This window comes from Equus quagga, chromosome 12 (assembly GCF_021613505.1).
Source record: "Equus quagga isolate Etosha38 chromosome 12, UCLA_HA_Equagga_1.0, whole genome shotgun sequence".
NCBI lineage: Eukaryota > Metazoa > Chordata > Mammalia > Perissodactyla > Equidae > Equus > Equus quagga.
The window spans coordinates 50403866-50475954 of record NC_060278.1 but is presented as its reverse complement, the minus strand read 5'-3'; positions in this window follow the sequence as shown (position 1 = coordinate 50475954).

Genomic DNA, 72089 nt, shown 5'->3' with positions numbered 1-72089 from the left:
ATAAAAACAAATAAACAGATAAATCCTGGGGCTAGCCCAGTGGCACACTGGTTAAGTTCACATGTTACACTTTGGCAGCCTGGGGTTCACCAGTTTGGATCCCAGATGTGGACATGGCACTGCTTAGCAAGCCATGCTGTGGTAGGCACCCCACATATAAAGTAGAGGAAGATGGGCATGGATGTTAGCTCAGGGCCAGTCTTCCTCAAAACAAAAAAAACACCAAAAAAAAAAAAAAAAAAAACCCTGGGTTTATAATCTGCCCAAAACCTTTAGTTGGAATAAAGAGATCTTGGATTTCTAGTAGCTCTAGTTTCTTGCCATAAGACAACTAAAATTCTCTCTATTGAGGGATAAAGCCACTCAAGGACACAGATTATTTCTATAATTATTCACATATACTGGGCATGCAACTCATAATAAAAAAATAATTAAACTGATGAGGAAATGTCATTATTGCAGAAAACCAAGAGAAACTTTTCAAATATAGAAACAGAAATAGAATCATCATCATAGAATTACCAGGCATAAACTTTAAAATAGACAAATATTTGCTGCATATCTTCAGGATGATAAGCCATAACATTGAGATATTTAGCAGAGAACTGGAATCCGTTTTTAAAAGACCAAAAGTGAAAATACTAGAAGTTCGTAGAATTTAAGAATATAAAACTAAATTTGGTGACTCAATGAATGAGTTTAACAGAAGATTACACACAGCTGAGAGAATTGATAAATTAAAAATAAATTGGAAATATCCAACAAAGCGCAAAGAAACACAAGTATGCAAAGTAGCAAAGTTTATAAGAAATACGGAAAAAGAAAGTCTAAAATGTGTTTATTTGGAATCAAATAAAGAGATGAGAGAAAAAATCAAGTAGAAGCAATATTTGAAATGCTAATGGCTCTTTGCAAGTAATAAAATATGTCAAGACACAGATTCAAGGAGATCTGGGACCCTCAAGCAGAAAAATAACAACAAAAAATATACTTACTCCGAGTTGCATTATAGTAAAACTGATTAATACCAGAGAGTTGACAGAGAGAGAGAAAGGAAGCATTGCCAGAGGTCAGATCAGTATTAACACAACAGAGCAGAAATTAGAAGAACAGCTAGCTTCTCAGAAGAAATAATGAACGCCAGAAGACTAACATACTAGCTTTAGTGTGACAAAAAAAAAAAAAAAAATAGCTAGAATTCAATATTTACCCAGCTAAGTAGCTATCTAGCTAGAATTCATTACCTGGCAAAAGCATCTTTCAAGATGGAAAGTTTTCAACAAATGCAAGCAGAATTAATGTCACACAGGCCTGCGCTCATAGAAATACAAGAAACAAACCTATGTAGGATCACCACTCTCAAGTGTCTCTAACTCACTCCTTCTAGTTGCCCAATTCAAACTGCATTGACCCTGCAGCCCTTTTCCAATCTCTCATGCCCTTGATGGCCATTCCATCTCTCATAACCTACTTAAATTTCATAATCATATAAACATCCTCTTCCCTGCATTCTCATTTCTCTTTTTCCCTCACAATATTATTCTCACTAGGCTAAACAACACTCCTGCTTAAATAAAAATCTTCTCCCAGGAATTGGATGAAAGTGGAAAAAAGGAACAATTCCAGTTATAAAATAAATAAGTACTGACGATGCAATGTACAACACGATTATTATAGTTAACACTGCTGTGGGTATATTTGAAAGTTGCTAAGCAAGTAGATCCTAAAAGTTCTTTTTCTTTTTTTCTTTTTCTATTTATATGAGATGACAGATGTTAACTGAACTTATGGAGGCAATCATTTTGCAACATGTATATGCCACGTATTATCCTGTACACCTTAAACTTATACAGTGCTAACAATTATATCCCAGTAAAATTAAAGGAAAAATATCCCCTCCCCCTCCATTCCTGCATCCCTTAAATTTTATGAGACTGGTAAAAAATCCACAAGAGGCTGAATGTTTTCTCTGTAGATCATGTGATCTCCTATATAATGTAGTGTACAACCATACTAAATGTCCCATGTCAGTTCCATCTCCCTCTCTCCTACATGACAATTTCACATATATTCTCTTCCTCAAAATCCCCAAAGCCATATTCTCTTCCTTACTTTCAGTTCACGATCTCGCTTTTTCCTCAATGAAAGCATTGAAGCAATCAGAGCAAAACGTTAACAGACTTCCAAAGCCTGTCCATTCTACTACCATCATATGCATCCATGTACAGTGACTTTGGTCTGTTATTACAGAATGTAGGATGTTCTTATCCTTTTTTGTGTGATCAATCACTTTTGCCAAAAGAACTCTTTCAAAAACAAAAATATAAGTAATAAGCTAAAGCACATAGGATTAGAAAGGAATTTAATTAATCTGAATTACAGTTACCAAATTATTTAAAAGTTGTGATATAGCATTATATATGGGCTTGTTTACTAATAAATTAAATAAAAACAATTAGACCAGTCTGCAAATGTAATTTCGAAGTGGAGAAGACACCATATTTCAAAACAATAGTAATGTGATATGGAATTATCATTCTCATATCATATCATTAACATTATTGTAGTAATGTGATATGGAATTATTTCTATTAGTAACATGTCATAAACACATGCACTGTGATTACTTTCCTACTTTCATAATTGAAATGAAAAAGTGCTAAATTTCTGTTAGAGGTTAGAGCAAATGGATGTAGTTTGTCCCCATTTGAGCTGATGGACACATTGGACTATTTCCATAGGTCCCCAAGTGTTCTACAGAAACCTATTAATAACCTTTTCTCTAGGTGAGCTATCAGAACTTTATTTAAATCCATTGTTACCACTCGTACACTACATCCCAAACGCTTTTGCATCTCAAAGACATCATTGCTGTAGTTCTCTCTTGTGCCTCCATCATCCAATGAGCATCTTACTCTTCCGTGTCACTTGTCCTACAAACAGCATTTGACATAATTAATCACCTCCCTTTCCTGCATACACTACTTTCTTCACTTGACTTTCAGGAGACACATTCTTGTGGTTTTCCTTCCACACATGGTTGCCTCCTTCTCAGTTCTCTTTGATCATTTGTCCTCTTCTATCCAGACTCTAGTCCTTTACCCTACTTGTCTCTTATTCTCACAGTCATACCCAGCATGTTGTCCTTGCCAATAATTACAAGTCCTCTGTAATTTCATCTTCAAGCCTTTCACTTCCTGACTACCAAGGGGTCAGTCCCTGGTCCTTCTCTCTGTCTACTTTAAGTTGGCGATCTCAGTCAGTCTTATTGCTTTAAATAACATCTATATGTATTTCTCTTGCTCACAACCACCACTTATTTAAAAAAAAAAAAGGATATATGGTATTTTTGTCTAATGGTCAGCAGTGTCAAACAAATGTTGTTATCTCTCCATCATGCTGTAAAAGTTTTTTTTTTTTTTCCAGAGGGAAAATAAGTAGTGGAGAAGGAATAAATGCATGTAATAAGAAAGAAAAACAGGGGCTGGCCCAGTGGCATAGTGATTAAGTTTTTGCACTCCACTTTGGAGGCCTGGGGTTCATGGGTTCGGATCCTGAGCACAGACCTACAGACTGCTCATCAAGCCATGTTGTGGAGGTGCCCCACCTACAAAATAGAGGAAGATTGGTGCAGATGTTAGCTCAGTGACAATCTTCCTCACACACACAAAAAAGGAGAACATATGAAAGATAACTTCAGGCTTGTAAAATTTCTCTGAAACTGCAAGAGAAAGATATAGTATCGAGGAAATCTTGAAAAATATAGTTAAAATATATAGAGAAATTTCTGTATTCATAATTTCTACTCATTCTTTACATAAATATAAATTCAAATATATATACATGTATAAAAATACCTAATAGGTTTTGCAATTTTCCTTCATGAAGTATATTTGGAGACATTTCAAATCTTCCATAGAAATACATATCATGCTGTTTTATGAGTTATCAGTCCTAACTTATAGTTAGTAAACTCAGAAAACAGATGTTAATGCAACCTGATAAGGATGTATTATTTGTTACTAAACTGTGGCAGATACCTTAAAGGGTAAAATATAACTATATTGACCAGAAATCATATCTTTATAGCAGGTTAATGTTTTCCATTTATATCAACAAAATTTCTAATTTTTTAGGAAGATTAGCTCTGAGCTAACATCTGCTGCCAATCTTCCTCTTTTGGCTGAAGAAGACTGGCCCTGAGCTAACATCCATGCCCATCTTCCTCTGCTTTATATGTGGGACCTGCCACAGCATGGATTGATAAGTGGTGTGTATGTCCCCACCCGGGATCCAAACTGGCGAACCCCGGGCTGCTGAAGTGGAAAGTGCAGACTTAACCACTGTGCCACCAGGCTGGCCCCCAAAATTTCTATTTTTGACCAGCTTTAAAGTTTTAGTATGTGGTTATTAACTTTATTAAAGTCTGATCTTATAACAATTTATCTTGTTAGAAATTATCCCAAAGTCAAATATTTGCCCTTAAAAAAACAACAACAAAAGGGAAAGGTAGTATTCTTATTCTAGGAGCTTCTGCATTCTTAGTTTAACAAATTATTTTGTTGAAATGGATATGCTTTCAGAAATGCCTGTTCTTCTGATGAAGTGTCTAAAATGAATGAACAAGTAACTCTTTCACTCTGGAGTAAAGAAGATGATGATATATGTGATGTAATTTTTAGTAAGTCTTCTAAAAGGTGTTGAGTTATTTCACCTAAGGGAAAAAAATACTGCTTCCTAACATTAGTTGCAAATTTGTCAAGGGTTTTTAGGAGAATGGTCTCCATGTCTCAGGAAACCAGACTGAATTGCTTGCTTATCTCTTGCTGTTATTGACATAGTGAAGGCCAATGCCTTTCTTAGCAAATGCCATTTATTTAGCATAGAAAACGTTTATTGACAGGGTCACTTTAATCAAAACTCAAACTTGTGTTTAGTAAACTAGTAGTGGTCTTTATAAAACTTGCTTATGGGGACAGAGTTTAGAAAGCTTCTAATTTCATTATGATAAAAATATTTCTATACCTAAATTTAAATGCTCAATCTGTCAAATCTATATATGAATATTATGAATAAATATACATATATTTATTAAATAGAAATAGCCTATAGTTTTTTCTTTTCCATTGGTGTTGTCATTTTATTAATGGAGTTATATGTCATTTACACTAATAAAGGACATTTTTCCATCTTTCTCCACTTTTCTGAGCCAGAATATGATATAGTTAAATAGCATAGATATTAATATATATTCAATTCCAATTTTAAATGTTGATCCTTACAGTAAAATGTTTCAGTGCAATTCTTAAGACTCAAAATTATTACTTGATTTTATTTATTGCAGTTTAATTTAGATCTTTTGTATCAATTTGAATATTTTGTCAAAACATGGAAACCAAAGTGGCAAGCTGAGGAGGGAGCAGATAAGGAGGACCAAACCTCTTTCCACCCATACATCAAGTACTTACCAAATGTCTCCCTATTTAGGCCTTAGGTCTTCAGCAATTACCAAACAAAGTGGCCCTGGTCACATGGAACTTACATGACTTTTGAATTATTCATCCAGATTTCTATGGTATTTATAGTATTTTTTGCTTGCCATATATAGTTGTCTAAACATATTACCTTTTTCCGACATATACAGATGCATATTCTAATTACATTCACATAGGGAATATGCATTCCATTTCAATAAATATAATTTTATTTTGCCTGCTAGATCAACATTCCAATGCACATATTTGAATTATTTAAAAAGTGGTTGAGAGTCTTTACTGCAGCACTATGGTAAGTGCTGTCATTTCTCCCATCATAAACAAACATTCTGTCATTTGAACCATTGTTCCTTGTGTCTCATGCCACATTTCTTTGCTCCCATTTGCAGCACAACACTTTTCGTTGGAAGAACTGTTGAGACACAGTTTTCCAATTCCTCATCTCCCAATCTCTCTTCAAGCCATTCGGTTAGGTTTTAAGTCCTGGGGCTCAAATGAAACTTCTCTTATCAAACTGACTCCAATGAGGAGATAAAAACCAGACAGTAATTTGAACAGGGGAAGTTTAACGTTGAAAAATTATTAACTAAAACTGTGGAATGGAGTTAATAAGGCACTGACTATTAGAAAGTAAGAGAACTTTGAAGAATAGTAGATATAAGGAGCAGCTAGTGCCCCCAGAGTTGAAATAAGCAACCAAAGATACCCTCCCCCGACCATACCTTCCAGACTGAGATCTTTGTCTTGTTGGAGAGGACAAGCCCTTGGCTCATGGATGGCAGGTAAGTTGCTATCATGATGCCCTGGAAGAACTTGCTGGAACTCTTCCTTTGGAAATTTGCCGGAAGTGGGTTTTCTGGGGGGCTGAGAAGAGCTGTTCATGGGAAAATGTCTCACTGGAGACGCTAATGAAAAACTTCATAGTGGGAATGACCATGAAATGCGAGGAGAGTCTGGGGGAGCCACCTACCACTGGGTCCTGCTGTTGCCAGCACTGAGGGAGGCAGACTGGCAAAGCTGTGGGTGCTCCAGGGCCCTGGAGAAAACCAAGCATGCAGAACAACCAGAACCAGAGAGCAAAACATTTTCCTCATGCAACATCTCTCTAGTGCCTTTTAGGGCCAATTGACAAAAGAAAAAATATTTTAAGAGCCCAGATCCATTTTCACAGAGTAGTCAAAAAGGATGGATTTGGAGCTGGAAGCAATGGATAATTAGCACAATCACTAATGTTCTTCAGTGGTCTATAATGATCAGTTTTTGGTCCTACATTTCCTCTGATGAAATTAGCTACTCCTTCTCAGGCTTCTGTGCCAGCTCATCTTTATCTCTCTGATCTATAAAACACTGGAGAATCCAGAAATCATTCTTAGAACTGATTTCCTACTTAATCCTTTGCCAATTCATTCTTTTTCAAGATTTTAAATGCCACCAGTGTATTACTAACTCTAAACTTTCATCTCAAACATAGACCTCTACCCTGAACTTCAGAATCATATACACAGTGGTTTAATCAACATCTCCATGTAGAAATCTAACAGGTAGGTCAAGATTACCATTTTTAAAACAGATACTTCAAATATATTCTTCATAAAACTCACTCCTTCCACAGACTTCCTATTTTCAGTAAATATGATCACTCTTTTAGCTACTTAGGGCATGATCCTTAGATTAATCCTTGATCGTAACTTTCTCAACTCCCATGTTCCATGTTTCAGAAATGTTTTAGCTCTGCCTTCAAAATATAGTCTCAACTATTTCTCATGGTCTTTATAAATACCATCCTATACCGTCACCATTCCCTCACACCTAGAATATTGCAATCTAATCTCCCTGTTGCCCAGCATCCTATTCACCATTTTAGAACACTAGGTAGATTATGATATTCCTATATTGGAAACTCTCCAATGGTTTCTTACCTCATTCAAGGTGTAAGTGAAAATTCCCATGGCCTGTAAGGCCATTTATGGTCTGACTTTATACCCACTCAGTTCCCCTCTCACTCTGCTGATCCCAGTAAATTCCAGACGTGCTGCTACCAAGAGTCTTTGTGATGAGTTTCCTGTGCCTGAAATGCTCTTCTCTTGGTTCACTGGTACACGAAGGGCAGAGAGAGGCTGAAGAAAGAGGCAACCCACCCCAGATTGGTAGATGGCATGTTTAATAAGCAGGGGAACTGACTTAACGAGGTTTGTCTTGAGCGGCCACAAGTCAAATAGATCTCGGCACCTGCCCACCAGAATCTTCAAGTTTATATGGAGGCCTTAACAGATCAACTACATATTCACTTTAGTTCATCTCAACACTACCTTACTCTCTCAAGGCTGTGTCCTTGAAAGTTCTCCTAGTGTAGGAATGGTGAACAAAGGGTACATTTCAAGGACAGAGGAGGGAATAAGGAGCCTCAGATTGCTCTGGTTCAGCTCACTGGTCAACCTGTGGTCATGTCCTCTCCGATGACCTCCTCCAACATCTTCTAACAGATACCCATGTGACGCTCTCCTTCATCCACTTCAGGTTTTTATTCAAATATCACCATAGTGGTACATTTTCTGACTATGCAAAATCCCCTGTATCTTGTCTTATTTCTCTCCATAGCTCATATTGCTATCTATAATTTTATACGTTGTAACCATTTGTTTACATTCTGTCCCCTCCCTCTACAATGTAAGCTCCATAAGAATAAACATATTTGCTTATTTTGTTCAGTATTGTATCCTCCATGCCACGAACAATGCTTGGTTCATAAGATTACTCATTTAAGATTTTGGAGAAATAAATGCATAGCCAGAACTGCATGTCATTATCTTCATTTTGCTAAAGTAAACAAAGATTTCCAATTATGGTAATGAGTCAATCAAAATATTAATTCTTCTAAACTATCCAAATTTTTATCCTGCTGGCTGCACCTTGTTTTCCTTTTTCTTTAACACTATGTGATTAAAATATAAATTCACTTACAAATACCCAGTTCCTGAGAAATAGGCAAAAAGGCAAGGATTTGTTACCAGCTAAATGAATAAATGAACGAATGAATTAATAACATAAAGAAATACATAAAGATGGCCTGCAGACCTTTGAAATTTGATTTATTCCCCCCAGCAGCTATGAATGTAACTTTAAATAGGTAGTGTCACCAGACATGGACCCTAACCCATTTCTCTTGTCCTACCTAAACTCCAGCCTTTGTGTTTGACCTAATTCTCTTGTCTTCTTGAAAGATGCAGGTGTTCCTTTATGTAACACCTTGGGCCCTTGAGCTTCTGTAGTTTTCAGCTATCTTCCAGGAAGAAGCTCGAAATGACAACTGCCCTGGACCCAGTCACTCTGAGCTGGACCAGACCAGACCAGACCACAACCACAAGACCGATGCCTACACAGTTGGGCAGAGAGTTGTACTAAAGTAACTGGCCCTCATTAATGTCATAAATTCTCCTCCTGTGGGTGGGGTGAAGCAGCCATTTTTAGGGCCTGCAATATATGTAGAAGCATGATTTCAAACCATGCATGTGCAAGCTTATGCCCACCTCTACATGTGATGATGAAACTTTCCTTTTGAATATTCATTTCCTACCACAAATAAAGGTACCCCCCTCCCCATGCTCCGGGGGGCGGGGGAATAGCTTTGGGAAATTATTCCCTATGATCTCCATTTTTCTTTGCTGCATGCCGCAAATAAAAATTCTTCTTTATGAAACAAGTACTTCTGGTGCAGTTTGATTTACCTCCCAGGAAGGGACCTATGTTTGGTCCAATAGCAGTACTATTGTATATCCATCAAAATAACAAATAGGAAAAGCACGAAGCTCAATAGAAGCAGCTACTGCCATACACCATTCGCAAATATTGCAAATTACTGCAAGTCTTTTAGAAAACACACGAGTGACGCTCTAAAAACTTTAAAATATGTTCATAAACTTTGATGCATTGATTTCTAATCCAAGACTCCAAAATGAGAAAATAACCTGAAACACAGACAGGGATATGTAGATATATATTTATACACTGTCGTCACAAAGTTGACCTTTATATCTTTAAATTAGAAACACAAAATATCGAACAGTAGGTGCATATTCAAATCCTGTTAGTATGCAACTATTAAAAGCAAGATTTTGCACAGTGTTCAATGAAATGCAAAGGAAACAATTTAAAAGAAAAGTGTTCAAGGGGCTGGCCCCGTGGCCGAGTGGTTAAGTTCGCGCGCTGCGCTGCAGGCGGCCCAGTGTTTCGTCGGTTCGAATCCTGGGCGCGGACATGGCACTGCTCGTCAGACCACGCTGAGGCAGCGTCCCACATGCCACAACTAGAGGAACCCACAACGAAGAATACACAACTATGTACCGGGGGGCTTTGGGGAGAAAAAGGAAAAAATAAAATCTTTAAAAAAAAAAAAGTGTTCAAGTATTTATTAATTTATGCATGTGATTTGATTCATCTTTTGAAAATGCAGGGACATAATCTTCAACTCAATTACCTGTACAAATAAGTATATTGACGATCAGAGCAGTGAATCAATTATATTTGTTTATATTGTTACTTGTCCTTTCATTTCCATATGGGCACATTTTACATTCATAATTATACAGATTATTAAATGAATTCGCAATGAAACTATTTATTAAGTGTCCTCAACATGTTTTGGAGGTGAGAAATGTTACAAATTTTAGGCCACAGTGGCTATACTAATGACTTTGCTATACATATATGAATATATATAAACACACACACATATATATACGTATATATATGCATTTTTTCTTGTTAAGTGTTATTTTCTGTTAGCTTTTATTTTAAAACATTCACCACTACCAAGAGATAGCCAATATTTTTTTCTAATCTTCCCCCACTATAAATAATGTTACAATGAACACCTCTGTGCGTATATCATCGTGGGTAATTAAGCATACTTCTGACAGATAGCTTCCCAGAACTGGAATTGCTGATCCAAAGTAAATGGATGTTTGAAAATATGATCATTACTTCCAAACTGCCCTAGGATATGCTGTTAAATTAATACTTCCCTTAATTTTATATCCTAGTACCAGTCCCAGTTTGCCCACATTCACCCTACAACTGAACACTATCAATTCAGTTCATTCTTATCTGTCTGATAGGCAATGGAAGCGTTTCCTTGCTGCTTCAACCTGGATTCTCTGATTATTATGATTCCGAGCATTCGCTGCTGTATTTATATAGTTTATGTTCAATTTTTTCTGTGAACTCTACTTCCAATCTCATTTTATCACCATAAAATTCAAACGGAATATGTAAGGAAACAAAATTTGTTTTATAAAAAAGTATCTTCTCCTTATCTAACTGTTTGAATTAAGAAAGAAGAAATCACAAATTTCTCAGGACAGTACACGTCTTTTTCACAACAGCAACACAGTGTGACTAGAATCACACTCATAAATATCTCCCATGACAAAACAAATGCCTTATGTACAACAACCATTCATTTTGCATTGACAAATCTTTTTTTACCGGCTACATATGGTCAATTTCTCTTTTTTTATGTTGTATCTCTTTCAATTGCACCTAGGAGTCATTTTAATATAGATAATTGAATTGCAGTTAATTCTCCATCTGGTGTTCCAGATTGGTTACTTACTACTGCTAATTTGAGGCTGATATTTTTCATTTCTATTACTTGATCATTTTATTCACTGTCACATCTCTAACAGTATGTGACATTTACAAAGCACGTCATGTGAACACAGTTTAAAATTCCCAAAGTATAATTTCTTTTTGAAGCACTTGGAAGTCTTACACCCTTAGATGATCCACGTTTCAACTTTCAAATTACCATAACTTATAATTTACTTATGAAGTGTACTCTTAGAATAATTTTATAAGTAGAAAGGTGTTTGGAAACTAGCATGTGGTCTATTACTTTTAGTATAATACTTTAACATACAAAATACATTGTTGACACAGCAAACCTTGATAAATTGGGTTATCTTTTAATTAGCTAGGAATCCCAATATTTTATCAGAAAACTGCAAGTTGAAAATGTGGAATCATTAGGCAGACAGTACTGTGGATTAAACTGCTCTGTGCATGTCATCACTTTTCCTGTTTGAATAGTGAATTGCAGTTTTAAAGGACTTTCACTTGCTTTGATCCTCTTAGGTAATGAAGAGCTCTTGTGTTTTGGTGAAAGAATTACTTTGAGCCAGAGAGAAGGTTAATTTGTTATTAGGACTTTTAATAAGTTGGAAATGAAATACTCTTTTCAAATCTCAGTTTGAAAATTGTGATAGCAATATATCCATTTTAAGGTTTTTATGAGAACTAAATGAGACGATGCATTAAAAATAAATTAAACGTGTTTGTTATTTTGTTACCTCTTTCATTGCTCCCATTTTAGAATTTATGAATCAAGTCTCACAGAAGTTTGAATTACTTGCCAAATTCAGCATATTTCAGAATCGACAAGAACCTATGTTCCTCATTCTAAAATTTACTCTGTAAAATGAGGCTTTGATTATGGACAGTAGGCATCATAAGAACCGGTCTGCTTATTTTACAGCAGAGAAATCTGAGTCCCTGTGGGCTTAATGGATTAGCCCATAGGCAGGCCACTAGGTTTTGGCCAGGTCACAAAAAGGATGACAACTTAGTGTTGTATTTTGAGATGTATTCATATTGCAAAACCAAAAAGGATTATTGGATAGAAGCTGAGTCAATAGTGTCCTAGCAAAATACATTAGATTTTCAAATATCGAGGGATACAATGAATTTTGTTTTAATTTGTGGAAAATATTGCATCTCTCATTTACCTTGTTTGAAAATGTATACAAGTATATTTCCATTATTATTTCCATTAACTCATAATAAAGAGCCAGCTCCTTCCTACTTGTTTAATTTTGGGTGAAACAGTCTGAAAATGTCTGTATTGTGTCATACATTATATCAATCATCTCTCATCCAGGTTACTTTAAACCAGGAACTCTTTCAACCATTAAGAATATTGTATCTACGTATTTGCAATTACATATATATGTTATATATATTAATATAAGCACATTATCTCTATTCAGTATTTATGATTTATATTATATATACATATGATAACATAAGTACGTTATCCCTATTCAGTATTTGTTATTATTGCTGTAGATTTTCCAGGTACAACTTAGCTGCCCAATGTGTCTGAGTGACATGCTAATAGTTTCTCATTATGTAGCTTAATGTGGAAAAATCCCAAGTTCTAATAGACAATGAAGACAGAAATTTTACCTTGCATCAGATTTTGAAAAAAATTTACTCATGTTTTAATTATATAAAACAGATACTAGTTTAAGCTTCATATGTTTACAAAATTCTAAAAGATGAATATTTTAATTATCCACTAGAAGCTTCTTTCAGTGTATCTTGAAATTCATGTCTGCTTAAATACTGGAAGAAACATGAAACCTTTCTTATGGAATCAAAGTGCTAATTACAAAGAAATCCTAAAGCCTTAGAGAATTCCTGTTTCATAATTGTCAAAAAGTAGTCTTGAATATCTTTATGATGCTAGGAAACGAAGATTTAAAACGTTATCTTGCTTTCCTTGAAAAAATGTAGTATTCAGCAAAATTATTGGTTTATTATCATGTTCTGTATAAATGCAATAGAAAACTAAGTGCATTTTTACCTTATTTCTAATTTTTTTTCATTTTTTTAATTAAGGTTATGAAAGTTAACATCCTTGTGAAATTACAGTTGTACATCATTATTAGTCATGTTGTAGGTACACCACTTCACCCCTAGTGCCCTCCCCCCACCCCCCTTTCCTCTGGCAACCACCGATCAGTTCTCGTTGTCCACATGTTAACTACCACCTATGAGTGGAGTCATACAGAGTTCGTCTTTCTCTGTCTGGCTTATTTCACTCAACATAATACCCTCAAGGTCTATCCATGTTGTTGTGAATGGGACGACTTTGTCCTTTTTTATGCCTGAGTAGTATTCCATTGTATATGTATACCACATCTTCTTTATCCAATCATCAGTTGCTGGGCACTTAGGTTGGTTCCATGACTTGGCTATTGTGAATAATGCTGCGATGAACATAAGGATGCATGGAACTTTTGGAATTGCTGATTTCAGGTTCTTAGGAGAGACACCCAGTAGTGGGATGGCTGGGTCATAAGGTATTTCCATTCTTAATTTTTTGAGGAATCTCCATACTGTTTTCCATAGTGGCTGCACCAGTTTGCATTCCCACCAACAGTTTATGAGGGTTCCCTTTTCTCCACAGCCTCTCCAACATTTTTCACTCTTGGTTTTGGATATTTTTGCCATTCTAACAGGTGTAAGGTGATATCTTAGTGTAGTTTTGATTTGCATTTCCCTGATGATTAGTGATGATGAGCATCTTTTCATGTGTCTATTGGCCGTCCGTATATCTTCTTTGGAGAAATGTCTGTTCATGTCCCCTGCCCATTTTGTAATTGGGTTGTTTGATTTTTTATTGTTGAGTTGTGTGAGTTCTTTGTATATTATGGAGGTTAACCCTTTGTCGGATAAATAACTTGTGAATATTTTTTCCCAATTAGTGGGCTGTTTTTTTGTTTCAATCCTGTTTTCCCTGGCCTTGAAGAAGCTCTTTAGTCTGATGAAGTCCCATTTGTTTATTCTTTCTATTGTTTCCCTCATGTGAGGGGTTATGGTGTCCGAAAAGATTCTTTTGAAGCTGATGTCAAAGAGTGTACTGCCGATATTCTCTTCTAGAAGACATTGTTTCAGGCCTAATCTTTAGGTCTTTGATCCATTTTGAGTTTATTTTAGTAAATGGTGAAAAAGAATGGTTGATTTTCATCCATTTACATGTGGCTGTCCAGTTTTCCCAGCACCATTTGTTGTAGAGACTTTCTTTCCTCCATTGTAGGCCCTCAGCTCCTTTGTCAAAGATTAGCTGTCCATAGATGTATGGTTTTATTTCTGGGCTTTCAATGCTGTTCCACTGATCTGTGCATCTGTTTTTGTACCAGTACCATGCTGTTTTGATTACTGTAGCTTTGTAGTATGTTTTGAAGTCAGGGATTGTGATGCCTCCAGCTTTGTTCTTCTTTCTCAGGATTGCTTTAGCAATTCGAGGTCTTTTGTTGCCCCATATGAATTTTAGGATTCTTTGTTCAATTTCTGTAAAGAAAGACATTGGAATTCTGATTGGGATAGCATTGAATCTGTAGATTGCTTTAGGTAGTATGGACATTTTAACTATGTTTATTCTTCCAATCCATGTGCATGGAATGTCTTTCCATCTCTTTATGTCGTCGTCAATTTCTTTCAAGAAGGTCTTGTCGTTTTTGTTGTATAGATCTTTCACTTCCTTGGTTAAATTTATCCCAAGGTATTTTATTCTTTTTTGTTGCGATCGTGAATGGGATTGAGTTCTTTAGATCTTTTTCTGTTAGTTCATTGTTAGCATATAGAAATGCTACTGATTTATGTATGTTGATTTTATACCCTGCAACTTTTCTGTAGTTGTTGATTGTTTCTAATAGTTTTTCTATGGATTCTTTGGGGTTTTCTATATATAAGATCATGTCGTCTGCAAACAGCGAGAGTTTTACTTCTTTGTTGCCTATTTGGATTCCTTTTATTTCTTTTTCCTGCCGAATTACTCTGGCCAAAACCTCCAGTACTACGTTGAATAAGAGTGGTGAAATTGGGCACCCTTGTCTTGTTCCTGTTCTGAGAGGAATGGGTTTCAGTTTTTGTCCATTGAGTATGATGTTGGCTGTGGGTTTGTCATATATGGCCTTTATTATGTTGAGGTACTTTCCTTCTATACCTATTTTATTGAGGGTTTTTATCGTAAATGGATGTTGGACCTTGTCGAATGCTTTCTCTGCATCTATTGAGATGATCATGTGGTTTTTGTTTCTCATTTTGTTAATGTAGTGAATCACGTTGATTGACTTGCGGATGTTGAACCATCCCTGTGTCCCTGGTATAAATCCCACTTGATCATGCTGTATAATCTTTTTGATATATTGCTGTATTCGGTTTGCCAAAATTTTATTGAGGATTTTTGCATCTATGTTCATCAGTGATATTGGCCTGTAGTTTTCCTTCTTTGTGTTGTCCTTGTCAGGTTTGGGGATCAGGGCGATGTTGGCTTCATAGAATGTATTAGGGAGTACTCCATCTTCCTCTATTTTCTGGAACAGTTTGAGAAGGATAGGTATTAAATCTTCTTTGAATGTTTGGTAGAATTCTCCAGAGAAGCCGTCTGGTCCTGGGCTCTTATTTTTGGGGAGGTTTTTGATTACTATTTCTATTTCTTTACTTGTGATTGGTCTATTCAGATTCTCTATTTCTTCCTGATTCAGTTTGGGGAGGTTGTATGAGTCTAGGAATTTATCCATTTCTTCTAGGTTGTTCAATTTGTTGGCATATAGTTTTTCATAGTATTCTCTTATGATCATTTGTATTTCTTCGGTATCTGTTGTGATTTCTCCTCTCTCGTTTCTAATTTTATTTATTTGAGACTTCTCTCTTTTTTTTTAGTGAGTCTGGCTAAGGGTTTGTCAATTTTGTTAACTTTTTCGAAGAACCAACTCTTTGTTTCATTGATCCTTTCTACTGTCTTTTTTGTTTCAATATCATTTATTTCTGCTCTAATTTTTATTATTTCCCTCCTTCTACTGATTTTGGGCTTTGTTTGTTCTTCTTTTTCTAATTCCATTAGGTTTCGTTTGAGGTTGTTTATGTGAGATTTTTCTTACTTATTGAGGTGAGCCTGTATTGCAATGAATTTCCCTCTTAGGACTGCCTTTTCTGCGTCCCAAATCATTTGGCATGGTGTGTTTTCATTTTCATTTGTCTCCAGATAATATTTGATTTCTTCTTTAATTTCTTCAATAATCCATTGTTTTTTCAGTAGCATGTTGTTTAGTCTCCACATTTTTGGCCCTTTCCCAGCTTTATTCTTGTAGCTGATTTCTAGTTTCATAGCATTATGATCAGAAAAGATGCTTGATATTATTTCAACCCTCTTGAACTTACTGATGCTAGCTTTATTTCTCAAGATATGGTCTATCCTTGAGAATGTTCCAGGTGTGCTTGAGAAGAATGTGTAACCTGCTGTTTTTGGATGAAGTGTCCTATATATATCTATTAGATCCATCTGATCTAATTTTTCATTTAATTCTATAATTTCCTTGTTGATTTTCTGTCTGGATGATCTGTCCATTGGTGTTAATGGGGTGTGGAGGTCCCCTACTATTATTGTATTGCTGTTGATGTCTCCTTTTAGTTTTATTAATAGTTTCTTTACAAATTTTGGTGCTCCTGTGTTAGGTGCGTGTATATTTATAAGTGTTATGTCATCTTGGTGGAACGTCCCTTTTATCATTATATACTGCCCCTCTTTGTCTTTCTTTATCTGTTTTGCTTTGAAGTCTACTTTGTCTGATATAAGTATGGCAACACTTGCTTTCTTTTGTTCATTATTAGCTTGGAGTATTGTTCTCCATCCCTTCACTTTGAGTGTGTGTTTGTCTTTGGGGCTGAGGTGTGTTTCCTGGAGGCAGCATATTGTTGGATCTTGTTCTTTGATCTGTCCTGCCACTCTGTGCCTTTTGATTGGAGAGTTCAATCCATTCACGTTTAGAGTGATTATTGAGATGTGGGGGCCTACTGTTGCCATTTTATCACTTGTTTTCCGTTTTTTTTGCATTTTGTCCTGATGGAGAGCTGTTACTTTGTGTTATTGTCCTTCTGCTTATCTCCTTTGTTCTGGATTTTGTAACCCCTTTCCTTTTTTTGATTTTTCAGGAATGAGGTTCTTCCTGAGCATTTCTTGAAGAGGAGGTTTTGTGGTGATGAACTCCCTTAACCTTATTTCTAATTTTTTAAAGACTTAGATGTATTTTATGAAAGTTCAGCAGTAATGCCTGTGTTATCATGATGTAACATATGAACTATCCAAACTTACAGGTATTTTCCTTAATTTATTATCTTATTTTTCAATTGCCAAGATAAATTGTATAAATAATTTCCATTTCATTAGAAAGCATTGTGGCAGCCACGAAGCACAGAAACGGGGCACCCATGTCCTAGAACACACACATGAATGTTCAAGTATTATGGAAGTATTGCTAAATTAACTATCATAAAATAAAGCAAATTATCAGAGGCTGTACATTTCCAAGGAGTTTTTTCTAACTATCTCTACCAAGGACTGAAAACATTTATGATTTATGGTAAAAACTGCCAGATGTCAGTTAGCACTAAATATCTTTGAGGGATGCTTTATTCATTGATTTTGGGACTATTAGTTAACACATTTGTGTTGTCAAAAGCACTAGTACTTCTGTTTTTCAAATCTACCTTTTCCCATGAATCCTGCAAGCTCTCCATTCTCAGAGTTGCCTCAGCCACATGTTCTCAAAGAACTTGAAGCTTATGGGTGTAATTTACACAAGGTGATGTCACAAAATTGCATACATATGTACATTCATGAACCACAAAGTCATAGAAAATACTTACAAATAATGGAGAAATAGTGGCCAGCCCTGTTGCTGTTGCTGAGTAGTTAAGTTTGTGCACTCTGCTTTGGTGGCCCAGGGTTTGCTGCGTTGGATCCTGGGCATGGACCTACACACCATTCGTCAAGCCATGCTGTGATGGCATCCCACATAGAAGAACCAGAATGACTCCCAACGAGGTTATACAACCGTATACTGGGGCTTTGAGGAGAATAAAAAAGAAGAAGAAGATTGGCAACAGATGTTAGCTCAGGGACAATCTTCCTCATCAAAAAAAAAAAGAGAACAGAGAAATAACAGATGAAGTAATTTCTGTAATTGCTTAAAGGTAAAGGGAGATAATGTTCTTGAAAATATGACTCTAAGTATTGCAGTATGTCATACCACTGGGCATCTGTCCCCTTCACTTTCAGCTGTCCCCACTTCTTCTTTTACTATGCTAGTTAATGTGCACCCATTTTTCCTAAATAAATAACTATTTTCCATATTAAGTTATACAAGATCTTTCCCTTTAATCAGAGTTTGAGAAAGTGTATTCAAAATATATGAGATATCTGTCAAAGTATTCTTTTCCTAAAGCTCAGACTGGCACGTCTCAGAACAGTCATTGTGGATTTGCACTCTGACAATTTAGCTAGGATGGATGGACTTAGATTTCCTAAAACTCTAGCCTTATGTTAGCAGGGGCCACAGAGCTGATTTGCATAATATTTGAAATGCGGTGCTGAAGCATCAGAGATACTTTTTTTCCATCAGGAGTTCAGCGCAGCGTCACATGCCACAGCAGTTCACATTTGTTGGCCCCTGATTTTCTGGCTTATCTTGCTGGCCTGGGCAGCAGCCAGATCTACAGCTCCTCCACCTCCTGCTGGAAGTTTTCCCTTATCTTCTTCCACCCCCGGGACAGGTGCAGGTTTAGTTTCGTGACAAATGGTGCCAGGTTCTCCTGCAGGTCACACATCATAGAAATTGGAGGCTTGGAGGCAGCGAGTGACCAAAATGTGTCCCAGCTTATTCTTATGGGTTTCATTTCTTTCTTCAGCCCTCAACAATCTTTCCTTCCTCACTACCTATCCTGCTGACTCAGATCCAGCACCAAATGCAAAAGTGACAGCTGTATACAAACTGATTAATAATCCCCCTCAATTGATACAATTCAACCCTTACAGTAAGCCTACATAATTATAGATCTATCTATATGTACAAGTTGTCTATCTGTCTATCTGTCATTGAGTAGTTATTTTGTTCAGCATCTCTGTTTGAACTTGAAATGATATAGTAGTCTTATGCCAACAGAATACATGTTCCAAAGTTTGTCCAGGTGCCTTCTAATAGTCAACACCACATAGTGAGTTCCAGAAAGCTAACCACATTTTCACCATTGATAGAGTTCTTTTTTGGTGTTTGGATATATGGCAAAGAATATGCTTTACTCTGAAATTTGGGTGATATCATATGTGGAAGATACCATTGATGCTCTATCCAATCACCTCAGATCTCTTCTATAGTTTCTATGTTCTGATCCCCCATCTTCACTCTGTTTTGTGTTACATCCACAATATATTTCTGAAGGCCACCTTTGGCCCATTGTGTTGCTTGTATGTACAGGAGATGAATTGCCTATAATCTGCTGTGTCTACTCAGACTCAGTTACTGATTGGCTATAAAAACCCAGCTGTCTTCTCTCAAGCAAGGCCAAATTTTGAGATATAATTTATGCTCCAGAGCTGCATTCTCATCTTCTCATGGCATCAGGTTGCAGATGGGACTTTGCCTGAATTTGCACTTGTTTGAATTCCTCTCTGTTCTGCTTCCCACACTACCTTAGTAGTTTCATTATGGAAAAGTTTCTCAATAAATTACTTGTACATGAATCGTCATTCCTGGATCAGATTTTAGTGAATCCAGCTTAAGATAACATGGAATAGACAAATAAAACTCACTGTTCATTGTTAAAGAATAATGTGTGAAAATGGAAATAAAGAAGAATGTGTGAAATGGGTGAAAATGTGTGAACATTGTAATAAATGTGACCTAAATGATGTTTAATGGGATTGTTTTCAGTTTAACTTAATAAGAATTCTGGCAAGCAACACATCTTTATCTATTTTTTTAAAGACAATATTTTAAAAGTATCTATTTTAAAAACTAAATAAAATATAAAGCAGAAAATATTTTTAAAAAGTCAATGACATTTAAAAAATACAATTTTTTCATCAGAATATATTAGTTAATGAAGCCGTATCACTATACTTTAATATATTGATAATGACAATTAATGGCTTTGAATAATAAACAATTTACTTAGTGAATGCCATAATGCAAAATGCATGCCCATTTATGTATTATATAATTACAGCTTACATTTATTTTCTAATCTTATCCTCATAGAATAGAACGCAAAATGTATTTTCCATTTGCAAATACAGAATTTATCTCTTAATCAAATATTAAATCTATGGGAAAGTCTTTATTTTCCTTTGTCAGTCATTTGTGCTATATTTTGATAAGGATAGTGATGCAATTTACCCAGATATCCTTGAATTTCTGTGAGTCCACATGTATTCATTATTTATCTTCTTGAAGTTGCTTGTTTACTTGTAATAATTTCATTAAAATTTTCTTCTCCTTATTAATGGATTAGTGTACTTAATTATTAATATTTTCCATTGGGTATATTTATTCAAAGCCCTGTTATTATCTGATTCCTTTGGCTAAAATTAGCTAATTTGAAATGCAAACACAATTCAGTCTTTCATGGGACAAGCAGATGAGATGACAGCTAATCAATGAATGACGCTGTCCTTAAGATGTTCAACTGCCAAGGATAAAATATGTCAATCAGTGAGAACGAATGCACCGTCAGTTATAATTACCTCAGCAAAAAGTCACAAGTGTTCCATCAGTTCCCAAACATTAAAGCTAAGTAAGAATTAGTACCACTGAGTGTTCAATTTCATTGTCCTGTATTTTACTTTAATTAACAAAAAGAAATATTGAGCCAATTCTACCTCTCAGACCTATCCATTGATTTTTATATAAACATTTTCTTGTCCTTGACTTAGTAGTCAAAAGATTTTTAGCATTTAATTATATCTATAGATTAGAAAATATGTACCAATCTAATTCATGGAATGGTGTGAATGAACATGGTCATGAAGCTTGGAATTAGAAAACACTGCCACTTACTGCTTATATGGCCTTGGGCAAATTACTGCAGTTTTCTGAACTTCAGTTTTCAGATTTCTACTATGATAATTAACAATTCAAAATTCGACTGTTATTTAAGAGTATAAAGATGACATATATGTGAAAGCATCTTACACAGATGCTATTTAGAGGAGCAAAAATAAATGTTTGAGTGAATGAATATTTTACCAGATTAATATTTTAATACAGTACTTGATATTAAACAAAAGGTATTGCATAATTACATTTAAGCCACACTTTCTGTAAGGAATAATCTATATGTTCATGACTCAAAGAAAAGAACCAAACACAAAACAAAGTAAAACTGTTCATTTTATGTTACCAATTTTACATAAACACACACACACGTGCATGCCCCTACACACAGTGAACACGGAGGTTTCAATAAATAACGAAATGGCAGATCATTTTTCCTCTGGAAGGCAAACCAAATCCTTTATGAATCCCATGAATATTATCACCTTAAATTGATGCTATTTTATAAACTTTACATATTTTGGATTTTTCATGTGGTTTTTCTTGAATTTTTTTGGTTTTCTTCATAACATATACATTGAAACAATTTTCTTAATTAAAAATACTTATTTTTGTAAACATTTCATGATAGACACATTAATCTACAATGTGATCACAGCCTTTTTTAAAAAACGTTAACTCCTTGAAGCAACTCATTGAACAACTTGCAACCTTGAAACATACAATTCATCATGTCTAATGGCAGGCACTCAGTCCCCGATGGGCCTAGAGAGCAAGGTTGTGAGGATGTGAGATTTTGCGTGTCATCAGGAGCCAAAGGATTACAGAAATATACAGGCACGCTCCATCTTTGCTTCTAGGCAACCAACACATATGGTTCCTGTCACAAGGTAATTTTTAGTGACCACTGGAGCCTTTCTAATGGAAATCCAGTGACCTTGAGCATAGGCATTTCACAACATCAGTATTTGTTCAGAAAGAACTTTGAGTAATTTTGGAGTGACGCTAAACACTGTAACTTGAGGCAAATTTTCACCCAAGGGTCAAAGAGGCGGCAGTTACAAATTAACGAAAGGGAAAAACTTAGCAGTTATTGTGGAAGATTGGGAAAACATATTTTCTCTGATATAGATGAAATTAAGTGCTATACCCATGGAGGAATAAAAAAAAGATGAAGAGGAGAACTGATATTTATGGTACAGTAGAAATTACATAACATCACTTGGACATAGGTGTTTGTTTCTTCTCTTCTGTTCCTAGAAATCAAGTTACAAGAATTTTCTTTGTAGTGACAGCCATTTCTGGGGTTAGGAGCACAACCAAGTTAATCTCAGAGATAAGTAGAGTTACAGTTTCTAGGACACGTTCCTTTCTTCTTCCCCCATTCCTGGCCACTGTTTAGCTATAACTTCCTTGGATTGTAAGGTTAATAAAATAAGAACAGATGGCAGTCTGCACTATAAAAACTTGAAAAACAAACAAAACAAAACAGTATCCCATAGCCTCGAGTTTGCTGGCATCATGCAAAATTTCAAGGCATGCTTAGAGTCAATTTTGGCAAAATTTAGATGTCTCTTTTCTATCTCTTTCTCACTTTAAAATTGTTTTGTAGAATCCTTCTAGTTTGTGCCTCTCCCATCACCATAAAATCCCACATCACTTAATAAGCAATGGTAGGGTTTTCTAGGAGATCGAGGATCCTAGCCTAGAGTCTTCACTGTCTACTAAGAAAATTTGGATTGAGTATTTCATCTTCATGTCGACTTTTAGAGTCATTATGTATAGCTGCCGCCCATTAGCATTGGATACTTCCCTGATGGATGTCTACTACAAAATCATGACACCAAAGGATATAGCTCAGAGAGCATATGTGCCTGCTCTCTTGCCAGGCGTGATCAGAAAAGGGCAATATTGAAAGGTAGTATGCTCAACATTTCAAATGGGGAAAATACGAATTCCAGGGTCTACCTATACTCTAAAAATAAAAGAAGACTACAAGAATATGTCTTTGGATCGACAATAACCGTAACCAAAACTACTCAAAGTAAGAAAACAAGAAATTATCCAAATAAGAGGAAAAAAGGATCAGGGAACAAATGACAAACTGCTAACTGGCTTCATTTCTCTTTACTAAAGTAATGATTCTAGTGGATAACCATAGTTTCTGATCGAGAATTTAAATATTTAAATCTTAAGAAAATAGAGGAACAGACAAAGATTTTGCAGACTTTTATTTTCCCTGTACAAAACACAATCCTGCAAAGGCAGAAGAGAGGGCAAGATTACCGGGTCACATTCAGCAATATTTTACTTTCATGGTGAGAAGGACAAGGTAGCATTTTCTTGGGCTGGTAAGCATAGTTTCTTTAAGTGATCGCACAGACTGTTCACCTGCGAGCTGACACAGATGAGGCACTATGTCCAGAAAAGTGAAACCATAAGATAATACGAGTTCCACTATTCTTTTTTCCTGTGGACAAAACTTAATAAAGCTATTATCAGCTATGCTATACACATCTTAGCTAAACATACTTCAAGCTTGGTGACTCTAGCAAAGCTTTGCACAATCTTCTGTATTGCCAGTACCGAAGATACATTCTTGCAGTATATTACTTATCACTTCCATCTGAGTACTGGATGCATTTTCTAGTATGCATTGACATTATCCTCTTACATAAATTCCTATGGGATGAACTGATAATTTAGAGCCTGAGACTGCATAAAACCAAGGTTTCCTGCCCAGGTGAAAGAATGAGAATGTGTAGTTACATGAGTAGTAAAATAACTCAATTCATCTTTATAGGAAATGTATTTTTGAAGAAAATTATATACTTTTTTCTTCAAGATTGGCACCTGACCTAACAATTGTTGCCAATCTTATTTTTTTTTCTTTTTCTCCCCAAACACCCCCAACACAAAGTTGTATATTTTTAGTTGTGGGGCCTTCTATTTGTGGTATGTAGGATGCTGCCTCAGCATGGCCTGATAAGCGGTGCCACGTCTGTGCCCAGCGTCCAAACTGGCGAAACCCTGGGCCGCTGAAGAAAAGCACACAGACTTAACCACTCGGCCACGGGGCCAGCCCCGAAAATAATATTTTTAATTAAAAACAATTTTTGAAGTTTCCATCAAGTTTGTAAATGCGTCTTTTAACCAATAAATGATGAATTCGAATTTTTTTGCTTATAAAACAAATTAAAAATAATCATGAGGGATGATTTATAGAAAGTATCTGAATTAACTAGACCAACAAACACAAAGTGATGTTAAGTGTATTTTACAAGGCATATTTCACTAGTCAAAATATTTTTTATATCTTGATAACTCCAAATTATTTTGCCACAAAATAAATTTAGAGGAAGAACTTTATCCTGGCCCTAAGAGTTCTGTAGAGGAATTTTCATAAGAATCAGAGGGAAGATTTTTTTTAATTATTCTTAATTGTGGTAAAACACACATAGCATAGAATTTATGATCTTAATCACTTTTAAGGGTAAAGTTCATAAGTATATTCCTATCGTTTTACAACCAATCTCTGTAACATTTTTCATCTTGCTAATCTGAAACTCTATGTCTATTAAACAATTCTCCATTCTTCCCTATTCATAGTTCCTGGTAACCATCCTTCTACTTTCTGACCCTATGAATTTGACCACTCCAGGAGGTTGGTTCCTCATGTAAGTGGAATCATACAATATCTGTCTTTTTGTAAATAATTTATTTCACTTAGCATAATGTCCTCAAGGTGCATCCACGTTGTAGCATGTGTCAGAATTTTCTTCTTGCGGCCGGCTCCGTGGCTGAGTGGTTAAATTCACTCGCTCCGCTGTGGCGGCCCAGGGTTCGGGTCCTGGGCGCGGACATGGCACCGCTCGTCAGGCTGCGTTGAGGTGGTGTCCCACATCCCACAACTAGAAGGACGTGCAACTAGGATATGCAACTGTGTACGGGGGGCAGGGGAGCGCTTGGGGAGATAAAGCAGGGAAAAAAAAAAAAAAAGATTGGCAACAGTCGTTAGCCCAGGTGCCAATCTTTGGAAAAAAAAAAAGAATTTTCTTCTTTTTTTAGATGGAAAAATAGTCCAGTATATATATATATGTGTGTGTGTGTGTGTGTGTGTGTATATATATATATATATATATACACCACATTTTGCTTATCCATTCATCCATTGATGCACACTTGAATTGCTTCTACCATTTGGTTATTGTGAATACTGTTTCTATGAGCTTGGGTGTACAAATATATCATTCAGACTCTGATTTAAATTTTTATGCGTATATACTCAGAGGGGAATTGCTGGACCAACGGTAATTCTTTTGAAGAACCACCAGTCTGTTTTCAACAACAGCAGCACCATTTTACATTCCCATGAACAATGCACAAGTGATCTAATTTTTCCATGTCCTTGACAACACTTGCTATTTTCTGTTTTCTTAGTAGTAGACATCCTAATGTGTGAGGCGGTATCTTTTGTGGTTTTGATTTGCATTTCCATGCTGCTGAGTGATGTTGAACAACTTTTTATCCATTCTTGGCCATTTGTATATCTTCTCTGGAGAAAAGTCTGTTCAAGTTAATTGCCCCCTCTCTCTTTTTTTCCCAAAGTGCTGTCATTGATATTGCTATTTATAACGAAAATACATTGTTTAGCAATTTTTAATTATTTTCTATCAAGATTTGATTTCTTTTAGAGTAGCTTTAGTTTCGCAGCAAAATTGAGGGGAAGGTACAGAGATTTCCCATTTGCCCCCTGTCCCCACACATGCACAGCCTTCTCCATTAGCAACATCCCCAAAGAGAGTGGAAGTTGTGGTCCCAGATATAGAATATGCAGCCATAGTTAGCATAGAAGATTACTGTCTACATAAGTAGATACTTTCTATACATGCAGCCATAGTTAACATAGAAGATTACTGTCTACATAAGTAGATACTTTCTATACATGACTTTATTTCATTCCAATTTGGATCTTCTTCATAGAAATGAGTTTTATGACCAGTTTTTCTTCTATACAAAGTATGGCTGCCACTGCTTTAAGGCAGAGGTTTATTTTCCACTTGCTTCGTTCCAAATGAAGTTCTTGGACTGGCTTATTAGATATTTTTTCTACCCTCTGCCAAGTAATGAGACTCAAATAACTATGTAAATTCATTAATCTCATAAAGCAATTAGTGTAAAATCCAATGACTGTTAAATTATTTCAAAATGAATTAGTTACAACATAACATTTAATTTTCATGATAACCCTCATTTATTTACACGATGTGATCATTTCAATTAAAGAAATGCAAAGATATAATGTGTTAAACAGAGCAGCCAAAAGCCTGTTTGTCCCTTGTAAATGTGCCTTCTATGACCCATGGTTAAGTGAGTTAATGTATATAAGACATTTAGTATACTGTTTGCCAAATAGTAAAAATCATGAATTGTGCCTTCCTCCTTCTTTCATCCACTGTGGATAGTCAGCTTTGTTCGTTAAGAATGAAGTGAAACTCCATTCTACTGTATGCTGGAGAGGTCTCATTTCATTTAAATCTTGAGTTAAAAAAAAGAAAAGAAAGTCCAGAAATTCCTCTATTATTTAACTTTCTACTTCTTGCATCTTGTTTCTTTTTCTAATATTTATACGACTCTAGGATTAAAAATAACATTTTGGAGTAAGGGGAAGAGAGCCATGTTTGAATGAGATGTAGGAGTAATGCACAATGAGTACTCAATTTCTTTAATCATTTGAAACAATCTCGCATATCTTCAATCGATCAAAATATTTATTAAGTACTTCTACTCTGATATACATTATGAGCATATATTATAGCACCCTAGATTGTAGAAAGGCTGTGATTGCAACATATGGTTAATGTAGAGAAAGAGCAGCATACTTCCATGAGAAGAACTGGGTATAAATCTTGGCTCTATCATTTAACCAAGTAACATACTATTTTATGTCTTGATTTCCTCCTTTACAATATGAATTATGGTGCATCTGATGAATCTGATGATCACATTCTTATATTTTATCAAGTGGCTGTGATTCATTGCTGATATGATTATTAAACTCAGCAAAGTAATATATGTGAAAGAAGTCTGCAAACTCTAGAGTAATTAATATGCTATAAATACCGGTTTGCTGTTTTTAAGGAACAAATTGCTTAGTTAGCTGAATAAGAATTAATCTGAGAACCAGCCCTGGTGGCCTAGTGGTTAAAGTTAGGTGCTCTCATTGCATCATGGCCTGGGTTCATTTCCCTGTCACGGAACCCCACCACCCATCTGTCAGTAGCCATGCTGTGGCAGCAGCTCATATTGAAGAACTAGAAGGACATACAACTAGGATATAAACCATGCACTGGGGCCTTGGGAAGAAAAAAAAAAGAGGAAGATGGGTGACAGATGTTAGCTCAGGGTGAATATTTCCCTGCAAAAAAAGAAAAAAGAGAAAAAATTTAAAAAAAGAACTAATCTGAAAAATGTTTTTAGGTGAAGTTTTAGTTGTGAATGGGGCTATTTTGTTTTTGGTAGCCTGAAGTTTGGCTGGAGAAAGTGGGTTGTAGAATAAACAAGAGTCAAAAATGCAATTAGGTAATGCTTTCCTGGTTTCTATTTAAAATAAAGAAATTATTTAAAAGTTACATATAGTTCTTTTTTCCACCATGACAAAATCATCTGCATCAGCCTTACTCTTCTGCCTTAAGCAGCTATAAAACTGGAGAATACAGCAGCCATGTTCAAACACTGAATGACATTCAGCACAGCACCATGATTCTTGAAAGAATGGAAATATGTGAGGTCAGCTCTACGTTGGGCCCACATTTCTGCCTGGGTCACTTTCGGAACCACAGAGCAGGAAATACAGCCCCAATAGAGATCAGCAGTATTGCTCAGTAGAGGAAGGAGAGAGGTGTTCAGAGCTGATGAGGTAGCTGAAATTTGCAGGATAGGGAAATGTAGAAAAAGAAATTGCACAAAGAAAAAACACAAGAAGTCTTCATAAGGATCTCGTTGAGTCTTTGTTTGAATACTAAGCTGCATACACACAACCCTGCCTTTTCGGAAAATAGCTCCTAGCAGCCTGTTAATAGAACGGAGATTCAGGAGGATGAAAACAGCTGGGAGAAGCTAGACGTCTGACCAATCAGAGTGGAATGGCCTCACACAACACACCAGGCATTCAAATGAGACCCAACAAAGACCAGACCTGAGGAGCATGAGTACTTCTTCAACAATGATCTTCAAGTGAGGGCAATGATGTCCCCAAAGAGAGATCTGGATATGTCTGGACGTATTTTTAGGTTGTCACAACTTGGAGAGTACTATTCACATATAGTGGGGTAGAGGTCTGGGATGCTGCCAAACACTTGACAACGAACAGGACAGCCCCTAAAACAAAGACTCTTCCAGACCCAAGTGTCATTAGTGTGCGGCTGAGAAACACTGCTGTCATAAAAGGGTTACTCTAGACACACCCAACAAAGCAACGAAATTCAGACATCTAGCAATGTGTCATCCATAATTTTCTCCACACAATAAAAATATTAGACATACGAAGCAGGAAAATGTGGGCCAGTCAATCATAAAGTATGAGTAGAATCTCTGTAGTCTCTAGAATTGTGTTAAGTAAATGTGCATTGTTGAAGTCACCCAGTCTATGGTATTTTGTTATAGCAGCCCGATCTGACTAAGGGACCATAAGTGATTTCCACATGAAGAATACATACACCCAATCTCAATATATGTGTGTATCTATGAGTCCTATAATGCTCAAAGCCAAATTAGGCTAAAGAATTCTTCTCTTCTTCTTCAGTCTTCTGCAAGTTATTTTCTCTACAGCTGCAAATGGCAAAAATCATTCTAAAGATGGGGAGATGAGCCATTAGGATATGTGCATCAGGCAGGACTCATAAAACCACACTCAGGAATACTAATCTTTAGACATAGTACTACTCAGGAGCAGGCTATATGAAAGGAAATAGAAGACAGTATCACTCTGTTGAGTGTAAATTCTGTTTTACCCCTCCTTGCCCACTCTTTAATACCATCTCACAATAAAGAAAATTGTTCCAAATATTTCAACCTACATTTCTAATTTCTTGTCTGTTGGGCTTAACATAGAGGTGAAGACATCATGAAACTTTGTGCTCTCCATTGCTATCTTGGTATAATCTGGCTTGATTCCACCTGTCTCTCTCTATTCTCCCTCCTTCTAACCCCATACCATTTCTAAGAGACAGAGTAGATACGTTTAATAGTCCACCTTTCATTTCTCTCAACATATTAATACAAATTTCCTACTCATTCCTCTAAGATATCTCCAACACTTTAGAAGAAGGCTATTGCTTAGTTTTTTCAAATTACTTAATTCCTTCATTAAAAGGAGTACTTATTCCCCCTAATACCAATAGCCTTACTTACTGCTTCACACTTTTGGGCCTATTTAAGTAAATTAATCTGCTACTCTATTGGTGGGATTTCTTCAAAACCAAACTTCCAAAAAAACAAACAACAACAACAAACAAACTTCAAGGCTGCAATTTTACAGTACTCATCATAAAAATCTATAAATTTCCTCAGAAAAAAATAGACTTCAAATTTTACTATGATCTCTTATATATAGAATTAACAATAAAAATTGAATTTTAAGCTAGCATGATTATTTTATAATGTAATAATCATCATAATAAAACATCATAGACACACAAATATATATTCAAACATAAACATGAGTAAATTTTGCCTTATAAAGTATTCTAAAATAGGCATTTTGTTTTCAGAGCAAATGTGTGAAATGATCACTTGATGTGGGTGACTTACCCCAGTCACTGTAACTCAGCAATGGGAGATTATACAAGAGTTTGGCTATCAGGTTACATAATTTGTATTTTCTGTCAAATTCCTGCAGTTACTTCAGGATACATAATATATTATTTAATCTCCTTCTATTTCAGGCACAGATTCATTAGAAACATCTAGAAGCACACCATCTTATGGCAAAGCTTTGGGTACTAAGGAAAGGACTAGCTAAAGAGTTTTAGGAGGTTGATGGGGGATAGAAATGTCCGTCTCATCAGTTTTAAGAATCTATGAAACTTTCCATTTGACAGAGGAATCTGGTTCTTTTAATAGGCAACAATAGATGTGTATATACACACTCACCTTTTTCTTTGCTAAAGTAAACATAGAAAAGGGAAAAAGAACTGGTTTTCTACACAAGGAAACCTGCTTTTGAAGCCTCAATCATAGATAACGGAGAAGAATCATGCCTTGGCCAAGAGTGTTCCTCACCAGTTCACATGGACACTGCAGTCAGTGCTGAATGGCTAGGCACACATTTTACAAGAATGATTGAACCATCTACTCTTTGAGACTCCTCAAACAACGAAGAAACAGGATGAAACAATTCTCATTTGGGAACTTAGAAAACTAGGTTATTATAATGATGTCAGCAGATCCCATGGAGATAAGGAATGCTGGTCTCAAAATCCTTTATAATAGAAAAGATTGTGTGAGCCATAAAAAAATATTTTTCTATTAAGAATGCAGCAGATTTGGCGAGTAGTCTTTTCTTTCTTCCCCCTTCATTTCTCTTTTCTGAGGTATTTTCTTAAACAACAAAATTTTTCTACTAAACCTAAATTTCTTGAAGCATATCATCAATTATATTCTTTGAATTCTGGAATTTCCAACTCTTGAAAACATCCTAGAGTCTACTGTAATTAAATTTGGCCTTATACGTTGATGATTTCATACTAACAAAATGTCAAATAGCAAGAAAACTGATGTCACACTGGTCCATCAAAAAACACTGTACAGTGGCCAGCCCAGTGGCACAGTGGTTAACTTCACACGTTCTACTTTGGTGGCCCAGGGTTGGCCAGTTCAGATACCGGGTGTGGATCTATGCACTGCTTGTCAAGTCATGCTCTGGTAGGTGTCCCACACATAAAGTAGAGGAAGATGGGCACAGATGTTATCTCAGGGCCAGTCTTCCACAACAGAAAGAGGAGGATTAGCAGCAGATGTTAGCTCAGGGCTAATCTTCCTCAAAAACAAACAAACAAAAACACTGTACGGAGGGGCCAGCCTGGTGGCATAGTGATTAAGTTCATGAGCTCCACTTCAGTAGCCTGGGGTTCTCTGGTTTGGATCCTGGGAACAGACCTACACACCACTCATCAAGCTATGCTGTGGCAGCATCCCACATAGAAGAACTTGAAGGACTTACAACTAGAATATACAACTATATACTGGGGCTCTGGGGAGAAAAGAAAAACACAAAGATGGGCAACAGATGTTAGCTCAGGGCCAATTAAAAAACCCAACAAGACGATATGAGGTGAAGCAGAAGTGTGAGAACACAGTAGTCTCAACAACAAAAAGAACATATGAAAAATTATGCAAATATTTAGTCATTAATTCAAATCATACCTCTAATTTGAATACAATATGAGTGCTAGAATTCCAATATTTTGGTTCTCTGCATAGTTCATTCCAATGTTTCTAAAACATTAGACTTTCATAAGTTTAATATTGAAAGCCTATAGCAATTAATTTCACCATCCTTATGACTTATTAATACATTTAATATAATATGAGAATCATTGGGTAACTATATACTGAGTATTCTACGGGAGCATGGAAAGAGAGAATTAGACCTAACCTCAGAATTCAAGAAAATCTTTCTGAAAGCAACAATGTTTAGGTTGTATATGAAAAGATGAGTAAGAAGTAATCAGAAAGAACAAAATCTGAATGAACAGAAATAGCTTATGAAAGGAACTTCACAAATTTTATAATCTTTGATCACCTAATGTTGCATAACACATCACTCAGAAATTTGGTACTTAACAATCTCTTTTTGCAAACGATTCTCTGGTTCAATTTGCAATGGTTTGAACTGAATTGGCTTACTCTTCTCCAGGTAGTGACAGCTATGCTCACTTATTTATTTGCATGAGGTCTGGAACGTCTTCTACAGCTGGGGCCTCTATTTGTGTTCTCCCTTATTCCCCAGAAGGCTAGCCTAGGATGTGGCACATGGTAACAAAAGACTTCCCAGGAGAAAGAACAGGCAAGTCTTGACGCATGAGAACTCTACTAGCCTTGGGGGGCTTCACATTTGTTAATGGTGAAAAGCCAGAATCCATAGAGAAGAGAACTATACATGGACATGGATACCTGGGGACATGAATCATTAGGGACAATTATTACAAGGGATAATCTACCACAGGTGCCTTGACAGGGGATGGGGCTAGTATGGGTGCTATGAAGGGACTGGAGCGTGTAGGTCTTTGTTATAATAAGGGGCTTCGATTTTATATCTTAAGGAGCTGGAAATCATTGAAATATCTCTAATAATAATATCATGTCTTTAATATAATATAAAAGGCCAATAATACACTCCCAGAGGACTCTTTATAGGAAAGGATATGAATGAGTCATCTATTTTTTTGAGAATAGTTATTATATTATGTTCTTTACTCAATACAATAAGATAGGTTTGTTCTGGATGGTATTTCACATTAAAATGTTTTCAACTTTTATTTTCCTGTCCATTTTATATTTGAGAATTGCTATAAACTGAATGTTTGTGTCTCTCCCCCATGCCCCCAAAATTCATATGTTCAAAACTAACCCCCAATGTGATGTATTGGGAGGTGGAGGTTTGGGTAGGTCATTAGGTGATGAGGGTTAAGCTCAGGCTCTAGAGAACTGCCTCAACCCTTCTGACATGTGAGGACATGGTGAAAAGGCAGCCATCTATGAACCAGGAAACCGGGTTTCAGTCTAACACGGAATCAGCCTGAATCTTGATCTTAGACTTCTCAGCCTCCAGAACTGAGAGAAATAAATTTCTGTTGTTTAGAAGCTACCCAGTGTATGGTAATTTCTTAGAGCAACTGGGCAGATTAAGACAGTAATTAATAGGCTTCAAACGTGATTACCCTGATTAGATTTAGGTTCCCATAAGTCTTATGAGGACCTGCTTTTTGTGTGTCCACATGCTATACTTTGAGTAGATCTGAATTGCTTGATCGATGCTCAATATGTATGTCTACCTGTGTCACCAATGCATATAAGAATAGATCATAATACCACTGGTTTTAAGGTATTTTGACACAGTAATGAGTGAATTTCCATTTACTGTGTTTTCATTTCCTTTCCTTCTTCAGCACAGCTGGAGCCCATCATCTCTTTTACTGGCCAGCTGTCTGTATAGGCATCACACACACTGATTTGGGCATAGCAAGCGATAGCCAAGGAGGAAGAACAATTGACAAGTCTCAAGGACACTTCTGATTCATTTATCCTTGTCTATACATTGAAAGGTTTTTTTTTTTTCCAAGGGCCAAGTATTATTCTGAATTCAGAAACTTTTCCATGTCAAACATTATTCTTATCCAATAATTCTTTGACCTGAATTTGCCTGAACAAAAGTATTAGATCAGTAATTTTAAAATAAAATGCCTTTGCAGTGCAAACAAAGGAAAATAGTAAATTAAGTAGGCTTTCATCCTTAAACCTAAATACTTCTTGAGATTTTGGGTTATACTTCAAATTATTCATTTCTAGTTTTGAATTATTTTATTATTTTCTTCTAGTCTAGGTAAGCAGTAACATTTTGTTTTGATCCAACTTAAAATAGTCTTTCATTGTGTCTTATTTTAAATTACTTATTTCACATTTTCAATTTCATATTGTACAAACCTTTTAATATAAAACACTTATGAGTTTTCTTACATATAGAAATTTGGACTTCTTTGGTCTAGCAACTATTTTTAGTGTACAAGTCTTTGACGTAAACCAGGGAAGATTATAAATATTTTATTTTTTCATAAACTATAATTCATTTATGATAAGATCTGTCTCTTCTCACAGTAAGAATGGTTTTTTCCATTCTTGTGAATTTATTGACCTTTCTTAGCCAATTAAATGTCACTTCCAGCCAGAAGATCCTTTAAGCATGTAGGTAACAATACATCCTTCCCTTCTCCCTGCCATTGTGATGTGCCACATAGTGGAGGCCCCAACAGTCTGCATCCCAGAGGGAAAACATTTATTTACATGACGTCCCAACTTCCCACTCCTAATCCCATTTGGACATGCAGTGTGAGCAAAAATTAAACCATCATGAGTTTAAGCCACTGAAAACTTTGGACTATTTATAACTACAGTATAAAGACAGCAATCTTTAAACATAGACAAGTATTATTAAATTTAATAGTAAGAATATTTTGAAGAAATCAATTTACTATATTCTTTTCCTATATCATTAAATTCATTTAATAATCATCTAACCAATAAATCATTTATTTACTCAGAAATATTTATTGAGAACCTTTCTATGCCAGGTATCCTTGTCCTTGGAATATATCAGAGAGTCTAACAGGAAAAAAGCCAAAAAGCTCCAAGTCCATAAAGTGTATTAGTAGGAGGAGGCATACGATTAACAATAAACATAAAACATATTTAAAAATTATGTAGTACATCAGAAGTACTACATTTAAAGTAGGTAAGTGTGTGAGCCAGTGTGATTGGACTGGAGTTAGAAATCAGGGGTCATTAGTAGGAAGTAAGGTCAGAAAATTAATGGCATGGGTTATGGAACTATAATGTCAGAAATTATAGGCAATTGTAAGGATTTTGGTTTTAGTTTTGAGTAAGTTGGACTATCATGGAAGTTTTATGTAAGAGCTGTTTCATCCTCACCTAACTTCTGTTTTATAAAAGATCAATCTATGTTGTATTCAAAGTAGACTTGAATGGGGAGGGTAGGTGGAAGCAGAAAGAATGATAGGGAGCTCTCACAGTATTTAAGGGAAAGATCATGATGGCGGAGACCAGACTTCTAGTGGAATTGGTTAAAAACAGTGGGATTCTGGACGTATTTTGAAGCAAAAGTCAAAACAGTATTTGTTAGCAGATTCAGCTGGATGATGTGAGAGGAAGAGGTAAGTTAAGCATAACTACCAAGTTTTTCTGACTAACTAGAAGGATTGACTTGCTATTATCTTTTGGGAAGACAACTTGGTAAACTCTCTATCTACCCAGTCCTTGTTGCTCATTAGTCCCAACTATAATCCTCGGCATCTAAGATGTACATTTCCATGATCTCACTAAAGCTCTTCCTCTTTCTTCACTCTCATTTCACTAAAAGACACTATGATTACCCTTGTGGTCCATTCAGATGCTAGATGTCATCTTTCATGGCTCACTCTACTGAACACCCACATTCAAGGAGTCTCTACATCCTGGCATACCAACTCTCCAAAATCCTCTAAACTTTTCTAATTCTCTCAGTCACAGCTGCCATCATTTAATCCAGTCACCATTTATTACCCTGGATTAGAACAACCATCTTTTGGATGTGCTATTAAATCTTTACATTCTGCGTGAGCTTCATATGGTTAAAAAAAAGAGTCCAACAATACACCATACTCTAGTTATCAGTTCTAGGTAGATTAAACATTTAAATGTAAAAAATAAAGCTATTTATTTATTTAAAAGAGAATAAAGGGAAAAGATCTTGGTGACTTATGGCAAGGTAAAATTTCTAAAACATAGAAACTTTAAATATTAAGGAAAATATTTGTAAATTCAATTTAATTAAATTTAAATTATAGATTCTTCAAAATAAAGTGTAAGAGTAGAAACAAAACATTTAAAATGTGGTACAGAATCTACACACATATATCTCCAAAATATTAGTTTCCACACTTCTTAAAGTACATCTGTGAACTAATTAGTAAAAGGAATATATTTCAACAAAGGAAGCAAAGATAATTGAAGAGAAAGTTGATAGAAGCAACAACGTAAGTGACCAATATACATAAGAAAAGATGTCCCACAGGGCCGGCCTGGTGGCACAGCAGTTAAGTTTGTGCACTCTGCTTCCAAGGCCTGGAGTTTGCCAGTTTGGATCCCAGGCACGGACCTACATATCGCTTATTAAGCCACACTATGGCAGGTGTCTCATATATAAAATAGAGGAAGATGGGCACAGATGTTAGCTCAGGTCCAATCTTCCTCAGCAAAAAGGGGAGGATTGACAGTGGATGTTAGCTCAGGGCTAATCTTCCTCAAAAAATAAATGTTTTTTTTATGGGGCCATCCCAGTGGTGCAGCACGTTCCGCTTAAGTCTGCACGTTCCGCTTCAGCAGCCTGGGGTTCCCTGGTTCAGATCCCGGGTGCAGACCTATGCACTGCTTGTCAAGCCATGCTGTGGCAGGCATCCCACATATAAAGTAGAGGAAGATGGGCACGGATGTAAGCTCAGGACCAATCTTCCTCAGCAAAAAGAGGAGGATGGGTGGCAGATGTTAGCTCAGGGTTAGTCTTCCTCAAAAAAAAAAAACAGAAAAAAGGATGTCCCACATCATTTGTCAACAGGGCAATATAAATTTAAATAAAAATGTTATAGAGCCAGCCCTGATGGCCTAGCAGTTAAAGTTCAGTGTGCTCCACTTTGACTCCCTGGGTTCTGTTCCTGGATGCAAAACCACACCACTCGTCTGTCAGTAGCCATGCTGTGGCAGTGGCTCACATAGAGGACTAGAAGGATATACAATTAAAATATACAACTATGTACTGGGGCTTTGGAGAGAACAAAAAAAAAAAAAACGAGAGAGAGGAAGATTGGCAATAGATGTTAGCTCAGGGTGAATCTTTCCCAGCCAAAAAAAAAAAAGACAAAAAAAAAATGTGATAGCTTTGCATATCCAACTGATTGTCAAAGTCTGATGAAACCAAAGGTTGATAAGGACATGGGATAATTGGAGCTCTCATCCACTGCTGGTGAAAAGTTAAACTGAAAAAATATTTTGGTCTTATCTAGTAAATTTGACGTGTACTATAATTGCACTCTTAGTTTTAGACCCAGAGCCGTGTGTCTCAGCAATAATATTATTGACTTTGGGGTCCAGATAATGTTTAGCAGCATTTCTGACAGCTTATACCCACTAGATGCCAGTAGCAACCCCTACTTCAAGTTATAATAGCCCCAAAGTGTCTTCAGATGTTGCCAAATATCCCTGTGTGTGTGTGTGTGTGGGGGGGGGGGGATGCATAATTGTCTCCAGTTGAGAACCACCTCCCAGGAGAACTTCTTACATCTATGCAACTGGATACATGCAAAATATGATCGTGGCAGCCTTTTTGTAACAGCGAAAACCTGGACAGTATCCAAATGGCCATCCAAAGTAGATTTAATAAGTAAAGCATGGCAAATTAATACAATGAACAATTATAATGTCATAACTAACAAATGAGCATGGATGAGTTTCCAAATATACAATGAGTAAAAGAGTAAACTACAGTGACCTTGATTGTGATGACTATTTCACTACATTTTTGTATATATATATATATATATATATATTTATATATATCACTTTATAACTTAAATATATACAATATTTATTTGTCAGTTATACCTCAATAAATCTGGGGGGGTGAAAGGAAGAAGGACATCATAAAGAAAATCATACAAAAACCTTCTAAATATATGTAAAAAATATTTTTTAAAATAACAGAAAAGTTTTTTAAAAAGAGCCAACCACAGGAAAAAATCATATGATATTGGGTCATTTTATAATGTTCAAATAGGTAAAACAAAACATGTTTTTTAAGAGATAGGTATATATATGGTAACACATTATTGAAAAAATAACAAATACTCATGATGGCATTTAGCTTTTGGAGGATGGAAGGCTATGTAAATACAAAAGGCACATTGTGTGGGCTTTTAATAAACTAGTATCATTTTCTTTCCTGGATATAGAGGGACTAATTTAGTCTTCTTTCAAATTTCCATAGCTTGTTAGCATTATGTTGTGTGATATAATTTACTGTTTAACAATTTTAAAAATCGTCAAAGACTGATTAAAAAGCACAATCAATCCCCCTTAGGCAAAATTTTTTTAAAAAAATATGTAAAACCATGGTAATTAAACAAGATCACAATGAGGAAAATAAAAACTTATTAATATGCTACCATTAAGCAACTATAGCAATTGCATATTGAGAAATAAATAATAAAAGATGAAAAATTATGTATCATAAAATAGTCACCAATTGAACCTAGTTAAATTTCAAGTCAAAAAGATATCTTTAAGGAAAGTAAAAGTAGTGCAGAATTATAAAAGACAAAAGAACTACTAAGAAGATATAAAAATCTGAACTTCATATATCTAAAATATGGCTTTAAAATATGTGTGTTTGTGTGGGTGTACAAATTAGGTGAAAAAATTATTTTGATGGCATATGTATGACCATAATCTGGCTTTTAATATATCTAACACAAAAATTTACAGATCTAGCTAAAAAAGAAAATGAAAAATGACATAAAATATGTGACAAATAATAAAACAATGAAATCATATCTATATATACGTGTAAGACTAAAGCCTAATTGGTGAGAATATGCATAATGAGAATATGCATGTTCTCCCTATGTCCATTCCTTAGTCAAGTAATTTTATAAAAGTGAAGTAACTTTTATATAAATTTATGTAAATATTATATCTGCAACAAACGTTTAACATTACAATATAAAAAGTAGTCATCATCCTTTTCTCAGAAAGAGTTGTGTTCTCTGCTCATTATTTCCATGTATTTCTCTTTTCTCTCCACCTGCATCCATTCATAGAGCATAGGTTGATTACATCCTACTATGTGTCAGATCTGTAGATCTGTATGGGTTGCTGCAGACACTGAAATGAATAAGAAATTATGCATATTCTCAAGTATCTTACAATGTACCTTACATTCTCATGAAAGATTGTCATAAGAGATCTCTAAGACAAATACGTATACAATACAATAGACAGCAACAAGGAATGCACTGTTAACAGTCAGAATCATAGCGAGCCAGGAGTTTCATTTCTTTCAATTACAAAGCTCAAAACTGGCTAAAATAAAGAAGTTAAAGATTCTGGTTCCCTATCTATCTCCATGCCTAGGAACAAGTCTAAATCAATTACATTGCATTCATTTAACTAACTGGTATAGTGCTCTCTCTCTACTTACATCATTATTTCAAGGTATCCAAAGTATCAGCATAATTCAGCCTCTCTGCTTTTAACTACATATACGTCATTTCACATCATTTATATCCACAGCCCGCAGCCCTTTAGTTCCACAATCTTGTTGCCTATCTCTTGGAAGTCTTGGACCAGAGATAAGTAGAGAACCTTTTCATGGTCATTAATTAACCGTTCAAGGAGACAGTGAACCTGCCATTCATCAGGTTCTGTGTTCTGTGTACTGACCTTGAAACTGTTACTGATTGAAGTCTTGAATAGAGTTTATTTTAGATCTAGTTGCACATGGTATACCTAGATGGCATGATAGCTTGGTTAACCTATCTGTCACATAATTAAATTACTAAAAAGGAGCTAGTCATAATGTCTCTATAGAAGAGGAAGAAACACACATTTACAGAGCAACTAGTATGAAGTAGGACGGAAGCCAAACGCTTATGAACGTTATCTAAACTACTCTTTGAAAGGATACCGTGTCCTATATGGAACAGTCCATAGCTTCTCCTTTGGCATGCCATTACTCTGTTGGGAGTACTTCTCCTTCATACTTCACGTGTGCTATCTTGTGGAATGATGTTGGTGGGGAAGCGGTGGTGGGAGGTGTCAGGGTTCTGCCTCTGACTACATCCTGGTGCTGACAGAACTCGACCCAATGGCATATGTTGATTTATCTCTTCCATCTGAAGACACAGCTCTAAGATCTGTTGAACATCTTATACTGACCCTACGTTCCACTAACAATTATGAAATCTCAAAGGAAAAGTATTCTGGTTTGTTGCTTTTAACAGACAGCATTTATATTAGTTTGCTAGGACTGCTGTAACAGCTTACTACACACTTGGTGGTTTAAAACAAGGGACTGTTTTTCTCTCACAGTTCTGGAGGTCAGAAGTCTTAAATCAAGGTGTGAGCAAGGCTGTACTACCTCCAAAGGCTCTAGGGAAGAACCTTTTCTTGATTCTTCCAGCTTCTGGTGGCTCCAGTCATTCCTTGGCTTGTGGTATTGTAACTCTAATCTCTGTCCCCGTCTTCACATGGCTTTTCCCTCTGTCTGTGTCTTTTCTTATAAAAATACTTGTCATTGGATTTAAGGTCAACCCTAAACAAGATGAGCTCATCTGAAGTTCCTTAACTACAACTGCAAAGTCACTTTTTTCAAATAAGATCAAATTTACAGCTTCCAGGTATGCACAGCTTTTGGGAGGCCGTCATGCAAACCACTACAATAGCTATGGGTGGATATAAACTAATGCTACCATATGCAAAAAGTTTTACACTTAGTATATATTTTTGCTTTTAATAAATTTGTTATTTTTATGTTGTGGCTTTTACTCTAAGTCTTGCTGAATTTCAGAGCTAAATAGTAGTAGAACCATTATGTAGTTCCAACATTGCAGCCTCTTGGTTGTTGCTTGATAATCCTTTGACCAGATTCTACTGTATGTGCTCCCAATAAGCCTTCAAAAAGATTTGTGACTCTGGCTCCTGTATGTCATCCCAGGAAACCCCTCTTCTGAGCTCCTGGCGTCCTGTTTGTGGTTGAGTGTTAGTGGGTGAGCAGTAATGAACTATACAAGAGGAGATTTCTTTTCCTAAACTTGTTCTATGAGCATACTTCACCTGACCAGAGATCAGCACCACTTATTTTACTTTATTCCCCCATTCGTGGCCTTTCATGTGTTTCATGAAACGCTAGCATTATACATTTAAAAAAATATTTGGTGGGGTTTCACATATACAATATTAAAAGAGATCTGAGGGGAGAAATGCAGTTTAAATAGGTAGCGTATGTGAGATGTGTGTAGACAGCTGCACTTGCTATAGGAGAAAGATGAAAAATGTGTTTGCTATAATATCATTTATGCTTGTTTAAATATATGCCTTTGAGGTAGGTTTCCTGTATAACTAATAACAGGATCATCGTTTCAGTTAATATTCTTAGCTTCAAAAAACAGAGCAAGCTCCAGCTATTTTGATAGAAATAAAATTTATTATTTCTGCTGCCTATGGCCCATCACGATGTAATCTTCAATGTGTTATTTTTAGTAACATTTAGGCAATCATCCTTTCAGTGTATTATATTTGTTTTAAAAAGAGAACAGTTTACATAGTCTTGGGGAAGGCAGTGATGGTGTCACTGTCTCTGTAAAATGAAGGCAAATGGCTTCTGATCCTTCTTGCAAAGGAAGTAGCCCATTTGTTGTCTTCATATCGCATCACATGATGCATATTAACTTGTTTCAGCAAAATAGTTACATATAGAATAACACAAATATTTGAATGTTTTAACAAAATATTTTGGTTCAGATATTCTAGTTAAAATAAATTAAATAGCATTTTGGAAGGACATATATATTTTGTTCTTGGGCTAAAAAATTTAGAATCCATCCCCACATGTATTATACAGATATCTGAGATTGAAATTTATCTAGAAAATGCAATTATTTGGTGTATAAACTGTCTCATCTTAAAATAGACCTCAACATTCTCCACAAGGAAACTTTCTAGTTTTGAGTATGGAGGCAAAGAGAAAAGATGAAATGGGGCTTGGGGAAAATGGGTATCCCTTATAAGGCAAAGCTCAGCTGTGATCACTACTGTATGTTTGAGCAAGTGGAGGCTAGTTTTGTCACATGAGTGAAGAAGGAATGTCTCCAGCAATGGAGTTTTGAAGAATTAGTGGTATGACGCTGAATTCAAATCTGAGGTGCCTACTGATTCCCAATTAATTCCTTAGCATTAATATAACTCTCTGATTTTCTAAGCCTGCCTTGAGATTTTTCATTTAAAATTCTGAAGGTTTTTTTTGAAACAATTATTTCTCCCTTCTCATTTTTTTCTTTCAGTTCTCTACAGAGATCAGAAGCAGACGTCGCATCACACTTCATGACCCTGGAAGTCTGCATTCTTACTGCTCAAATTAAGTTCCAAGTTCACTTGACCTTCTTAATCTTGCCTTCAACCAGCTCCTAATTCCAACTAACCACAACTAAATCTTTCGGGGATCAATCACAGAAAGAGAAAGACTATGACTGTTATTTTATAAGGGCATGTATTTGAAGAATTGGAGCTTATAAAATTAGGTTTTAGACCAGTATGGGAAGAAATGTAAAAGTAAAATCTGAAAAGGAAGTTGGGGGGAGGGCATTGCTAACTAGACCACATGAAGCAATGGTGTAGATGAACACATAGGAGTTTGGAGGCAAATCTATAGCAAGACTTGTTTGGCTACCATAGTGGGACTGCAAATAGGAGGGTATGAATTAATCCATCAAAGTCTTTTTTCCTCCATAGCTGGTGGTGTGACTGGGGTGCTATTAGTCAGCCAGTCTAGCGTTCAGAAAAGGGACATGGAGATGAGTGGGCAAGTTAAGGAAGATATATCTGAGGTGTCCAGCATCTCTGGATTTTTATCTCATCCTATCTATCAGTGGTGACTTTCAGATGCAGTAGTTGCTGCTTCACTTCCATCTTCCAAATATGTTTCTCTTTTGCCCAACTCCACCCAGATGCACCCAAGGAAATGTAGACTGAAAAAATGGGGTTCTACCCTAGCCAAACTGACACTAAATGATCATATTAGGAGATAAATTACATAATTATACTGTGACTACATTAAATTGATTCTAATATTTGGGTTTTTTCACTGCAAGGAGACCTAATGTAGCAACCCCTCAAGTTGGTTAACCACATAATTGCCACAACTCATCATGAAGATCTATTTTCTGGAACATTCCGTGAAAAGTTTCTGGGTATTTTAATGACAAATAATTTAATGCAGGGAATTTATCACACATGGTATACAGGAGATGTAGAGTCAGAGAGTGCTGAAGCAACTCAAACGTTAGTTTGAACGAGATGCCACTGACCACTCTTTAGAATGGGAGGAAGTAGTATTAACAGAGCCTGCAAACTGAGGCCATCTTGTAGAATAGAAAACCCTTTCAAAGGCTACGGAGATCTGGGATCATGGAAGGAGGGACAGTCTTGTGAAGAGCAGGTTCCAGGGAGGAGAAGCAGCCACTACTGGAATAGACCAGTGATATGGGTGATAAAAGATGGAAATACCTGGCTTTTCCCCTTCTCCTGTTCCTCAGGCTATCAGCAGAAATTCCTGTTGGCCAAATTTACCTAGAAGGCTTAAGCAGGGGATATTGGGAAAACAGTTTGCAAGAGAAGAGTGAGCAATGCATGGGAATGTGTGATAGACAGTGATTGACATACATCTAAACACCTAATAATACATTGGATATTATAAGAAGAATTATATGAATGGATATATTAAATTCATTTATGTTTATTCAGTTGGATTGCCTTAAGGAATGGTTTACTAATGTACTCTTTAAATGTTTAAGAAGTTTTTAAAGTTATAACCTCCTAGAAATGTAGAAAAAATAATCTCTTTGAGTAGCTTAAAGACAATGAATATAAAGTGGTCCAAGAAAATAAATTTTTATAATCTAATAACCACATATTGCATGTAGAAAAATAATTCAGATCTCAAATTTGAAAAGAATTTTCAAGTTTTTAACATGCTAAAATTTTTATTCGGTAATGTCATGAAATGGATATATAATGGTTCATAAAACTAAGGGAGCAATGGGGGATTTCTTCTAAAGAAAAATACTAAAAGCCCTGGTAGTTAATACGCATGACTGAATTTCCATTTAAGATTATCTCACGAAATACTGCACCAGGCATCTGACCACAGAGCCTCCTAGTGAGGAAATATGGCTTCGATATGAAGCCACATGCAAATAAATAAGCAATTTTTCCCTTCCTAGGATAAACACTAGGATATCATTTAACCAAAGTTATTAAAGTTACTGAAACTTTTTTAAAAAATTGATGAAGTCTGGTTTTAAAATACAAATTTTAAACATTCATACAAAAAGAAGTTGGAGCCATTCTAGTGTGGGCAGCGTGAGATGCATGCAAACACATCAGCCAACTGCATAGAAGCAGGGTCTAATAATAAGAATAACGTACATTTATAGACAGTTATTTGAATTATCTTTTTCTTTCCTCCTGAGTGTTTTCAGTTTCTCAAAAAGGGACTTCCAATTAATACTGTATGTTCCTAGCTTTGAGTTTGCATATATATATATATAAATTACATTTAATTTTCCGATGTGATCATTTTTATATATTCAGACTATGGTACAAAGGTACACTTATCATTATATAATAGTTTATTTTTCTTAATAATGTTCTGATCAAGAGGTTGGTTCTGGTGTTAAAGGGTGATCTTATTATTTGAGGTTTCCTATCACAGGTGAAGACAAGAATCAGGTATTTAGAAATCACAGAGCAAGCAAACAGCATCTCAACAGAATGGTTCCTGAAAACCACAATCCTATCTAAAGGTGTTTACAACTTTCTAGTAATTAAAATTTGACTTTCTAGTCATTAAAGTATGCAAATTAAAATAATACAGTGCATGGAGGCACCACACTACCTGATTTCAAACTAATTTACAAAGTTACAGTAATCAAAACAGTATGATTTTGGCATTAAACAAACAAACAAACAGATACCTACGCTGATGGAATAGAATTGAGATCCCAGAAATAAACCCTTTCATATAGAGTCAACTAATATTTGACAAGGGAGCCAAGAATACATAGTAGAAAAAAGAGTCTCCTCAATAAATGGTGTTGAGAAAACTGGGTATTCACTAATGAAGGAATGAAACTAGATTCCTATCTTACATCGCTCACAGAAATTAACTCAAAATAAAGACTTAAATGTGAACGTCATTTAGTTAGTTTTTCTTGACATCAGTTTTGTAAGTTTTTTTTTTTTTTTAAAGATTTTATGTTTTCCTTTTTCTCCCCAAAGCCCCCCGGTACATAGTTGTATCTTCTTCGTTGTGGGTCCTTCTAGTTGTGGCATGAGTTTTGTAAGTTTTGAGGGTAAAACAATAGTTCTTAAAATGCCATGTCATAATCAAAGCTTTGTCTTTTTTCCCAGTTTTATAGTGATATAATTGACATACAACATTGTATAAGTTTAAGGTATATTTCTATTAATAGTATACAAATGATAAAGTTGACATTTCATTAATTGATATTATTCTTATTAGAATCTTATGATTTATATTTCATTAAAATACTTTCTTGAGTTTGATAAATTAAAAAAGAAGTCATTTTGACAGTACATAGTTAAAAATTGGTTATTTTCTTTTAATATAACAAAAATCACAAGTAAAAGTATAGGGACCAGACTCATATCTGAGAGAGATATATTTCACCTTGAAAATTGCACACTATTTTTTAGGGGAACTTTTTAAGCTTGTAAATTTGGTAAGAAATGATAAATTTAACATAAGTGTTTCTTCCTGTCATTACAACAATTTAAAAATAGTTCTACTACCAATGTGTTAAACACTTTGGAGAAGGGTAGACAGAATGACTACTGATTTTGATGCTGTGAATAGAAACTACAATGCCACAAATGCTAGTGTGAAAGACTAAAGTCAAATACAGTCTCTGTTTGCTGTTGGATCCCACGACTTACACTATGATTTGCAAGCTTGAGCACTGACCTGAAATGAAAGAGCAAAACTCTAAGACCTCTGAGAAGTCAAGAAGAATCTTCACAATAAGACATAAGGAACTGACAATGACTGGCATAGCCTTCTACAGAGACCAGAGATCAACATGGTGGTAGGATTGTGTATCTATATTAATAAAGTATCTATATTAATAAAGTAAGTGTATCTATATTAAAGTAAATGCTTTTGTTTGACCATAAAATTATATGCGTAAATATCTCAATTTCAGCCACTAATGTCTTCTTTTATTCAATTTCAAAGTCTTTTATGAAAATATAGGGAAAGATGATCTTTGAGGTTTATCTGGGCTATGAATAATCTATGTGCACACTTAAAATTTACTATTAAAATATTAACAAACTCCCAGAAATAGACAAAAAATGCCAGCAGTTCTGCAAAACAAAGTTAACAGGGAGTCGAATTGATCAGGTTCCAGAAATAAAATTCGATTGAGAAAAACCTTTGGAGATCCCAACGTGAACTTCACATAAATTTAATATTTTCAAGACTAGATGCAAGTAGGTAATAAATTCACATGTGAATGGAAATCTCTTAATGGCTTTTGGGGTCAAATAAAATGATGAAATAGATGATCCTAGCCAGAACTTGTTGTGGTCAATCTTTTAATTATAGCGCTTCTAATAGGTTTATAGTAGTACTTCTTAGTAGTTTCAATTTTGTTTCCTTAGTGAAAAATAATGTTGAGTATCTTTTCATGTAATTATTGGCTATCCATTGCATCTTCTTTGGTGAAGTTTCTGCTCAAATATTTTGCCCATTTTGAATACATTGTTTGTTTTCCCATTACTGAGTTTTAATGGTTGTTTACAGATGTTGGGCTCTAGCACTTTATCGGATATATGATTTAAATGTTTTTTTTTTTTTTTCCAGTCTGTGGCATGGCTTTTTATTCTCTAATTCTTCTCCAGAGAAGCAGTTAGTTGAGATTTCATTACTTCCCGCTCCTGAGGTAGGATCTTTCTAAGTACTCTGCCAAGTGCTGTGTGAAGTATAAGGTTTTCCAATCTGGCCAGTAGAAATTGACAATATTCTCAGCTGTGTGTATGGGCCAGACACCGTTACCTCTAATCAAGTCATTCCTTCTGTGTTAAGACTGAATAGTATTCCATTACATATATCGAATTTTCTTTTCCATTTTCATCTGTCAATGGGCACTTAAGTTGTTTCCAAGTCTTAGCTATTGTAAACAATGCTGGAATAAACATAGGGGTGCAGGCATTGTTTTTCGTTAGTGATTTTGTTTCCTTTGGATAAATATCCAGCAGTGAAATTACTGGATCATATGGTAGTCAAATCCTTAAAACTATCAATGAGTCAAGAAAATAATCCAAATAAATTCCTAACCTTGATATGAAAGCATGAGAGAGAATCTCTCTCATTTTTGGAGAGCTGCAAATTATGTCACCCTCAGCAAGTCAAGTCTTACACAGGTTCAAAAATGCCATGTTTTTTAATTTAAAATTAGAAAATTTTCCTTGTATCAATTTTTACCAATCCATTTATTTGAGTTAAAATTCTCTAGTGTGTCTCTTTTTGGTTAAAAAGATCCAATAAATGTTTCAAGAAATTCATTACCTGATTAGAGTTGAACATCAATTTAAATACATGAAACCTTAAATGCAGAAAATAAAAAATAAAAATCAAGATATATGCCTAAGTGTAATAACATAGAAACATTTCTTGATTGATTTATGTCTCCCATGCTCATTTTGAAACAAAACAAAAAGGATATATATGCAAGAAAAAGTACTAGTATCAAACGATTGTAAACTGGATCTTTATTTCATAATCTTCTTGCAAGATATTGAAAAAAGGAAGACATGAGTGTGTAATGCAGCACAATTTCATGCACATTCAGTAACAGCAAAAAGAGAAACTCCATTTACATTTGCATCACTATCCCTCTTCAACTTCTCTTTCTGAGATTGTCATAATTCAATTCACGGAATGTTTTCTGGTGTTCTGGATGAAATGCTTCCTGATTTATGTAAATGCTTTACTAAACTGGTAATTTTTATACAAAGTTTTCACAATTCAAACTGAAATATCCTCTGGGGAAAATATAGCTTACAAGCAGTTCACATGAGGTGAAAACAGTCTACCTTCTAATGATAGCCATGGCAGAGTATGAATTCTTTTCAGTTCTACGGTTCTACAAAGAATGATACCACGCCAACAGCAGCTCTTTTAATGATAACATATTGTTACAGAGTAGAGGAAAAATGGCTCAGGTCTGTACATAGTTTCAAAAGGCATCAGGTTCCATTCTTTTACTTCAGTGTTCAGGTTTTCCCTAGATTAAGAAAGAAAAATGAAATATAATTCATTTTCAAGGTTGCCAGGAGCCACTAATACTTCCAAATTGGTATTCATGTGTTATTATATTTTACATTAGAAAACCTTAAAGAAACAATAAAGAAAATTGCATTTTTACAAAGAATCTGACTTCAGGGTAATAACTTCAATTTGATTATTTTTTGCATCTGCTGGGGGTTTTGACAATGCATTAATGAGATTTGTAAAACCTTGTAATAACTTTTGTCAACTTAGTAGATGAAATAAATGCTGGTGAATAGTAGTAAGTGAAGATTAATTGAAAGGAAAAAATAAAGTGACACATAAAACTATGATATATTTTCAATAATAGGAACACAAAGTTTTTACAATATATCTTCTAATATTAAATATTTATTTGTTGGGGATGAAATAAAAAGAAATGAATATTTAAAATGAATAATCAAATTACATACTTAACATGCTCAATAAATATGACACTACAAATGTCAGGCGACCTACATCCAGATGGACACTGACATGATTTCCATAAAATTTGTGAAAAATATCTACAGTGTTTGTTATTTTATATACTTTTCAAGCGAAAAAGATTTTTAAAAAGCATGGCAGTACATTTTGTTTAAATATGTCTTTGGTCATAAAATATTATTTAGCTTGACTTCTAATTTGAACTCTGAAGAGTATAATTTCTACGATTTAGGGTACACATTGATTCAAAGTTTAGTCGTTTCAAGTATTGAGTTATATAACCACCTCTCTCCTGCCTATGTAACCGCAATATCATAACAATCTTTCTTTAAAAGGTGCTTAAATTTCTTGTAAATGAATAACAGCATCATATTACTGAAACCCCAGACACTGCTTTCTTCTATTTTGCCTATTAATGGTATTAATTGACAGTATCCAATTAATAGGGCAAAACAAATTTTAGATTTAAAAGGATTTTAAATAAACTACATAGTCAAATATTATAAAATGCATTGAATTTTTCATTTGTCCTCCTTTACTCAGATGAGCATTTTCTCAGTGAATGCTAATAAAACAATTGTGGGAGGAGCAAATTTCTGATCTGACCAGTGGCATAGCCCATTCATTTTTTCCCACCTATGATAGACTTTTTAAATGATTCTATGCATGGTTACAAATATTGTGGAAGGAGAAAGACAGGATGGAAAGAAAGATGCGTTGAGAATATAGACAGATAGACGAAGAGTGAGCACCCACCCTTGGTGTCCAAGCAGGTGAAATGATAGTATATGCATCTTTTTATCATAATTGGGCACCGATAAATTGAATGGAAATTCTCTCACAACTCATGACAAAAATGTAGTCATTGCAGGTTCTTATTGCCTTGGAATTCAGAAGTAATTACTCATATCTGTTCACTCATATGTCCACTTGAATTTGATTTATTATATATGGGTAAGACAAAAATAATTAAAATGACAATGTCCTCTAGCTTCCTTTCTCTCTCTCTCTCTTTTTCCTTTTTTTTTTTTTCAGTGTATAGTGAGTAAAACGTGTGATGTCTTCACAGATAATTTTCATTTCTAGTTAATAACTTTTCTTATAAAAAATATTGAGAAGGTCAGGGAGGCTAAGAAGGCTGGAATGTGAGAGGTAGAATACCATAAAAGGGGGAGCAGTTTGGCAAAATAGCTCTAGAAAAATCTGGAAGTTTTAGAAAAAATATAAGGATACTCTTGAGTCTTTGGGTGGCTACTAATCTGTGGATTTTTAGGAAGAAATTCCAATGCAAGACAAAAATTAACTTCTAGGTAAAGAAGAACTACCTAGGAGCTGTAAGTGGAAAGAGTCCCATAACTCAAAAGGGCCAGAAATTGGTGGAGATAACAACAAATTGTAGAGATTTTGTTAAATATAGGAGACACTCAATAGAAATCCCAGAGGAGTCACATCATAGTAATGAGGCTGAGGGGCCGGCTCCATGGCCGAGTGGTTAAGTTCGCGCGCTCTGCTGCGGCGGCCCAGGGTTTGGATCCTGGGCGCGGACATGGCCCTGCTCATCAGGCCACAATGAGGCAGCGTCCCATATCCCACAACTAGAAGGACCTGCAACTAAGATCTACAACTGTGTACAGGGGAGGTTTTGGGAAATAAAGCAGAAAAAAAAAGATTGGCAACAGTTGTTAGCCCAGGCGCCAATTTTAAAAAAAAAAAAAAAAAAAAATGAGGCTGAGCTAACCACGAAGTAAGGACTACTCTGATCTGTCCAAAATAGCTATTTTTAAGCCTCAAACTGTGAAAACTCATGTTCAAATAACTGAACGGCTACCAATAAACATTGCAAATTTCCTTAAAAGAGTACAACAAAATCAACATTCATCAACATAAAATTCACAATGTTTGACATCAAATAAAAGTATTAGACATAAGGAAACAGAAAAATATGACACATACCAAGTAGATAAATCAGACAATAGAAACAAATGATGGGTTTAGCAGAAAAGAAAGTTTAGAAGTTATCATAAATATGCTCCAAGATTTAAAGGAAAATATGTATACAATGAAAGAATTTAAAAATAGTCAAAAGAGTTTTCTAGAAAAAGAAGTACAGTATCTGAAATGAATATTTCACTGAAGAATTGATAATTAGTAAATATTTTGTGATATAATAGAAAATATGAAATAAAATTATAGAAATAAACAAAACTGAAAAATAAATAAGTAGGTACACAAGAACAAATCCTAAGTGGAATTTGGAAGAGTAAAAGGTCTAATATATACGCATGTAACTGGCAGTCCAGAAAGAGAGAAGATCAAGGAAAGGACACCTAAAAATAATTGAGAAAAAAATAACCAAGCTTTTCTGAATGAAATAAGAATGATGAACCCAGAGTCCCCAAAACAAAGTAAATGTTCATATATTAAGGTTTAAAAGAAGAATCAGGGGCCGGCCCTGTGGCCGAGTGGTTGAGTTTGCGTGCTCCGCTGCAGTGTTTCATCGGTTCGAATCCTGGCGCGGACATGGCACCGCTCATCAGGCCATGCTGAGGCAGTGTCCCACATGCCACAACTAGAAGGACGCACAACTAAGAATATACAACTATGTACCGGGCGGCTTTGGGGAGAAAAACGAAAATAAAAGAAGAATCAAATGGAAAATTTGAAGTATTTGCACAATTGTGCATTGTTCAACAATGGGGATCCATTCTGAGAAATGTGTCATTAGGCGATTTTGTTGTTGTGTGAACATCATAGAGTGTACTTACACAAACCTAGATGGTGCAACGTACCTCACATCTAGGCTATATGGCACTAATCTTATGGGGCCGACATCATATACATGGTCACTTGTTAACCGAAACGTCGTTATGTAGCAAGTAACTGTAATGTGTATTTTCTCTATTCTATTCAAGTATACTTGTTTGTTTTTTTCATTTGTTTAGCATTTTATTAATTTATAATGAGGACTATTTCTGGTTTTTTCTGTATTTTTTCTTTATAATGTCTTTCTTCTCTTTATTTTGAATTTAATTTACTTCAAGAAACTTTTAATCTTATGGTGGAATGCTAGATCACTGATTTTAAATCTATTTCTTTTCTAACACAATAAGCAAATCTGAAATCTCCCTCTAAGCACTGCCATGTTTGTTCCCCCCCAAATTTTGATACATTGCTTTATTTATTGTTCCATTGAAAATAAATTCTACTTTCATGTGGAGTTTCTTCTTTGACAAGTGTACTATTAGAATTGTATTTTATGATTTGTAGTTGTATTATCAATAATGAATTTTTTCAATTCTACTGTAATCGGAAAATGTATTTTGTAGAATATCATACATTTTTCAAATTTTGTTGATATTTATTTCAGGGTCCATCATATGGTCTATCTGGTTCACTTGATAAGAATGTGAAATACAAAGTTGTTAGAGTGTTATAAAAATTTTAGTTGGATAAAAAATAAACCAAAGAATAAGAACATTGAGAAAAACAGAAATAACTAAAAGTGACAATAGGAAATAGATGATTGCATAGTGATGTTCTAGAAAAATAGAACTAATGGAAACAGGAGACACATTGACACTCAATATTAAATCATGGTTAAAACCAAGATTATCATCAGGGCATATACATACACTCAGGCATGTGTGTGAGCACACACACACACACACAAACACTAGATAGTATCTATCTAGTATTTAATAGCCACATGCCCTAAATTAGCAAAGTATTGTTCCTCAACATAAATTAGCAAAGTATTGTTACTCAACATGTCATTTATCAGTCTCTTGCTCTTTTCAAACTCAGTATTTTTAATAAGCTTATTTTATAAATTGCCATGCTCTTAATGGAATCCATACTTTAACTTAAAATAATAGTAATCAAATGAAAGTATAACATGGCCTGAGAATTTAGGGAGAAAAATTTAAAATGTGCTCTCCTGTCTATAATCTCTGCCCAAACTCTCAATTTTGGCTTCAAACAGCTATTCATCTGCATGAGGACATTCACTTTTTTTCTTTATATTTCTCAACAATTAGTTTTGAAAATTTCTATTAAATAGGCATGCTTTCCATACATATACCAATTCCATCTCACTTTCAACAGAGCTTTATGGAATAAACGAAGTATTTCCGTAAAAGTATGTCTATTTTTTATTATTTCGTTTATTGATTTATTTTCACTCCTTTCTGAACTACACATAGAATTTAAGTTTTTGTATTTTAGAGTTGGGTGTCCGAGGGCTGATTAGACTTCTTTGCGAGAAGAAAGAAAATAGTATTTCAGTACAAAGGCAAAAATTTTACAGACATTTTTATCCTGTCGTCCTCATCCTCCTGTGACAGCTGTACGTGGTTAAGGTAAATGATAGTTGTTCTCTTAACAGGGGTTTGCATTTGGTGGTAGATTGCTTTAAGATTTGTTGTGTTTTTAAGTTTAAACCGTTTGGAGAACTTCTACAGAGTAAGAGTGGGGACATTGCTTCCTATTCATAACGTATATCACCCACTCAGATCTCATTCCTGAATACCACATAATTAATTGGTACTAGGGGTACTAGAAGTAACTCAAATATGGTATGTCTGGTAGGAAATTCTCTCTGTCCACACAACTAATTTTCTATTCCGCATGTGGTCCCCATCTCAGTGCTTGGAACCGGCATACGTTGTTCTCAGAACCAAAAATCATAACATGTGCTGTAGACTGAATTTACCCCCCCAAATTATTGTATTGAAACCTAATCTCCAATGTAACAGTGTCTGGAAGCGGGGCTTTTGGAAGATGATTAGGTCATGAGGGGAAAGCCCTCATAAATGAGACTAATGCCATTATAAAAGAGACTTCAGAGAGGTCCCTTGTCCCTTCCACCATGTGAGAACACAGTGGACAGACAGCCATCTATGAACCAGGAGGCAGGTCCTCACCAGACACTGAATCTGCCAGCATCTTGATAGTGGACTTCCCAGCCTCCAGAACTGTGAGAACTTTCTGTTTATAAGCTACCCAGTCTATGGCATTTTGTGATAGCAGCCTGAATAGACTAAGACAACTTGATAATTTATTCTGACCACTGTCATCTTCATTTCAATTCAGTGACCAAGTATGCAGAATCTTATCTTCTTAATATCACTCAAATCCACCAAGTTCCTTCACGTCTTCTATACCTCACTTAAGTGTGGTGTCCTCACTCATTTAAATTATTACAACCACCTATTAGTCCTGCCACTGCTCCTAGTTTCACCTTTCACTAAAACATTCTCTACCTTGTCTCCAGAGTGTTTTTTTTTTTTTTAATTCAAATCTGATTATGCTACTTCCCTTTTGAAACATCTCCAAAAGCTTACCATCGCGGATGGGAAAATAACCAAACTCTTTAGCATGATAATGTAAGTCCCTTCACTCTTGTCCTTCAGGTATCCCCAATTCTCCTTTACCTGCTGACCCTTCTTTACCTTCTCCAACCTTTAACTTTCAGCTCCCACCATCTATACTCCAATCAACACCATTTCTTGGAATTCCAAAGATGAACCATATTTTGATTTGCTTCCAGCATTGTCCACACGCTATTCCATCGTTTAAGAATATCGTTTTCCCAACACGCTACTCTTATATCTGCCTTAAACTAATAATTTGGTCAATAATTCCATGTTTTTCTAGATATGGGTTGGTTTCTAGCCTATGCATTTCAATATCATCCTATCATTGTTTTATAATTGATTCCTTTTTGTAATTGCTTAGCTACTTATCTACCTCTCTACATGTTAAGTTACTTGAGAATAGGAACAATCTATGGCTCATTGTTTCTATATCTAGCTCCTACTTTCACCAATATAAAGGTACAAGAAGGACAACATACAAGATACTGCCATCAATTCTCTTAACTTATAAAAGAGCATGCTTGTCTTATTTGGGATCCTATCTCATAACAATAAATGCACTTCCAAAATGTATTTAACTATAGGATAGAGTTATTACAATGAAATAGAAATAAATACTCTAAACTCAACCAAAAATCTACATTAAAATTGCAGCAGAAAATGGTTGAACTGGTATCAACAATGAAATCTCAGATATATCATTTTCTTATCATGACAAAGCGCATCCCTCTGAACTGTATGTCTGCTATTTCCTGTCAGTTCAAAGGAGGTCCTTGACAGCAGAAAAAACTGCAAAAAAGAGAGAAATATGTACAGAGAAGCTGTTTACATTGTCATGGATTATCTATCATTTTGAGTGTCTTGTGCCTGCAGCAGATACGTAATGATAAAATATATCTGAATACCAACGGAAAGGGGATAAAAGTGGCTTCAGTCCTTTATGAGTATATGATCTAGGGCAAGTGCCTTGGCCCTTCTGGGCTGCACTTTACTAGTCTCAAGATTAGGACTGATATGTGACCCACCCCACGTGGTTGTAATGAGGATTCAATGAAGTGAAAACAAGAAGTAATATTTGTGAATGACTTAGTAATAGCATTTGCTCAATAAATGTTAGTCAACTTTTTTTTGTTGTTTTTAGGAAGATCAGCCCTGAGCTAACATCTGCTGCCAGTCCTCCTCTTTTTGCTGAGAAAGACTGGTCCTGAGCTAACATCCGTGCCCATCTTCCTCTACTTTCTATGTGAGACGCCTGCCACAGCATGTCTTGATGAGTAGTATCATGTCCACACCTGGGATCCGAACTGGTGGACCCCAGGCCGCCAAAGTGGAACATGTGAACTTAACTGCTGTGCCACTGGGCCGGCCCCATTAGTTGACTTTTGATATTAAGAATGATGTAGGGGCCAACCTGGTGGCATAGTAATTAAGCTTGCATGCTCAGCTTTGGTGGCCTGGGGTTCACAGGTTCGGATCACAGGCACAGACCTATACACCGCTCATCAAGCCATGCTGTGGTGTCATCCCTCATACAAAATAGAGGAAGATTGGCACAGCTGTTAGCTCAGGGACAATCTTCCTCACAAAAAGAAAAAGAAACAGACTGATGTAATTATTTATTTCCTTCTGACTCCACACCTACCAGATAACTCCCTTCAGGCATTCTGGCAGGTCCTGCTCTCAGCATATTTGAATTCCCAGCATGGGCACGTTCATCCCTAGGTCTCTATATGAGGCCTTCTTTAGGCATGTCTGCCGACGAGGGAGAAGAGGGAAAATCTTGAAGACACTGACTGTCATCTACTCTGACTCAGTGCTCAGTACTTTTCCACTCCTACTCCTCCTCCTTGTGACCCCACCCTGACACTCACACCCCCAATTCAGGGTGTATAAAACTGCTGGAAACTTTTTTCAGGCTCCTTCAAAAGTGAGACGATCTGTGTGGATCCATCTGACCCTCCACTGGGTGCTCCACTCCATGGGAAGAATAGACACGAGTGTCTGCCTTTCTCCAGTTGTACCTCTTGTTTTTATCATCATCACAGTAAGCAGTTAAACGTAACTCTTTCATTTCTGACTTATTGCTTTAACTGCTTGCTGACACCTGGTGGCTCAGCTGTCTCACAGCTCAGCTGAGCTCCTGGCCCCTTTCAAAAGAAAAGTCAAAGCCAGAGCTATATGCTTTTTTAGTTCCTGTATTTAAATAAAATTACTCTGGGACCAGCCCTAGTGGCCTAGTGGTTAAGTTCAGCATGCTCTGCTTCAGAGGCCAGTGTTCCATTCCTGGGCCAAGACCTACCCCTCTTGTCTGTCGGTGGCCATGCTGTGGTGGCAGCTCGCATACAAAAAAAGGAAGATTGGCAGTGGATGTTAGCTCAGGGCAAGTCTTCCTCAGCAAAAGAAAGACAAGTAAATAAACTAATAAATAAAGTTACTTTGAACAAAATGTAAAACTAAACAACGTACCTTCATGAGCATTTTTATAAAAGTATCTTTTTAAATAGCATAGGTTTTTTAAATTCAATAACATTTATTAAAATAAAGCGATGTTATAATAAGCATTCCTTCTGGCTTAAAGTTAATATATTCATTTGGGCTTTTTGGAAGATTCATATATATTGGAAGTGCACACGTCTTCCAATTTATAAGAAGGGAAAAGCTTTCTTATAAGGAACCACATCTATAATCCTCATACATATACTTTGTTATTGACTCAAGCAATTGATATTCAGTCTAAAAAATTTCCCAGTTGCTATTCTTATTACTGGATACATAGTTGTGAAGCAAGACAGAAAATGTCTCTTATCTCATAGCTTTTACATTTTGGTAGTGTGGAGAGACAGCTGGATCCCAAAAAGCTATTTTTAGTGGTCAAAGCAGTAGTAACTCTGCACAGATTCAAGGGGACGAAACAGACTCCTTATCTCCGTGAAAAGAATGTAAGTAAAATGATTTGCAGCTATGTTTTTGTTTGCTTGTTTGTTTTATTTTACTATCACGGTATTATTAAGGAAATTGAAGCCACAAAATTACGGTGTTGACACTAAGATTTAGGGGATTTAGAAAAGTATATTTACGATTAGGCACCAAGTCTGAGATTTTTTTCCCCTCTGTGATTGTTTTCCTTGTTTCCCACTGCAGAAGAAAGTGTAAAACCTGTGACCAGAAAGAACAATACATGAGTCTTGATATTTTCCGGCCCCAGCCAGCCCGGGACACACACTGTGGTCTCATTAATAAAGTTGCATTCGGCTGGGGTAGAGGCTAAGCCCAGGGCAAGGTGGGTTCACTGTCATTTTAAAACTTTGACATTTTGTGTATCTTCACAAATGCAAAGTGCAAAAGTGCTTCCAATAAATATTTTAGTGGAGAACTGGTAAAAAATAATTTAGAAACCTAAACTGAAGATGTTTCCTTTGTTATTCAACATGTAACCTATTAGAATAGGCTTTCTTTCAATAAAGAATTGAGTTTTAATCATATACTCAACAGCTGTAGAGTTCTTTTTTAGCAAGCAAAGTAATTCCATCATTCTAATTATATCTTAATCCTACGATCACATTTTTCCTACCTTTGGAATTAAAGAACCTAATTTCAAACCCTTTGATATATATGTTTGTACGTATATTCAAACTTACTAAATCATATGTATACAATTGGTTGATATTTTTAGAGGTCATCAGACTTCTTCAAGGAAGATATTAAAACCAGCCAGTAAAAGTAATTTTGTGTATTATTTGTGTTTATTTTCTGTAAGAATAGATTATAAATAATTTACCAACCTGTGTTGACTTATTTGATGTTCAAAATAATCTCTATTTCTAAATTATTTTTCTTTTGACTTAATGTATCTTTGGTTTGCCTACATTAAATTATATAGGCTTATAGTTCATATATACTCAAATCATTAGATTTTGTATTTTTATAAAAAGCTTACATTTTATTATGGCAATTACATTTTCTCATCTCAAAATGACCCATGACACAGAGTTCTATTTATAAATTATTGCTGGATTTATTTTAATCTAGCCACAGATACTCATATCAGGGACATGATATTTATTAGCTCACTTTTTTCTTCACAGGTGTATTTTTCTGATATTACTTTTCTGTAAAACATAAATAAAGAACTTTCAGAACATATGTTGGAAGGTGAAAAAAACTATTTCTAAGTATAAAGCATTTTTAATTTCAGCTTTATTTGTGTAAAGGGTTAAGGTTGTATGAATGTCATCTCTTTATGAAGTACTACATTCTAGTTTTATTACTAATTCCCCTCTGCCTCAAATCAAACACTGCATATGGTTATAACATTGATTTCTTAATTTTATGAAAATTGCCCTACCAGCAGCTGGTCTCTTGGACAAATGAATATGTCAATGGCTGATTACAGATTAATGATATAGCTATTCTTCAAAGGTGCGGTAATTCACATTCAAATTTAGCCCCATAGTAGTTTAGAATGCTTATTTCAAAGGAACACTCTTTAACTTATGTATTGAAATATTTTTATTTGGATGAAATTGAATGCTTTTGAAGACATAACACACACACTTTAGAGGAAAAAAAGGACTGAGAGAATTTAAATTTAGGATTATGGAAAAGCATATCTGCTTTAAATATCGTGGTTTATCACAACCAATATGAGGCGACTGCTAACCACACTTGCCTGAAGGCATCAGACAATACTATATTAGACAAGCTTATTTAGACTCTATTTTTAAAACAGTTATTCAACTTGTAAAAATTTAAAAGTTGAGTTAAAAATCAGTAAGTGCTCTGAAATTCTCTCTGCCAAGCACATTCTGAAAACTATGTGTCCCCGTGCATTTAAAATAATATAGAATTCTAAGCATAGCAACAGTTTTCTTCTATTTTGGGATGCTACACCAACATTGTTATGCTACAGCCATTTCTGAAAATCAATGTTCTTTTGCCTTTTCACTTTTCTGCCTATCAGTTACTGTCATAAATGATCGAACTATCCATCAACTATATATCTGAAAAATATCTTTTATATTGGGTCCCAATGGTTAGGTAGGCAATGACGAAAGCAATTCACAGAATAAAATTAAGAAATAAATCTATTCTCAGTGTCAACACTTTGAACGTAGCATGTGGTGCTTCCCAATTTTGGAGAATTTTGCTTTGCTTGACATATTGAAAAGAGCTTCATTTGCATTTCACATCACCTGACATTAGGTTTGAAGAAAATTTTACTGATACTAAACACACAATGTATTTGATGCAGATAGATAATAAAAGAGTTCCAGGGGGTGGGCCTTGTGGCCAAGTGGTTAAGCTCACACTCTCCACTTCAGCAGCCCAGGGTTCACCATTTCACGTCCTGGGCATAGACCTCTGTACCACTCATCAAGCCATGCTGAGGCAGGACCCCACATAGAAGAGCTAGAATGACTTGCAATTAGGATATACAACTATGTACTGGGGCTCTGGGGAGAAAAACAAAGGACGAAGCTTGGCAACAGATGCTAGCTCAGGGCCAATCTTCCTCATCACACACACACACACACAAAAAGACTTACAGAGCTGAAAACTCTCCTAAAAAATACAAGAAGCTGAATGTGCTCCAATAAAAGCTGTTTTTGACAAAATTACTCTTTAAATTCCTACAGATTTTTAAATTTCCACTTAAGCCAATTTGTTAAGTTTTGGCTACTGGAGCAGGAGTTTATTGTCACATCGCTTTTCTATAATTTAATTCTAGCAACAGCAAAAACATCAGCTGAGATCGCAGGAGCATTTCCAGGAACTTAAAACAAACATACCTAAAACATAGAGTATTAAGTAATCATGTTGTATGGAAGGCAAGCTCTTCTAAGCGTGTGTTAGTCAAGGCCCCACAAACTCCCCAGGCTAATGAGTAAGACATGCACACACATATGCACACACTCAAATTAGTAAAGTTACCTGTGAGTTCATAGGCTACCTGTGCGGTGGTCTGGATCCATAATCCAAGCTCTTAAACTCTGCTGTGGGTCTGCAATACTGTCTAAATGAAGTGACTGAAAAACAAGGAACATGATTTCTCCAAGGTCACACAATAGCTAAGTGGCGGAGCCAGCAAAACACAATTTAAAGATAAATAACGATTGAGGAAATGCTTCAAATTGAATGAATTATTAACCCTTTATTTGAGGACTTTGAAAGAGTATGAGTTTTGCAAGGCCCTGCATTACTCAGTTTGGACTGCTATAAAAAAAGCATCACAGACTCAGTGGCTTATAAACAAAAGAAATTGTTTTCTCACTTTTTTTTTTTTTTTGCTGGGAAAGATTTGTCTAGATCGAACATCTGTTGCCAATCTTTCTCTTTTTTTTTTCCCTCCTCAAAGCCCCAGTGCATAGTTTTATACTCTAGTTGTAAATGCCTCTAATTCTTCTATACGAGCCACTGCCACAGCAAGGCTACAGACAGACGAGTGGTGTGGTTCTGCACCAGGGAAGTGGACCCAGGCTGCCAAAGCGGTGAGCACTGAACATTAACCACTAGGCCATCAGGGCTCGCTCTGCTTCTCACATTTCTTGAGGCTGGAAGTTGGAGACCAAGGTGCCAGCATAGTCAAGGGGCAGTGAGGAGCGTCTTCCAGGTTGCCAATGGCTGACTTCTCCTTGTATCCTCAAGTAGCAGACAGCAGAAAGAAGCAGCTGGCTCTCTCCTGACTCTGATACCAGCACTAGTCACATTCATCCACCTCCTTACTCTATCACATAGCAGGTAGGGTTTCAACGGAGAAATTTTGGGGGACACAATAGTCTATAACAGTCCCTATTCTACATATTAAAAACAGAATAAGAACATTGGAGGAAAATATTGACATTAATTATGCATTTTCCTGTAAAATTAGATCTGGCAAACTTATAATTACTATGATTCAAATGTTAGAATTAGAGCATAAACTAAAGCATATACCAATACTTAAAGTATAAACTCGAAAAAGCATTTATTCCAGTTCCCCTTAAAGACATACCCTGCTCATTGCTTGGGCTGTGGGGCTAGGATTGTATTTTCTCAAGTTTTTGGTTATCTTAATATATTTCCGAAAGCCATAAAAAATTACTTGCAAACATAAGGATAAAGTAATATACTTTAATTATTAAAATTCTTTTCTGTGCACAGGTGGTATTTATTTATTTAGTATTTCCCACTTGGACTAGAAATAGCCATAAAAATACTTTGTGTTAAATACACAGCTGTACTTAATGCTTTCCAAATATGTTTTTCTCACTCTTACTTTTTTATATTTATGCAAATATAACTAATAAAATCGAAGAAGCTAATGATAAACAATAATTCTTAACTTCGTATCCTAAAATACTTCTGCTTTTTATCAAATTAGTAATTATTTCTAATCACTTTAAGAAGGAGTATCCTACATAGTAGAGGTTTCAGAAGCTTCATACTCAAGGAAAAATATGTATTCAGGGGGAAATTAAGGGTGAAAAAAGCAGATGGATAGAATCAGAAAAATCTTCAGCTAGATTACCACACGTGGTTTGCTCTGGAGCTGATAAAAGAGGAGTTTTACTATGAGATATATTATCAAATTTTTAATTCACTACTTAGAGAAGAGCTTTATCAATAAATAATAAGGATGAATTACTCCAAAAGCATATTGGCAAATAATTTTGTTTTTCTCCTAGGAAAGAATATGATTGTGCAGTATATTTATATCTCTTCAGTAGAAGTGTAATAATTTCTCCAAGAACAAAATCAATGTGGATATTTATAATCATATGATCTATATGTATGTTATTTCTTTTTTGTTGTAGTAATACATTATTAATATTTCTGTCATGCTTTGATATTTGCAAATTTTCTTGAGAGAATCTTTTATATCATCCTCAGTGTTATACCGTTAATACTAGTCATTACTGCCCATAATACGTGACGTAACTTGTTTCTGTAGTGTAGCATGAACTGGTTAGGTATGAAGACATCGCACTGTAAAATTAAAAATACTTATAAGTGAATACGCTTACAGTCTATATTAATATTAAAATAATTATAATATTAATATTTTACTTTTCTCAGAAATCTTACGGATAAACATTTCACTTAATATGGATTAATATGCATAATTTATTTGGCCAAGACATTTAATAAATAGTTTGTACAATAAAGAAGAAACTACGTCAGCATGTAGAGACTGATTATGTATTTTTTGTATTGACTGGTCTTAAAGCTTTATTTTCACTTTAAGAGGACCTTGTAAGAGCCAAATGCCTTGCCTTCATCTCTTCTCTTTCTTTTTTGCTTTCAAAGTGTTCCATCTCCTCTTATGTCTTGAGAAGCGCCTGAAATGATAATCCTTCTTAGCCAAGGTAAGCGCCCCAGAAATTTCAAAAGGACACTCTGGACAAAACATTTCAAATAAAACAGAACTTTTCCTAGAGCTCTCTACAAAATCAGTAACCACCACAACAAAAGAATCTGAGTACAATCCCTATGAATATAATAGAACTTAAAGTGTCAGTTAAACTCTTTCGACATGTTTGTGCTGAAAGAAGCCTTTTTTGTTTGATGGAAAGGAAAAAAGTCTTAGTTTTACTTGCTGATACTCATGTAGCTCACATCCATGAAGGAATTTGACTCTTTACTTGATAGAGAATTAAAGTAGGTTGCATATACTAATAATAGAATGACAAGGTTCCCTTCTGCAAATCTACTGTCTAAATATTATTCCCACCACTGAGTGATATAATTCAACAGATCTCAATGTTTGAGTTTTCTAAAGAAACTATCACATATAATTCTGTTTTTGCTTAAATTATTACTAAATGATAGTTATAGAATTTACCCATTTGAACTGAATGTCATTGAAACAACTCAAAGATTGCCACTGTAAATGGCATGTAAGACTGTATTTACATTCAATTTCTTTAATTTTGATTTTGGGATGGGAAAAGAGTAGGCGGTTTATCAAGCCTATATTTAGGTAAAGGGAAGACCTGAGAGACGTTACATAATTTGTTAGTTCATAAGTCTCGTGCTCTGCCTGAATTTATTCTTCACGTTTTCAGTTTATCATCCTGTTTTTCATGCTATTCAGTGTTTTTTCCTGATCTGTTCTGTGTTCAAGGAGACCGAACTGAACAAAGAGCATCATTTGAGTAACCATATCCAGTGCTTAACCATATGTTTCCCCAATGGGAAGCGCTAGCAAGAAATATGAAGGCAGAAGAAATACATCAGGGTATTTATTTACTTATTTTTTTCTATCTTTCCAAAGTTCTAAAAGTGGTGATGATGTATGCTACAGCTCCTGTCATTCTTACTTGTTCCCAGGATCCACCTTTCTCCAAAATCTGGGATTTGGGGAAATTTCTCTCATTTCTTCTTCACTGATAGCGGTTGAAATGACTTTTGCTGGTCCAAACAAAGAAATCAAACACTGAGTAAAGTGATTCTTGGATGATAAATATACATCGAGGAATGTTTCTTAAAAATTAATTTGTAACTGTTAAGAGAAAATATTTTTGAGTATTATTTCAAATCCAGGAGAGAAAACAGAACTCTGTCATGCTAAGTGAAGGCAGGAAAGCCAGTATATTTTGATGAAAAGGACTTGCTTATTGGTACCTATTTTGTTTGTTTACATTTTGCTTTATTTGGCCAGTATCTGCACTGTTATGACTAATAAATGATGTTTAGTATTAGCCCTGATTAGAGCTACTAAATGAGGTCTTCCTTCAGGATGCATTGATACCATAGTATACTGACGTCATCAAAGGCCCTGGGTCTTCCCAACCCACCTAGTGCATAGTCAAAACACGTAGTGTAGACCATGATCAAAGACTAGGATGAGCAACAACTTAGACTCATCTTAGGTTGCTTTCACTTCAACTTCTTATCAAAACAACCAATGAGGTATGTTAAGGATACAGGGTATTAACATAAAATAAAACAGGTGTAAGTGACTCCCCCATGGTTGGTTCATCATGGGAATGCACTGATGTTTGATGTTCAAAGCAGGTAAAACAGAGTGAGGAACCTGCCAGAATGATGATCTCAGAGCTAGGAGACTGCTGCCTATTATTACATTAAGAAGGAAGGAGGTCATTCCAGCCTTCTGGGGTGACATACATAATCACATATGAACCGATTACTTGAGGTGATGCAGCAAAGTATTTCTGTGTTTCAGTGCTTTCTAAATCTCTACTTTTGGGCCTTGGTGGTACCTTTTTTTCTCGGATATGTGGCTGAATGACCACAACAGTACAAATCACATCCAGATTTTTAATGTTGCAGTGATGAACAGAGTGAAAGTCATCCTGCGGTTGTCTTCCAGGGGCAAGAATGTGTTTTGGTGTTGCCATAAAGTGGAGTGGATCAAAATTCACATCTTATTTGCCATATTAGTTACAAGGTAATTTTAAAAATAACTTTATTTGGATATGATTCACATGCTGTACACTTCACACATTTAAAGTATGAGATTCAACTTTTTTCATTGTGTGGTGAAACCATTGCTACAATCAATTTTAGAACATTTTCATCACTTCCAAAGAAATCCTGTGTCCATCAGAAGTTGCATGGAATTTCCCACCAAACCATCAGCCCTAAGAAACAGCTAACCTAATTGCTCTCTAAATAAATTTGTCTATTCTGGACATTTTCAATGAATGGAATCATAGAACATATAGCTTTTTGTGACTAGCTTCTTTTACTTAGCATAACATTTTCAAAGTTCATCTGTATTACAGCATATATAGTCCTTCATTCCTTTTTATTGCCAAACAATATTCCAATATATCAATATACCACATTTTATTTATTCCTTCATCAATTGATGGACATTTGTGTTGTTCCCATTTTTGAGCACTGTGAATGATGTTGTTATGAATATCTATGCACAAGTTTTTGCATTTTCATTTCTCATGGATCTATGCTTAAGCGAAATTACTGGGTCATAGAGTAGTTCTATATAAAACATTTTAAGGGACTATCAAACTATTTTCCACAGTGGCTGAACCGTTTTACAGCCCTACAAGCAACATATAAAGATTCTGATTTCTCCACATCCTCACCAACACTTACTGTTAGCTATATTTGAAAAATTAAGCCATAGTAGTGGGTGTGAAATGTTATCTCATTATGTTCCCATGCCCGTTTCCAAATACAGCCTGTTCCCTTGGGGAGAGTTTCGCAACTCTTTGTTCTTACTGCCTTCCTCTCCCCCTCTGTAAATCTTGTACACATCTGCTGCAGAGTTGGGATATGGGTAGAGACAGTGGCCCAATTCTTTCAGAAAAGAAATCTCTGCTTTACAAGGAGGTCTCAGGGCAAGGGTAGTAACTTGTGATCTGAACTCGTTCTATTGGTGTAAGGCCTCTACCCTATGAGTAGTGTTAACTGAGGATGTTGGGGCTAAGTATTCTTGGGCTTCAGTGCATAGAATAGAGTCTCCTCCTTATGAGTTGGGGATAGATGCAGGAGGGAACCCAAGATCTTTCACTATTGCCTGGGATAGAGCTTCTGCAACACAGAGCTGGGGAGGAAAGGAAGTGCCGACACCCTGCATCTGCTGAAGAGGTACTGTAGGCCTAGAAACTGGGATCTGGAGGCAGAGAGAACCCCGTGATCTTGGCTACGCTCAGCAGGGTAGGGTTGCTATCATATTGAGCTGGCTAAGTTTGGAGAGCATTGTGGCTCAGGTGCCACCATTCCTTGATATTCTTACCAATATTTAGTATATTTCCTTTTTCCTTCAATAAAGCTTTCTTCATTTGTTGTATGTCCTTAGGACAATATTCAGAGGCTTTAAATGTTTGCTTTTTTATAATTTTTGCCAGTTATGGTTGTTTCTTTGGGGAAAGGTTCTCTATCATTCCAGATGTCATTAAAGGCAAGTTTCTTTTTTTCAAAAAACATTTCCTACCACAGGAATAGAATTCTCTTTATTGTATTTGAATAATTATGTATGAAATACGTTTTGGGAATGAACTACTGTTCTCTAGAATATATCATGATATTTTGTGTATAAATAATGGAATATCTAGCACAGGAGATGGCATATAAGTGGTTCTTCATAAATTATTCCGTTTTCTGAATATATTAGGGGACATTTTGTGATTATAATTATTCTGGAATTCATCTTGCCTTCAACATAGAGGCTTGAGAGGGCTTTTTAAGTTTTCTGTTCAGTTAAAAGAGAACAGATGTTGGTAGAAAGTTTTCTGGAAATTACAATATCTCATATTTAATTTACAAAAGCGTGAGCTCTGTTTAGTTATATATGTTTTTATGCTAATGTTCACATATGTGTGTTCTTCTTACAGCTGTTATTTATGCCTGGAGAAATGTGTCCAACTAGTACTTCTAAGGCTTATTGAGCCTCAAAGAAATGTGGAGGTGAAAGCAATAAACCCTTTAATATCACAAGAGCATCCTTCTAAGTTCACCCGAGTACTCGATCTCCTTTAATCAATCCTACCTTGTTTCTGACCTGTAGTATTGCCTGCAATTTTACTCTAGCTTTTAGATTTGTGCACCAATGCATGTTTTTCCGCTTTACCCTTGGAATTTATTAAGTATGTAACTGAGATTTACCTTTTTGGCTTTTCTCACTTTTACCTATTTATGACATTTGGTATGAATCCTGGCTCCTCCTAACCCGTCATGAGAGGAAGGTGAAAAATTAAACTCATTGCTTTGCCAACTCCATGAGCCAAATATTACTTTCTGTGTCTTGCAAATTGTTAGAAACCAAAACAGAATTTTAAAAAATACTTATTTTATTATTTTAATGAATTTTTAAAATTGCTTGAACTAGACATAGGATTTAAGAATAAACTGGACTATTATTTTTATCTTTAAAAATGCTATAGGAGCTAGACAGAAAACTTCTCTCAGAGCTAGAGTGACTGGGATAGAGATTAAGAACAAGATGGGGTATAAACCAGACCTTAGCAGATTCCAGTAAGAGAAGCAAATTCTGAGTGAGTAAATTAATAAACATTTGTATAAGTGAAAGTCTTAGAATTATTATAACATGCTAGAGATACTTAGTAGCTAAAAGTTTATTGGTAAAAACATTGGAATTTTTTTTTTAAGGAAGATTAGCCCTGAGCTAACATCCGTGCTCATCTTCCTCTGTTTTGTATGTGGGATGCCTGCCACCGCATGGCTTGATAAGCAGTGCGTGGGTGCATGGGATCTGAACGGGCAAACCCCAGGCCGCCAATGTGGACTGTGTGAACTTAACCGCTACGCCACTGGGCCAGCCCTGGAAGATAATTTTTGAAAGACGGGTTGAATTCAGATTGTGGAAGGTTTGGGTTTTAAGACCTTCAAAGTGTCTCTCCTTTAGGAAGTAAAGAACTCAACATGTGGGCTATTGCTGTTGCTTTGTTCTCCTCTCAGGAACAGAGGAAGTTATCCTTTAGGGAAATATCAATGAATATTATGAATCATAGACAAAAGACACTGGGACAGAGTTACAAGCTAGGGACCAGTTTCTACTATCTAAGTGTGAGTTGGCAGGAGCTAATCGAGGGGAGTAGCTGTGGGAATAGAAAGCAAGGAGCCAGATGCGAGAAAAGTCATGAAGACAGACCCAGCTGACCTTCTGAAGGGAGAGAGTAGCATCAAGTGAGACCGAAGCTTTAGAAAATAAGATGGGAAAAAAAATAGAAAGGGGCAGATCATGGTAACTTTAAAGCTATGCAATCTATGCACAACTGTTCATTGCTTCAAGGTAATATTCTGCGCTACAAAAAGATCTAGAATCTAAAGTAATAAGCTGAGAATGTGGTATATTATATCCAGAGATAATAAAACTGCATAGCCTCCAGTGTCTGCTGTGAAATTTCCTTTATAAAACATTAATTATATGAATGTGTCACGTTAAGCAGTTCTTGGAAAGAATTCTTATGTTCTACTCAGAAAGCTGGATTGATTTTTTCTACTCATGAACAGTGCAAATTTAGTTAAAATATTGCTTCTCAAGGATTTCACTTTCATATGTAAGGGATTATTTAATATTGGCTATCAATTCAGGTAACAATTATTTCCAGTGGGCAATCTGTTTTAAGATATATGGAACCGATTAGAAAAATCTCTGTAGGTTGAATATTTAATTATGAACAGTCTAATTAATTTAATTTCTCCTAATATCTCTAGTCTGAAATTTCACAGAAGTTGAAAGATACACTTTCCCATTCAAGACACACGATTTATCAAAATTGCTCAGTATGGAAAATATTATAACTCCTCATATTCTGAAAGTTTATACATTTGGCAAAATGTGATAGTGCTTGTGATTTAGTTGACTTGAACTTTACTAATTTTCATTACTAGAACCCATTATGGTCATTTCTACTCACTATTTCCCACATTAGAAAGCTCTAGTGAGCGTCATCACTCAATTAATGACTCATTGTGCTCACCATCTTATCTGCTGTTATATTAACTTCACCAGTAGTGAAGGGTTTAAATATTTAGATAATTTTGATCATTACTATCTGTGGGGGAAAAGGCAACTAAAAATGTAATAAGATGATCTGCATCACATTCAGGTTTTCTCAGGCCTGCTACTTACATTTTTGGAGGCACTTTTTAAGAGAAATAAAACTTTAAATGTATTTATAAAGATATAAATAAAAATTAGGATCTTGGAAAGAGCTTATGAAAGTGAGAGGTCCTAAAATGATCATGATAGAGCTGCCTCTGAAAAAGGCAGTTGTCACTATGATGTTTAAAGAGTAAGACAAATTTCAGTGAAAGAAAAAGCTTTATAGTGTGACATACTAGAGGCAGATGAACGAATGAGCTCTTTTTTAGTATATTTTAATAAGGCTAGAAAATGGTGTATCTTGTTCTTTGATTTTGCATTATCAAATTAGCTTAGAGAATGTTTACAAGAATTAAAATATCTCATCCTAAATACCTTGAACATAGTGTTGTAGCTAATAATACACCCAGTGTCATATCAATATATAGTCATGTGTCATTCAACAATGGGGGTACATTCTGAGAAATGCATTGTTAGGCAATTTTGTCATTATGCAAACACCATAGACCATACCCACACAAACTTAGTTGGTACAGCCTACTACACGCCCAGGCTATATGGTGCTAATCTTACGGCACCACCATTGCATATGTGGTCTGTCATTGACAAAAACGTTGTACTATGGTGTGTGACTATATACCCTGGAAGCAAGAGAATATTCATATCAAAAATAAAAGCAGACATCATCATACTGGGGACCTATTTGCAAGACATGTATTTGACAAAAGGCGAATATTAAAAACATATAAAGGGTCTCCACAAAGTAACAAGAAAAAAGACAGATACCAATACAAAATTGGGCAAATGATATGGATAGTTCACAAAAGTAGCAATCAAAATGGCCAACTTCATTTATCATCAGAGAAAGACAACCTGAAGCACAATGCTGTATGACTGCAACATCACCAGAATGACGAAAATGAAAAAGGCAGATGATACTAAGTTTGGGCCAGGATGTAGCATAACCAGAGGTGTCACACATTGCTGTTGAGTGAGAATATGTACATCCGCTTGGAACACTCTTTTGTCATATCTACTAAAGTTGAATGAGTATCTACCCTATGACCCTGTAATTCCCTTCCTGGGCATGTACTCAACAGAAATACAAGGTTTTAAATTGGCAAAACATCTGAATAGTCCATTATCGAAAAAAAATATGTATATACATGGCTAATAATCTCATGAAAGTATGTTGAACATAATTAGTCATTGAGGAAAAGCAAATCAAACCCACAATGAGATACTACATCATATCCTTAAGGATGGCTACAATGAAAACACAGAGAATAACAAGTGTTGATAAGGATGTAGAGAAATCGGTACCCTCACAGATTACTAATGACAATATATAATGGGCACCCATTTTGGATAACAGTTTGGCAGTAACTCAAAATGTTAAACATGGAGTTACCACGTGACCCCACAATTTCATCCCTAGATATATTTCCAAATGAAATGAACAATATGTCCACACAAAAACCTGTACATGAATGCCCATAACAACAGTAGTCATAATAGCAAAAACATCCAGTCACACAATTGTCTATCACCTGCTAAATGGATAAACAGAATGTGATATATGCATGCACTGGAATCATTATTGCCAATAAAAAGAAATGAAGTACTGATGCATACTACAACGTGAATGGGCCTCAAAAATATTACAGTAAGTATAAGAAGCCAGTCACCAAGGATCGCATATTGTATGATTCCATTTATACAAAGTGTCCAGAACAGACAAATTTACAGATTTAGAAACTTCGTGAGTAATTGCCCATGGCTTGTGGGCCAGTTGGGAGGGAAAAAGGGAATGACTCTGAATAGGTAAGAGTGTTTTGGGGGAAATGAAGAAAATGTTCTAAAATAACATTGTGATGATGGTTATAAAATTATGTAAGTATACTACAAAACATTGAATTGTACAGTTTAAACAGGTGAGTTTTATGATGTGCAGATTATATCTCAACTATATCACAAAACATTCTGTAAGTATATTAACTTCAAAAATTGTTTGCATGAATTTGAAAAAAGTTTCAATTCAGATAAAGAATACAAGGAGGATAAAATAAAGGCTAAATGAATGAGTTCTAAAGAGTACCATTTAATTGTGCATTATCTGTTATTACAAAAGAGAAAATGAGTGTAATCAGTAGACCAGTACTTTAGAATAGATCGATTAAACTGGAGTACTATATACAAAAGGATATTACACAGTATTCAAATGTAATATTATATGCTTAACTAACATAATACACAATACACATCCACAACAGCAAAATACTTAGAGAAATTATTCGCATAATATTCTGACCTATGCACGGCATGTGATGGGGAGTAAGTTTTGTATTTTGATATATAAATAAGAAGCATGTAGAAATTTTAAGCAGATATTATGCCTGTTTCGTTTTAAGGATTTTTTTCTTTTTTGGTATTATTTTTTTTTTGAGATTTAATTTTTCCTTTTTCTCCCTAAAGCCTCCCTGTACATAGTTGTGGATTTTTGGTTGTGGCTCCTTCCAGTTGTGGCATGTGGGATGCCACCTCAGCGTGGCTTGATGAGTGGTGCCATGTTTCTGCACAGGATTCAACCCGGTGAAACCCTGGGCTGCCAAAGCGGAGCCTGCAAACTTAAACACTGGGCCACGGGGCCAGCCCCAATTCCTTTATATACATATACCACAATTTATTAATTTTTCAGTGGCTGGACATTTGAGTTGCTTCAACCTTTGGCTTTTGTGTCAAAACGTATAATTTTTAGTAAATATACAGGTTAAAAACAGATAATATTAAGTACCTTGTTTTGACGAGTCTAACAGCTATATATTTATACTTCTAAATGACACATAAAGCATTGGATTGAAATTGCTAATCTGTGTCCTATAAGCACTGTGAAATTCTCCTGGCTAGACACATATTTTGTACAACTCTCTGCTACCACTGCTTAGAATAGTAATTGGCATTTATCATAACCATATGTCAGAAATGAAAAATGGGGCTAGGCTTTCGAAGGTGGGCTAAACATTAAAGAATATTCCAGCTCATGTATAATATGATCAATTCCAATTTGTGCACACATTGCATTTATCATGATTAAAAACAGAATAAATAATAGAATAGAATCTGTAGAGATTCATAATCTGATGGCAAAATAAATACTTCCAAGTATAGTTTAGATTATAGGCAGTTGATGCTATGCATTGACATTTGCCTTTGAGACAGGCTGTATTCTGCTCTGCCTAGCACCAATCACTGTCACTCAACCCATAGTTTCAACATTTCTAGAACTTGGTATCCTTCCAGCGAAAAGGGGAGCTGGCTGTCTCTTTAAATCCAGGAAATTAAAAACCTGTATTTGACCAGGCATGGAGGCAGTAAACACAGAATGGAGAAGAGGCTTATCTTGGCTCCTCAGTCAAACACCTGGGACTCTAATTAATGAGGCAACATCATTTCAGAAGCCACTATATCTACTGAAAGCACAGAAGGAAATTGAAACATTGGAAGAGACACTAGGAGGAGACACATGAACCAAATGGAAGTGGGGTAAATATGAACAGTAAGAGCAAAAAGAGCACAGATATGAAAAGGAAAGGGGATCCTAATGAGGGGAAAAGATGAATAGATAAGAAA